A 72,089-nucleotide genomic window follows, 5' to 3' on the forward strand; every position below is an offset into this window, starting at 1 on the left:
GAACGTGCCTTGGCTTGGATTGTCTGGAGATGGGGAGTCCAGGAGAGGCAACAGTCGAGGGTGACGCCAAGGTACTTAAGTGTGGGAGTGAGGGCGATGGGACGGCCATAGACGGTGAGATAGAAATCAAGGAGGCGGAAGGAAGGGGTGGTTTTGCCTACAATGATCGCCTGGGTTTTGGAAGGATTGACCTTGAGCAACCACTGGTTGCACCAAGCGGTGAACCGGTCAAGATGGGATTGGAGAAGGCGTTGGGAGCGTTGCAGGGTGGGGGCAAGGGCAAGGAAGGCGGTCTCATCGGCAAACTGGAGAAGGTGGACGGGGGTGACGGCGGTGGCATGTCCGCCGTGTACAACAGGTACAGAAGGGGGGAGAGGACGGAGCCTTGGGGCACACCGGCGGAGGGGAAAAAGGTGTAGGAATCGGTGTTATGGATGGTGACATAGGAAGGACGGCGGGAGAGAAAGGAACCGATCAGACGGACATAGTTAATGGGAAGGGCGAAGGTTTGGAGCTTGAAGAGGAGATCGGAATGCCATACGCGGTCATAAGCGCGTTCACGGTCAAGAGAGAGGAAGATTGCGGAGCGACGGGAATTGAGCTGTTCGGAAAGGAGATGAGTGAGGTGAAGGAGAAGATCATCGGAAGAGAAGGACGGCTGAAAGCCACACTGGGTAACGGGAAGGAGGCGGTGCTGGCGGAGATGCTGGTGGATGCGTTGGGTGAGGATAGATTCCAGGACCTTGGTGAAGACCGACATCAAGTTATTTTTTTTTTGTTTTTTTTTTTCTTTATTGAATTTCAATTCCCCCCGAAGGGGGCGGGCTGGCAGCAGCTTAGTATGCCGCTCTTCAGCCGACAGATTTTGTGACAAAGATCAAGAGAACAAATAATAAAAAACAGGCGATAAAATCGGAGACTTAGAGAGTAACAAGGCGAAAAGAAATCGTGGAACTTAAAGCAACAACACAGGGATGATGACGCTAATAAAAATACATACGAAGCAGACAGGGAAAACAATAGACAATTAAAAAAAAAAAAAACACGGCGACAGTCTGGATTCTGTTCGCAAAAAACATAAAATTCACACCTAGCGACAGCATGGTTTCTGTTCGCAACACGAGAAAGACAAACAACACTGAATAGTCACTGGAACACTGCACTAAAAAGTTGGCAAATGTGACACCACAGTCGAGAGCAGGTGGGGGGAAACTGGACAGAAGATGGGAAAACAAAAAAGGGGGGAAAGGAGAGTAAAAGCGAAGGGGGGGGAACTGGGAAAGTAGCTGAAGGAGGATGAGGACCCATAAGAGGGGTGGGGGGCAGACACGACAGAGAGGGGGGTAGGCCGAGGAGGGGAATACAAAAGGACTGGGGGGGAGAAGGGAGGTAGGGAGAGGGTTAGTGGGGAGAAAACAGGACGGAAGGGGGGGGGAAGAGGGAGCCCAGGGAAAGGACAGAGGAAAGGAGGGGGATTGAGGATCAGAGTTGATAGGAAGGATAAATGGAGGGAGAGAGGGCATCATCTGGGAGGGGGAGTTGACGGAAGCCACCTTGGGAAAGGAGATGAAGGGTGTAGAGATGGAGGGTAGGGGGGACACAACGGTGAAGACGTGGCAGGGGGCGGGGGTGGGAGAGGAGAGGAGCAACCAGGGGGTGAGGGGGTTCAAGACGGCGGGAGGTGTAGAGGATGCGGATATGTTCGAGGAATAGGAGCAGATGGGGGAAAGGAATGAGATCAAAGAGGATCCGCGTGGGGGACGGGAGGCGGATACGGAAGGCGAGGCGGAGTGCATGACGCTCAAGGATCTGGAGGGACTGATAGAATTTGGGGGGGGGGGCAGATATCCAGGCAGGACTGGCATAACAGAGGATGGGACGGATGAAGGATTTGTAGGTGTGGAGGATGGTAGAGGGGTGCAACCCCCATGTCCGGCCAGAGAGTAGTTTGAGGAGTCGGAGGCGGTTGTGGGCTTTGGATTGGATGGAGCGGAGATGAGGGATCCAGGTGAGGTGACGGTCAATGGTGAGGCCAAGGTAGGTGAGGGTGGGGGTGAGGCGGACAGGATGTGCGCAGACAGTAAGGGAGAAATCCAGGAGCCGGAAGGAGCGAGTGGTACGACCAACGATGATTGCCTGGGTCTTCGAAGGATTGAGTTTCAGGAGCCATTGGTTACACCATGCAGCAAAAGGGTCAAGGTGATTCTGGAGAAGGCGTTGGGACCGTTGGAGGGTAGGAGCGAGGGCGAGGAATGCGGTGTCATCAGCATATTGCAAGAGGTGTACTGGAGGGGGGGGTTGGGGCATATCTGCCGTGTACAGGAGGTAGAGGAGAGGGGAGAGGACAGAGCCCTGGGGCACACCGGCAGAGGGGTAGAAGGTGTGGGAATTGGCATGATGGATGGTAACATAGGAGGGGCGGTGGGAGAGGAAGGAGGCCACCAGACGGATGTAGTTGATAGGAAGGGCGTAGGTTTGGAGTTTAAACAGGAGACCGGGATGCCAGACACGGTCGTAGGCCTTTTCGAGGTCAAGTGAGACAAAAATGGGGAGCGACAGGAGTTAAGCTGGAGGGAGAGGAGATGAGTGAGGCGGAGGAGTTGGTCATCAGCAGAGAAGGAAGGTCGAAAGCCACATTGGGTGTTTGGGAGGAGGTGGTTTTGGTGGAGGTGGAGATGGATGCGCTGGGAAAGGATGGATTCCAAGAGCTTGCTGAACACCGATGTGAGACAGATAGGACGATAGGAAGAGGCATCAGATGGAGGCTTATTGGGTTTGGAGAACATCAGGATATGGGAGGTTTTCCACAGGTCGGGATAGAAGCCAGTGGCAAGGATGACATTGTAGAGGGTGGCAAGGAGGGAAAGGAAGGAGGGAGGGCAGTGTTTGAGGTGGCGGTAGGTAATGCAGTCGTGGCCGGGAGCAGTGTTGCGTTTATTTCGGAGTGTGAGGCTGATGTCCTGTGTAGTGATGGGAGTGTTAAGTGCAGAAGGTGGGGTGTGGCCCAAGTACTGGAAGCTAGGAGCAAGGGGAGGAACAGAGGTATTCGTACGGTCCATGACATCAGGGAAGAGGGAATAATCAAAGTGGGGATCATCTGGGATGGAAAAAACATCAGAGATGTGGGAGGCAAAGTGGTTGGCCTTACTGAGATTGTCAGGAAAGGGACGGTCATTAAGGAGGAGAGGGTACTGGGGGGTGGGGCGGTTCCCAGTAAGGCGGTGGAAAGCAGACCAATACTTGGAAGAGTTGATGGGGAGTGTGGTGTTGAGTTGTGTACATGTCTGGCGCCAGGCTCGGCGTTTCTTCGCAACAAGCAGGTTGCGGATGTGTCGCTGTAATTGCCAGTGGCAGGTAAGTGTATCCCGGTCACGAGTGTGGAGAAAAGAGCAGTAGAGGCGGCAGGACTCTCGAAGGAGAAGGACGGCCTGTGGAGGCAGGGCGGGGCAGTGAGGGTGGATGGCTTTGGTGGGGATATGGGTGGCGACGGCGTCAGACAATGTCTGGTGCAGGAAGGCAGCAGCGCGAGCGATGTCATCAGGAGACTGGAGGGTAAGGTCGTGGCCGTCAACCCTGGGTGTGAATGGAATCCCGGTAGGCATCCCAGTTGGCACGGGAGTAATCATGGACAAGTTTAGGAGGGACGTCAGGGCGAGGAGCATGGCGGGGATGGCGACCGTTAGAGGTAGTGAGGAGGACAGGAGCATGGTCACAGCCAATGAGGTCAAGGACGTCCGCGGTGATGCGCCCAAGGAGGTTTGGAGAGGCAAGGACCACATCAGCAGTGGTGTTGGATTCGGGCCGAGTGTGCTGAGGCAGGGGAACCAGGTCTCCCTGGAGAGTGGTGAGAAACTGATGCCACCGCCGGAGGTCGGCAGGATCACAGCTGTGGATATTGAGGTCGGCGGCAATCATGTAGGTGGAGAAGGTGCGGTCAATGTGGGCCAGGAAATCGTACGGGATGGGGGTGCGAGGGCGGACATAAATGGTGGCACAGGTGATGGTAAGGGTGGGGAAGAAGAGGCTGAGGGTGAGATGCTCGGCAGGATTCTTAAGGAGAGGTTGGGGCCGGACTGGGAGGTGCTTGAGGTGGCCTATAGCAACTCCGCCACGCGCGAGAGGGTACGGGTTATCGGTGCGGTGTAGAGTGTAAGGAGCTGTGGAGACGGAGATACGGGGTTGAAGGAAGGTTTCATTTAGGACGAAGGCATCCACGCGGTGCTGACGTAGGGTGTGGAGGAAGAGGAGTTTAACTTTCACCGTTGCTGGAAGCCAGGACTGGTGATCGAAGTGTTTCCTAATTTCCCGTTTCGGACAAATCGGAGGCTTGGTACTCTCGTTTAGTGTTGGAAACACTACCGATTAGCCTATGTCATTTTTACTCTCCTAATTATGTCCTTGCCTGCCCATCACTATCTTCAATTTCCGTAAATGTAAACGCTCAGCCTTATTTTCTATGAGTTTTACCTGTTTGTTGCTCGTGCGTTACTGTTGTGTTGCTGGTACGTTGCGTTCACGACGGTGGTCCAGGGGTGGAGAAGGCAAGATGTATAATGGCGGAGAACCCACACCTGGCCGGCTGCACCTAGTCTAGAGGAGCGGCGCGAGAGGGCAGCAGCTGCCGGCGGCAGCACAAACTGCCCCTGCCTGTGAAAGTCATTGCGTACGTACGGCTTATGGCTGATTGCACTTTGTGGTATTTGTAGCCACGTTGGTCATGGACGTTGTTCGCTTAAAATAGCAAGTATTGTGTATTTTTGTGTTGAATAAGTCAAACAAAGCTGTGCTTTTAGCTGCACTTTCGAAGCCAAGAAGAGAGGGAAGCAGCAAGAAGAAGAATATGACTGATGAACATCTGCAGAGCAAGTTGGCAGAACACAAAAGCAACTGCATTGTGTGGAGTAATTGCAATTTTCACGCATTAACGTAGATTAGAAAATGTAAGATTCCCCGCCTAGTGTATCACGTAGCAAAGACGTGCAGTATTTTTACTTGTACAGCTCGTGACGTAACTAGCTGCAGAATGTTGAGGTTAAATTCGTAACGTACATTGTAGGTGCTTTTACTGGTGAACACTTGTTGGAAAAACACAAAATAATGTCACCAGTAACTGAGCCAGCGAAACGAAATCTCGTTTCAACTTGTAGCGTGCAGTTCCTGAAGCATGCTTTTCTCATTTGTTTATTTCTGCGTATTCGAGGGTTGGATTCCCTCTCTTCTTCATCGAAGAGTTTCACTGCCTGGGCTACTCTCAGGGTGCACCTTCGACGTGGAAGATCCCCGCCGTTTCCCTGCCGTGTCGTCTGCTTGCCGTCCATACTGCCCGCCGCCGCCGCCGCCATCCTGTGCCCGCCACCGCCGCCATCCGGTGCCGCCTGGTCGCCGCCGTCTTCGTCTTCATCCGTCTTCGTCTTTGTCTGTCCCCAGTTTCTGTCCTTTCCTCTTCGTTCTGTTCGTTCTTGTTTCTCTCTCCCGTCATGTCCGCCCCCACCACCACTGTCACTACTACCACCACCGCCATTGTCTATACCTCCCCTTCCGCCGCCTCCACCACTATCACTTGGTGTGCCCAGTCCCACCCCCCTCCTTCCATTCCGCCTCTCCTCACTCTCCCTTCACCCTCTATCTTTGTCGCCCCCTCTCCCGCTGCTTCCTCCCGCTCCTCTCGTTCTGATCCCTTCCCCCACTCCCCCAGCCTGTCACTGTAGCTCCGGCTCGGGTGGTGGCCTGTCGGGCCACTGCCCACGCCCAGCTCTCCCCGTCACCTTCGCCATCACCGCCGCCACTGCCACCGTCATCGTCATCGCCGCCGTCGCCTTCGCCTTCACCGTCACCGTCACCGTCTCCAGCGCCGACTCCGGCCCCGGGACCTGCCCCTCCCCGCCACATTCCCGTTGTTCCCGTCCCCCACACCTCCTCCTCCGCCGTCAAGCGCTCCTGTGGCACTCCTGCTTCCTCTGCTTCCAAAAAGGCTGCGCCTCGTCCTCCTTCCCCCACCCATGATGCCATGGAAGTCTCCCCGCCTGTCCCTGCCCCCTCATCCTCCTCCTCTCTCCCTTCCTCCTTCCGCTACCTCCTCTCCCGTCCTGATCCCTCTCTCCTTGAAGCCCGGAACCTCACCCTCTTCCTTCGCCAGCATTGTCCTGGTGCCCCCATCTCCCTCCTCACTCCTCGCCGAGATTCGGTCCTCATCTCCTCCCCCAGCCCAACCCTCCACACCTACCTCCTTTCCCGCATCCCTGTCACCCGCTTTGGCCCTCATGCCTCTCTCTCCCCAGCTCCTTCACCACCTCCCTCCCGCCAACCCCAACCTCCGCGTCGCCCGCCAACTCTCACCGCCGTGATCACTCGGCTTAGTCCAGTGATCACGGAGGAGGTGTTGGAGGAGCTCCAGGCGCATCCCCATTTGGAGGTGCGTGCGGTTCGCCGCGTACATAATGCAGCCGGCCCCACCCGCCTTATGCGGGTTTTTTTCTGAGCACGCCCCCTCCATTGACCGTCTCCTGAAGGAGGGTGCCCTCCTTTTTAACCAGCGGTACAAGGTCGACCCCTCCCGTTCCCCTCCTCAATCCCTGCGCTGCCAGAGGTGTCTGCGCTATAACGCGCACTCCACAGCTGAGTGCCGCGAGGCCCCCACCTGCCCGCATTGTCGGCAAGCGCACTTCCTCAGGCAGTGCCCTAACCTCCAACCCCCTCCTTCCTGCAATACCTGCAATCTCCCCCATCCCACCTACTCCCAAAAGTGTAAAGCCCGACCCCCTCCAACCACTCCTGAACTCACCGTCCCTGTCCGTCCCCTGGACGCCCCCACCCCTCCTGGCAATTCCCTTCGTCCCCCCCCCCCCACCGCTGAGGACATCATCAGGTTCCTTACCATCGTCCTCCAGAATGTTCATCCCTTTCAGCGCCCACACACCCTCCAACAGATCTCCCTCGCCGCCCGTTCCATATTCAAACTCAAAGATGTACGCCACCTACTCCAACAACCAGGCCCATTTCACCTTGTCCCGCCTCGACACCCTCGTCTAAATCCCTATCATGGCGCGACAGCAACGTATCCTTTTCAACAACATCCGCTCCCTACCCGCCAACAGGAACCTCTTCCTGCACACCCTTGCCACCCACCGCGTGGATGCCTTCCTCCTTAATGAAACCTTCCTCCAACCCCACCACACCATTCACACTTCGCCCTACCTCCTCCACCGCTCCGATAATCCCCTCCCAATTGCGCGTGGCGGAGTTGCCATTGGTCACCACCGCCAGATCCCCGTTCGGCTCCAACCTCTCCTTCCCGACCCCACCGAACACCTGATCCTTAGTCTCTTCTTCCCCGGCCTTACCGTTACCTGCGCCACCATCTATGTCCGCCCCAACGCTCCTATTCCCTTCGACTTCATCTCCCACGTCGATCGTACCTTTTCCTCCTACGTGATTGCCGCCGACCTCAACATCCATAGTCGTTCCACTGCCCAGTTACGGCGTTGGCATCGGTTCCTCTCCACCCTTCAAGGTGACCTCGTCCCCATCCCCCGGCATACCCGTCCTGAATCCAACTCCACACCTGATGTTATCCTCTCCTCCCCCAACCTCCTTGGCCGCATAACGGTGGATGTCCTGGAGCCTATTGGTAGCGACCATCTCCCTGTCCTCCTAACCGTTTCAGACGGTCGTCGCCCTCGCCCCGACCCTCGTACTGACCCTCCCCCTAAGTATGTCCACGACTATTCCCGAGCCGACTGGAATGCCTACCGGGATACCCTTTCCACCCAGGTCGATAGCCACCCTCTCACCTACCACCACCCTGACGATGTCACCCATGCCGCCTCCTTTCTCCAGCAGACCTTGTCTGAGGCCGTGGAGGCCCACGTTCCTACTGTCGCCATCCACCCCCACCGTCCTACCTTACCCCCACAGGCCGTTCTCCTCCTCCGTGAATCCCGTCGTCTCTACCGTGCCTTCCTCCGCACGCATGACCCGGACACACTACGACGCCACCGGCAACTCCAGCGACACGTTCGTAATTTGCTCGCGGCTAAGAAACGCTGGGACTGGCGACAGACATGCACCCGTTTAAATGCAACCCTACCAATCAACTCGTCCAAGTTCTGGACGGCCTTCCGTCGCCTTACTAACCCCTCCCCCTACTATCCTCTTCTCCACGATGATCACCCCTTCCCTGATACCCTTAGTAAGGCCAATCACTTTGCCTCCTACCTCTCCGATGTCTTCTCCATCCCCAACGATCCCCAGTTCGATTACTCCCTCTTCCCGGATATCCACGATCGAACTGACACCTCTGTCCCTCCCCTCGCTCCTGGTTTCCAGTACTTGGACAACATTACACACACGGAACTCAATGCCCCTATCACTACACAGGATCTCATTGTTACACTCCGCACCAAACGCAACACCGCTCCTGGTCACGATCGTGTCACCTACTGTCACCTTCGTGAAGCTCCTGTCTCTTTCCTCTCCACCCTGGCCAGGCTCTACAATGTAGTCCTGTCCACCGGTTACTACCCCGACCTGTGGAAAACCTCCCGTATCCTCATGTTCCTTAAACCTGGCAAACCGCCGTCCGCTGTCTCCTCCTACCGTCCCATCAGCCTTACCTCGGTCTTCAGCAAGGTCCTGGAATCTATCCTCACCTGTCGCATCCACCAGCATCTCCGCCAGCACCGCCCCCTTCCCGTCACCCAGTGTGGCTTTCGGCCGTCCTTCTCTTCTGACGACCTTCTCCTTCACCTCACTCATCTCCTTTCCGAACAGCTTAATTCCCGTCGCTCCGCAATCTTCCTCTCCCTGGACCTCGAACGTGCATATGACCGCGTATGGCATTCCGGTCTCCTCTTCAAGCTCCAAACCTTCGCCCTTCCCATTAACTACGTCCGTCTGATCGGCTCCTTTCTCTCCCACCGTCCTTCCTATCTCACCATCCATAACACCGATTCCTACACCTTTTTCCCCTCCGCCGGTGTGCCCCAAGGCTCCGTCCTCTCCCCCCTTCTGTACCTGTTGTACACGGCGGACATGCCGCCGCCGTCACCCCCCGTCCACCTTCTCCAGTTTGCCGATGACACCGCCTTCCTTGCCCTTGCCCCCACCCTACAGCGCTCCCAACGCCTTCTCAAATCCCATCTTGACCGGTTCACCGCTTGGTGCAACCAGTGGTTGCTCAAGGTCAATCCTTCCAAAACCCAGGCGATCATTGTAGGCAAAACCACCCCTTCCTTCCGCCTCCTTGATTTCTATCTCACCGTCTATGGCCGTCCCATCGCCCTCACTCCCACCCTTAAGTACCTTGGCGTCACCCTCGATCGTCGCCTCTCCTGGACTCCCCATCTCCAGACAATCCAAGCCAAGGCACGTTCCCGCCTCCGTCTCCTCAAGCTCCTTTCCGGCCGTACGTGTGGTCTGGACCCCTCCACCATCCTCCACACCTATAAATCCCTCATCCGCCCTATCCTTTGTTATGCCCATCCAGCATGGATCTCCGCTCCCCCTACCTTTTATAAATCCCTCCAAATCCTTGAACGCCATGCTCTCCGCCTCACCTATCGCATCCGTCTCCCCTCCCCCACGCGGATCCTCTACGATCTCATCCCCTTCCCCCACCTCCTCCTTTTCCTTGAAAGGATATGGATCCTGTACACGTCCCGTAAACTCGACCCTCCTCACCCGCTCGTCTCCCCGATCCTCTCCCACCCCCGCCCGCTGCCGCGCCTGTATTCGTACGTCCCACCCGGTCTCCACCTCTCCACCCTCCTTACCCTCTCCCAAGGTGGCTTCCGCCAGCTCCCCCTCCCTGATGATGCCCTCCTCCCTTCCATCTACCCCTCCTACCAACTTTGATCCTCCCACCCTCCTCCTGTACTTATTCCTCCGTGCACCCTCCCTCCCTCCTCTCCCTTTTCCCTCCCTCCTCCTTTTCTCCCCCCCTCCTCCCCCGGGCCTCCCCTCCCCTGTTCCTCTCCTCCTGCCCCCGACTCCTCAGCCATTGGCATCCTTTTTCTCCCCTCTCCCCCACCTCCCCCTTCTTCCCCTCTTGGCAGGTCCCCGGACTCGCACACGTTACGTGGACATTCGCGCGCTGGAGGTCGCCGCCATCAGTGTTTTGTGTGTTTAGTGTTTAGTGTTTAGTGTTCACCGTCCCCTCCATCGTTCACCAGTGCCATCATCATCTTCAGTGGTTGTGCGTCGTCTCATCAGCTAGCAGTGTGGATTATCGACGAGTGTGAACGGCTCCGTGATTGTCTCTATGTGTCTCCTGTTTTATTGCCCACCGCTCTGTGACTTATGTGTCTTCTCACTGTTTTTGCTGCTTGTGTCTTCTATGGCTGAAGAGCAGCGTAGTGTGCTGCTGACAGCCTGCCTGTTGTATAGGTTTTAAAATAACAATAAAGTAAAAAAAAATTGTTTATTTCTGTTCAGTGTAACATCACGGGAAGTGACGAATTAAAACAAAACGAGACAAACGTGAAAGGAAAACAAATACAATGAGAACAGTATAGTTGATTTCTTAATTCCTCGTTATTTTACAGGTGTTGTGTAAGAGACTGTTGCAGTAAACGATCTCAAGTGCAAATAGAGCTTCAACATGTGTGTAAAATATTGCGGTACCGGAACACATACCAAGTAATGAACGTTACATAAGAGGAGATGTTAAGTTTTTCAATTAAAAATTAAATTGCTTTCGAGCAATTCAGTTAGTGGAATGCCACATATGAGAAGATATCATGTGTATTACTCCAGCACGTGCACTTTGTGTGTTGTCAGTAACAGTAATATTTCTAAATTTTTTTTTGTTTTGTAGGTGAATATGTTTATTTCCAAATATAATTGTAATGGTTAGTTACGAAATTTCGTCACCTTTAATACACAGCAGACGTTAATGAGATCAGCCACTTAGAGTTTCACTGATTAATCGAATCATTATGTTCCAGAGCTATTTTAAACCAAAGGAACAAATGGATTTGTGATAGGCCTACTTAAACCAGGGTCGACAGAAGCGTCCGATCCCACGCGTCGGCTTTGACCCGTGACGTAAGGATGTTGTGTGTGACGTCATGACGGCGCGGAGTTTGGTTTGGAGTGTGGCGTGTTTGTAGATGTCGTCGTGTTGTGGTTTGTAGTGGTCTCTGGTGGTATGTTCAGGGTTTTCGTTTGTGTGGTGTAATGGGCTCAGTTGGCTTTTGCTCATTATCAAGAATTGTTAATGTGTTGGCTGTGTCTGTAGTGGAATTCGTTTCAGTGAGTTAACGATTGTGTGTGAAGGTTAATTTAGTGCTGTTCGCTGTACGTCGTGTGGTAATTTTAGTAAAATTGATCGGTTGTTGTTTTTGTTCAGGAATGTATACGACGGATAAAATTAACACTGCGCAGGTCAAGGGAAGTGTCCGATCCCAATGTCTGGCTATATATGTTGATTTTGATATCGGGAGATGTTTTTGAGCTATATAGGCCAAGGGAAATGTTTGATCCTAATTTATGGGATCGGAAGCTGCTGTTGAGCTGTATAGGTTAAGGGAAGTGTCCGAGTCCAGATGATATTGTGTTTAGTGGTATTTGGGGAGTTTTGTGATCTCGGTTTTTTTTTCGTCGTTTTGTGTGGTTTTGTATGTGGGTGGGTGTCTAAATTTGTTTATATTTAGTTTGCCCCCCCCCCCCTCCCCACACACACACACCCAAAAACGCCCCATTTCCCGCGCTTCTCCCGTTAGTGTCATTAGGCTTTTTTGGAAATTGTGGATGTTTGTTTTTCGATGTATTATCGTCCTCATAATGTGTACGTAACGACTTTATACGTGCCATATTGGAATCTTGGTTTGTGGTCGTTTCTGCCATATTTGTGACGTCATGGGTCAAAGCAGACGGGTGGGATCGGACAATTCCGTATTTCCCTGCACCAAACTCTTTTTGTCATTGTAAACCAATACTTGTACCCAAGACCGTTGCTGAGAGGAAGATATTTTTGAAATATGCCCCTAGGAGATAGGTCGCATGCAAAAATTAGTTTTATAGCTTCAGTAACATGCACCTTGTATTCATACTATCGTTTGCTGCCGAATCACACTGCCTGAAATACAATAGGAATACCTACTTCCGATTTTATGGTTTAATTAACAGGATTCTGACCCACCAGCCTGGTGATTGTAAACTGACCACTACAAGATACTTAAGTATTCCAGGGGAAGAAGTGAGTGTAATTACCTGGTATATGCCGTGGAAGAAAAACTAGGTTCAGTAACTATTTAAAGAAAAATGCCTTTTTATTGTACTGTATTTTTTTAAATTGGACAATAAGTATAAAATAATTTCATCCAACCCCATACAGATACCCTTGAAAATGAGTGATTGTGAAACGGTGATAGCTATATAAATGCTTGTAAGACTTAAAATGAGAAGTGTGGTGTGCATTCAGTAGATAGTCGATGCATGAATAGTTCACCTCTTTGGTATCACCTTAAGCATGCAATTATTCCATAATACATTACTGTGCAGAAATATGCTAAAGACATCTGCATTATTAATTTGTCAGAATATGTGTATTTCTGGATATGTTTTAGACTTTCATTAAAATGCAGTAGTTTTGTTCAATACGAACTTAAACTATAATGGACTTTAAATAAATTTCCCTTTTCCATTAACAATTTGTTGCACATCAGTTGTTTCAGCCTGAGCTGTGTCAATAAATATGTTTTTAATCAGCATCTTACTATCTTCCTGCTCACAAGTTGCAAAATTCACTACTAAAATCAGATTCAAACACCAAAATAATGGTGCTAGTACTTTTGACCTCTCGGAATCCTCCAAGAAATGCATTAAAATCCTCACAAATTAATAACTGGTTCAGCTTCTTTGACATATAGCTCAATAATTCATGTAGATGTCTCTTAAATCACTGAAAGTCTCATAGACCACCTGAGGAGTGTTATAATTAGAAGTGTATTATTCTTAGTAACAACTGACAAGCACATGCTTTTACATTGTGATCTGAGGAGAAAGTGCTTGTTTCTGTATTTTTGCTTTTGTGTTAAAACTCTTTTTTCCAAGTTAACTGTACACATAAATGATGCTAGCCTGTAATCACACATACACGATGCTGGCCTGTAATCCCGTACACCTTATTTCTCCATCAGTGTGCGTACATGGTGTAGAGAGAGGCACAAAACACACATCTGAATTTCACACACCTTCCTGACATAAAAGATGATCTACCTCTTTATTCAACATCCAAATGTTTTGACGGACCAAACATTTAACTTTTCTGGAAACTATTCCGTATTTTATGGTTCTGTGCAGTTCTAATTCCTATCAAATCTGTCTCTCTAATCTGACTAACCAAAAGATGGGTTGCCTTACACATCCTGCAAGATGCTCCTCTAGTATCTCTCCCTGCACACCCTATTCAGATGCAGGCCATAATTAGCATATCCACATCTGCAAATTGGAGCGACAGTAACAGCACATACGAGATATTGATTCAATCGAAATCAGTACACTCAGCACCCAGATTACATGGCTGATAGCTGTTTTACATCACGGCTGGTTGTGTTGCCGCAATATTTAAATATTAGTGTGTGCTGTTACTTCCTGTATTTTCTCCAGATCAGCTTCCATTCTCTGCTCTAAGTTGACAGAACTATTTAAGTGAAACAAGTCCAAAACGCATTCTAGACTCTGTTCCTTTCTCTGTGCCTCTGTGCATTTGTGACTTTTGTATAAGGTTTGTTATTTGAAAGAATGTAACACTTGTTGAAATTTTCAGGCAGAATAGACGTATACAAATTTGGTGGACCCAAAGGCTGCAGTTGGACTCTTCACTGATGATGAAAAATGGAAAGTAAGAGACAAACAGGAGAAGAACAAACACCTGTTTGGAATTCAAAGAGGGTCAGCCAGCATGCGGCTTTTCTTGCCTGTGGTCTATCTACATTACTGCTGCTTGGATATTGTTGTGGTCATCACTCCCAAGACTGATTTCGTACGTATCTCCAATCTAGTCCATCATGTGCAAGCCTCTTCATCTCTGAATAACTATTGCAACCTACATCCATGTGAACCTACCTACAGTATTCAAGGCTTTGTCTCTCTCCAAAATTTTTACTGCCAACACATCCCTCCAGTACCCAATTGACTGTTACTTTTAACCTCATGATGTTTCCTGTTAACGTGACTGTACATTTAGGCTGGGGGTGCTATAAATTTCTATACTCCCAGATTATATACCTCTTTATCGATAATGATCTTCTAGATTATTTTCATTGGAGAATTTTAATTGTGGGTCAGCAAATGATAAACTATTTGTGATAGTATAGTGCCTTGGGCATACTATATTGTTTTTATTTTATTTGTTTATATTCCAGTCTTTGCCATTAATTTTGGGATCCGCCACATTAATGATCTGGAATGGGGCATTGTCATGGGTCGCAGCTGGCAAAACTAGTCACAAACATGAAATTGGTAATATAAAAGGATTGAGTGTACATGTGGGACATTGTTCAAAAACAAATCCTTTTCATTGGTGATTCAGACTACCCACTAGATCTTTAGCATTCTTCTGCAGCACTACATTGAAACGGCTTCTAATCTCCTCTTGTCTATATTGTTTATTGTCCAAGTTTCACTTCCATATAAAGCTACAGTCCAGACAAACATTTCAGTCAACAGGTGAATTTATTTGTGTTAATGCGAGGTGTGTATTGTGTTAGGATTTTAGGGTTACCCTAGGAACTGTGTGTAAAGAAACAAATCCATATTTTAGAACATGGCTGTGTGGAGGTCACTGACTAAAACCTGAACATAAATCTAAACATGTGAATAAAATAACTGAAATGTAATATGTCCAGTGGCCACAGGCTCCTTTCCATGTCATACACATCACAATAAACTAGCAATGATTTATCTATTTGTTCAGCACCTTCCATGAAAGTATAAAGTTCACAGTTGAGAAACAAGTAGGCGACATTGTAAACTTATTAGACTTGACCCTTAGATTAATGAATAATAGACATCAAGTTGAAATGTATTGGAAATCTACAGCAACACTCCGCCATCCACAACTCCTCTTGTCTACCCACAGCCCCAAAATGGCAGCATTCTGTTATGTTGTCAGCAGGAACAGCAACCCAATTCAACACACTGATGATAAATGTAAACAATAAATTGAAATAATAAAACACCTCCATAGTATACTCCTTGACAAACTTAAATGATTGCAAAAGAATCACAGTACAGAAAACAAACATAAAATAAGATCTTCCACACAGTACCATTTGTATACTCTCAGTACATGTTAGATCTACTTGAAATGACAAAACAGTTTGGATCCCATGTTAACCTAGTTTGTTAAAAGATGCAACAGATGGAAGCCTAGCAAACCCACAGCTCTGGGATAACCAATATTTCACTCTTCTTCTGTCACTCCTTTCATCCTCTGAATCCCAAACCAAATTGTTATTTATGTATAATTATACCAATTTTAGCAGTATAGTTATCACATTTCATGTTTTCAACAGGACACCTGAAAACACAAATGTGTTCAAAGTTTAAGTTATGTAAATTTAAAAGAAAAGAGTCATGTACTACTTTAAATTTTTTTATTTTTATTTTTTTTATTTTATTTTATGTCCTTCATAGGACCACTGTAGTCAAAAATACAAAGTTCTAAACAAGTTGTTACAAATGGATACAATTTGGTTCGACAATAACTTAATATATTTAGGTAATATAATTATTAGAGGCTATTCCTATATGAAAGGTGTTTTGCTCTTCTGTCTGCCCAATATTTCTTCATTCTTTCAGATATTTTCTTTCTTTCCTCATCTGAGACAACTCTTCCTGTACTCCTTTTATTGATTTTCATTTGTAGTCTGGTTTGCGGGTCTTGCAGTATTCTGGTTTTCTCTGTCTTGTTTTTTAGGTCATCTACTGTAATTTGAAGTTCTTTTATATCTTCCTTAATTTCTGTGACTCATTTAATGTCGCTCTTGCTATTCCACAATTTTTGTATTATTTTTGTACTAATTCTGTTTTCTGGAATTCTCATCAGATGTCCAAAGAATGAGATGCGTTTCTTCCTGATTGTGCTCATGAATTGTTCTATTTTCTTATATACTGTTCCATTTGATGCTATTCTCCAATGTCATTTATTTTATACTGTTTATTTATACGTGTCCTAATTATTCTTCTTTCTATTTTTAGTATTCTGTCAATTTCTGCTGTATTAGTTGTTTTGAAGATAGTTTCAGCTGCATACGTTATTTCTGGTTGTGTAACTGTTTTATAGTGTTTTAATTTTGCATCTATAGATAGGCTTTTTTAGTTGTATGTAGTTTTGGTAATGTAATTTGCGTAGTTCAGTTTTTTATTCTATTTTGCCATGATGGCTTCTCATTTAGATTGTATGTTATTATTTCGCCTAAATACTTAAATTTATCAACAATTTTTATTTCCTGTTCTCCTATTGCAATTCTGTTTGCAAGTGGTGGATCAGTTAGCATAATCTCCGTTTTTTCAAATGATATTCTAAGGCCTACTTTCTCTGCTATTTCTTGTAGTGATTTCACTTGTTGCCTGGCTTCTTGAACGGTGTTGGCTAGGAGAGCAAGATCATCAGCGAATCCCAAGCAGTTTAAGCTAATATCATCTTTTGCACTTCCAATTCTTATCCTCTTTGGATTGTCCTTGTACCATTCTCTCATTATGTATTCCAGTGCACAGTTGAAAAGTAATGGTGATAGGCAGTCACCTTGTCTTAAGCCTGTTTTTATGAGGAATGGTTCCGAAATTTCTCCTCTAAACTTCACTTTTGATTTGGTGTTGGTTAGAGTGAGTTGTATTATTTTAATTAGTTTTGGATGGAGTCCTAGATTTCTTAAATTTTTTAATACTGAAGGTCTGTGGAGGCAGTCATATGCCTTCTTAAAATCTACAAATGTTATTGCCAGAGGTTTGTTCCGTTTCTTGTAGTATGCCATAATCAATTTTAAACTAATTATCTGCTCTGCACAGCTTCTCCATGGTCTGAAACCTCCCTGATATTCCCCTAACTCCTGTTCTAATTGCTCCTTGATTCTTTCATATAGGATCTTGGATAGAATTTTATATGTGCAATCTAGGAGAGAGATTCCTCTTTAGTTGTCTGGGTTGCTCTTATCTCCCTTTTTGTGTAGTGGGTGGATGATAGCTGTGGTCCAATGTTCGGGAAATTGTTCTGTTACCCAAATTTTTGTTAGAGCCATGTGTAAGGAGGTCTTGACTGTGTCACTTGCATATTTCCACATTTCAACAAAAACCTGATCTTCTCCACATGCCTTATAATTTTTTTGTTCTTTAAGAATTTCTTCTACTTCTTGGAAAGTTGGAGGGTCTAGTTTGTTAGGTTTGGTTTTTATTGGGCTATTTATGTTGATTTGTAAAGGTTCTTTGGGTTCCTTGCAATTCAGAAGTTTGTAAAATGCTTTTGCCATGATGTCTGCATTTTCCTTGTTACTGTGTGTCATTCTTCCATCTTCATCTTTCAGTATTAGTGTAGGGGCCTCATATTGTTGTAGTTGTTTCCCAAAGATTTTGTAGTAGTTCCTGGAGTTGGTTTTATGATAATTACCTTCTATAGACTTTATAATATCTTTATGAAACCCTCTCTTGATTCTTCTAATATTTTGAGTGAATTTTTTTCTTTCATTTTTTAGGTTGATGGCATTTTCTTCAGTTTTATGTGTTTGAAACTTTAACCGTGCTTGGTGTCTATCTTTTTGGAATTTGTCACATTCTAATGTCCACCATGCATGTTTCCTTCGTGGGTTCTAGGGAGCTAGATTATCTGCTTCTTTTTTAAGTTTAGGCACTAGTTGTTCTAGATCATCTGTTAATTTGATGGTTTGTGTTATTTGTTGGTACTTATTATTTTTAATTAGCTGATGTGGGTCAAACCTCCTTTTTATTTTATTAGTTTTTCCGGTCCTCTTCTTTAACGGTGTGAATTTGATTTTAATTTTAACCATATAATTTTCTGAGCCTGTGTCTACTCCTCTCAGTACTGTAACATTGTGGGTCTCCTTATGAAAATTTTTGTCCATACAGACATGGTCTAGCTGCCACTCGCCCTTCCTCCAGTCTGGATGTTTCCATGTTTTAAGTTTACTTGGCTTCCTCTTAAAGTATGTTGATTTAGATATAAGGTTGTGTTCTCTGCAGAGTTCTACAAGTCTTTGACCGTTTTTGTTTGTGAATTTATGTGGACTCTATTTTCCAATTATATCTTTATATTTCCTTTCTTTTCCCAACTGAGCATTGAAATCTCCCAATAAGATTTCTACATTCTTTTTATTTACTCTGTTCACAGTTTGTTCTAGAAGGTCCCAAAATTTATCTACCTCTTCCTTTGTTTTTGTTAGACAATTTTTTTCATTTGTTGGGGCATGAGCATTTATTATTGTATAGGTTTTATTCATTGTTTTAAAGCTTAGAGTCGCAATTCTTGGTGATACTGCTTGGAAATCCGTTACTGAATCTATTATTTTTATGTTTACTAAAAACCCTGTTCCAAACTAGGGACATTGTTTCATTGCCCTCAGTCCTGGTTTCCCATTATAAATTCTGTATCCTTGTGATTCGAACGGGTCCTCTGTGGTGTTTCTCATTTCTTGGATCCGTGTTATTAAAATTTTTTGTTTATGTAGTTCATCTGTGAGCTCCTTGAGTTTTCCGGTCTGAAGTAATGAGTTTATGTTGTGTGTTGCTATATAATTTATTTGCTCATGTTTAATCTTCTTTTTGTGTTTTAGTGTGCATTTGGATGGTTGCAAACGCTCCGATTCGTTGCTGTCTTCTAGTTGACTACCCACCGAATCCGATGTAGCCTTTTCCTGCCTTTTTGAGCAGGACGGTGGAATTTTTTTCCTAAAAGACCTTTCCATTTTTGACTGTCGAAGGTTGTCAACCTTAGTTGGATCAAGCTCCGATTTACAACTCCGGTTGTTAACCGCAGAGGGTGTGTTTGGTCCGCGAGAGCTATTTTTTTTCACTCAAGTCCGCCAGCAAACCGGTGAGGACTTCCCTATCCGCCACCTGGGACGCGCCACGTAGGAGTATCACCTCTCCTCCTACTATGACAGCATAGTGGGTTCGTGGGTACTACTTTAAATACTAAATCTAACATATCTATTGATGTACTCAACCACTGATATGCACAATGCTTTAACGCTTACTCAGAAATAATGGTCTGTTTTACTGTACACACTTAGTATTTTGAAATAGTGTTTCTGCTGTACGTTCTTTGTACCTATCAGTTTCTAAATATTGTCTTTGTTAACAAACTGTGTTGGTTTATTGTGATGTATAGTGACACAGAAATGAGCCTGTGGCAAACAGTGGTATTCTGTTGTAACTGTTTTGTTTGTACATTTAGATTTACGTTTAGGATTTAGTCAAAGATATCTACAGAGCCGCGTTCTAAATACTGATTTGTTTCCCTACATACAGTGCTTCAGGTTAGCCAAAAATCGTAACACAATACACACATCATATTATTACAAATAATCCACCTGATAATGGACGTTTAAAAATTTGAAACACATTGAGGAAATAAACTGTGACTGGTAAGAGTAAACACATTGTTTCATTTGCATTAATGTAGTTATGTGTAGTGGCTTCAGAAGTATTGAGGTGAAGAGCTTAGCTGAATCATTAAACATGTCCTCTAGGACCCTGGATGCAAGTAAACAGAAACCACTGGAAAATGTAAAGCAAGGTAAAGGCAGGTAGTCAAATTGCAGCAGGTAATGCACAAGGAATTAAGAGTGGGAAATGGGAAATATGGAAGCGTCCGATCCCGCCTGTCTGCTTTGACCCATGACGTCACAAATCTGGCAGAAAAGACCATAAACCATGATTCCAATATGCCGCATATAAAGTCGTTACGTACACATTATGAGGACGAAAATACTTCAAAAAACAAACACACACACGTTCCACAAAAAGCCTAATGACACTAAGGGGGCAAGAGTGGGAAATAGGGTGTTTTTGGGTGGGGACAAACTAAATATAAACAAATTATATATAAAAACAAAGATGAGGTGACTTACCGAACAAAAGCGCTGGCAGGTCGATAGGCACACAAACAAACACAAACATACACACAAAATTCAAGCTTTCGCAACAGACTGTTGCCTCATCAGGAAAGAGGGAAGGAGAGGGGAAGACGAAAGGAAGTAGGTTTTAAGGGAGAGGGTAAGGAGTCATTCCAATCCCGGGAGCAGAAAGACTTACCTTAGGGGGGAAAAAAGGACAGGTATACACTCGCACACACGCACATATCCATCCACACATACAGACACAAGCAGACATATTTAAAGACAAAGAGTTTGGGCAGAGATGTCAGTCGAAGCAGAAGTGTAGAGGCAAAGAAGTTGTTGAAAGACAGGTGAGGTATGAGTGGCGGCAACTTGAAATTAGCGGAGATTGAGGCCTGGCGGATGACGAGAAGAGAGGATATACTGAAGGGCAAGTTCCCATCTCCGGAGTTCGGATAGGTTGGTGTTGGTGGGAAGTATCCAGATAACCCGGACGGTGTAACACTGTGCCAAGATGTGCTGGCTGTGCACCAAGGCATGTTTAGCCACAGGGTGATCCTCATTACCAACAAACACTGTCTGCCTGTGTCCATTCATGCGAATGGACAGTTTGTTGCTGGTCATTCCCACATAGAATGCATCACAGTGTAGGCAGGTCAGTTGGTAAATCACGTGGGTGCTTTCACACGTGGCTCTGCCTCTGATCGTGTACACCTTCCGGGTTACAGGACTGGAGTAGGTGGTGGTGGGAGGGTGCATGGGACAGGTTTTGCATCGGGGGCAGTTACAAGGATAGGAGCCAGAGGGTAGGGAAGGTGGTTTGGGGATTTCATAGGGATGAACTAACAGGTTACGAAGGTTAGGTGGACGGCGGAAAGACACTCTTGGCGGAGTGGGGAGGATTTCATGAAGGATGGACCTCATTTCAGGGCAGGATTTGAGGAAGTCGTATCCCTGCTGGAGAGCCACATTCAGAGTCTGGTCCAGTCCCGGAAAGTATCCTGTCACAAGTGGGGCACTTTAGTGGTTCTTCTGTGGGGGATTCTGGGTTTGAAGGGATGAGGAGGTGGCTCTGGTTATTTGCTTCTGTACCAGGTCGGGAGGGTAGTTGCGGGATGCGAAAGCTGTTTTCAGGTTGTTGGTGTAATGATTCAGGGATTCCGGACTGGAGCAGATTCGTTTGCCACGAAGACCTAGGCTGTAGGGAAGGGACCGTTTGATGTGGAATGGGTGGCAGCTGTCATAATGGAGGTACTGTTGCTTGTTGGTGGGTTTGATGTGGACGGACGTGTGAAGTTGGCCATTGGACAGGTGGAGGTCAACGTCAAGGAAAGTGGCATGGGATTTGGAGTAGGACCAGGTGAAACTGATGGAACCAAAGGAGTTGAGGTTGGAGAGGAAATTCTGGAGTTCTTCTTCACTGTGAGTCCAGATCATGAAGATGTCATCAATAAATCTGTACCAAACTTTGGGTTGGCAGACTTGGGTAACCAAGAAGGCTTCCTCTAAGCGACCCATGAATAGGTTGGCGTACGAGGGGGCCATCCTGGTGCCCATGGCTGTTCCCTTTAATTGTTGGTATGTCTGGCCCTCAAAAGTGAAGAAGTTGTGGGTCAGGATGAAGCTGGCTAAGGTGATGAGGAAAGAGGTTTTAGGTAGGGTGGCAGGTGATCGGCGTGAAAGGAAATGCTCCATCGCAGCGAGGCCCTGGACGTGCGGAATATTTGTGTATAAGGACGTGGCATCAATGGTTACAAGGATGGTTTCCGGGGGTAACAGATTGGGTAAGGATTCCAGGCGTTCAAGGAAGTGGTTGGTGTCCTTGATGAAGGATGGGAGACTGCATGTAATGGGTTGAAGGTGTTGATCTACGTAGGCAGAGATACGTTCTGTGGGGGCTTGGTAACCAGCTACAATGGGGCGGCCGGGATGATTGGGTTTGTGGATTTTAGGAAGAAGGTAGAAGGTAGGGGTGCGGGGTGTCGGTGGGGTCAGGAGGTTGATGGAGTCAGGTGAAAGGTTTTGCAGGGGGCCTAAGGTTCTGAGGATTCCTTGAAGCTCCGCCTGGACATCGGGAATGGGGTTACCTTGGCAAACTTTGTATGTGGTGTTGTCTGAAAGCTGACGCAGTCCCTCAGCCACATACTCCCGACGATCAAGTACCACGGTCGTGGAACCCTTGTCCGCCGGAAGAATGACGATGGATCGGTCAGCCTTCAGATCACGGATAGCCTGGGCTTCAGCAGTGGTAATGTTGGGTGTAGGATTAAGGTTTTTTAAGAAGGATTGAGATGCAAGGATGGAAGTCAGAAATTCCCGGAAGGTTTGGAGAGGGTGATTTTGAGGAAGAGGAGGTGGGTCCCACTGTGACGGAGGACGGAACTGTTCCAGGCAGGGTTCAATTTGGATGGTGTCTTGAGGAGTCGGATCATTAGGAGTAGGATTAGGATCATTTTTCTTAGTGGCAAAGTGATACTTCCAGCAGAGAGTACGAGTGTAGGACAGTAAATCTTTGACGAGGGCTGTTTGGTTGAATCTGGGAGTGGGGCTGAAGGTGAGGCCTTTGGATAGGACAGAGGTTTCGGATTGGGAGAGAGGTTTGGAGGAAAGGTTAACTACTGAATTAGGGTGTTGTGGTTCCAGATTGTGTTGATCGGAATTTTGAGGTTTTGGAGGGAGTGGAGCTGGAAGTGGGAGATTGAGTAGATGGGAGAGACTGGGTTTGTGTGCAATGAGAGGAGGTTGAGGTTTGCTGGAAAGGTTGTGAAGGGTGAGTGAGTTGCCTTTCCGGAGGTGGGAAACCAGGAGATTGGATAGTTTTTTGAGGTGGAGGGTGGCATGCTGTTCTAATTTACGGTTGGCCTGTAGGAGGATGCTCTGAACAGCCGGTGTGGATGTGGGGGAGGAAAGATTAAGGACTTTTATTAAGGATAGGAGTTGACGGGTGTGTTCATTGGCTGAGTTGATGTGTAGGTGAAGGATTAGGTGGGTGAGGGCAATGGATTGTTCAGTTTGGAACTGGTATAGGGACTGATGGAAGGAAGGGTTGCAGCCAGAGATGGGAACTTTGAGTGTGAGGCCTTTGGGGGTAATGCCAAATGTCAGACAAGCCTGAGAAAATAAAATATGCGAGCGTAATCTGGCTAGGGCGAAGGCATGTTTGCGGAGGGAATGTAAATAAAACTTAATGGGGTCATTGTGGGGGTGTTGTGAGGGTGACATGGTATTAGAAGGTGGAAAGTGTAACATGAGGTGAAATGAAAATGAAAATAAAAATATATGGGGAGAGATAAAGGTGAACCGGAAAGAAACTGGAGATCTGGAATGAAAAAAGGCGAAAAGGTGTTGGTTACAGCTGGGCTATGTTGGACTTCGGTTGGTAGACAACGATGTGCATAAAGGTTAGGTGGTTGTGTTGCCGCCAAAACACGTTAAAGGACGGAGAAATTCGGGAAAATTTCGAAAAAACTGCGTGTAGTATATTAAAAGGAGTGGTATTGTGGTGGCAGATTATGAAAATGAGGCTAACAATTGTCTGACGAAGAAATAATGGCGTTAAAACCTGTGGGAAGCGGCTAAAAATGATCAGTGATGTGGGAAAAACGGAAATGGAAATAAAGCGAAAGTTATTAGAACTGGCCGAAATGGTTGTTTAAAAGGTGAAAGGAGCTGTTTGTGAACTAGAAACGGTGGATATTATAGCGGCGGTAGTGCTGAAAGCGGCAAAAAAATATTTTTTTGGTTATGGTTTGGAAGTGGGTTACGTATTATTGAGTATATATATAGGCGGGATAAAATAGTATAGCAGATTACGGTAAAAAGGAGAAGGTGAATACAAAGTGAAACTACTGGCAAAAACAGAAAGAGGAAAATAAGACGACAGAAAAGATTTCGAAATGCAACAGTGACAATAACAAACGTAATTGTTGGATTCAAATTTATGATATCAATATAATGCAAGGAAACATTCCACGTGGGAAAAATTATATATAAAAACAAAGATGAGGTGACTTACCGAACAAAAGCGCTGGCAGGTCGATAGACACACAAACAAACACAAACATACACACAAAATTCAAGCTTTCGCAACAGACTGTTGCCTCATCAGGAAAGAGGGAAGGAGAGGGGAAGACGAAAGGAAGTAGGTTTTAAGGGAGAGGGTAAGGAGTCATTCCAATCCCGGGAGCAGAAAGACTTACCTTAGGGGGGAAAAAAGGACAGGTATACACTCGCACACACGCACATATCCATCCACACATACAGACACAAGCAGACATATTTAAAGACAAAGAGTTTGGGCAGAGATGTCAGTCGAAGCAGAAGTGTAGAGGCAAAGAAGTTGTTGAAAGACAGGTGAGGTATGAGTGGCGGCAACTTGAAATTAGCGGAGATTGAGGCCTGGCGGATGACGAGAAGAGAGGATATACTGAAGGGCAAGTTCCCATCTCCGGAGTTCGGATAGGTTGGTGTTGGTGGGAAGTATCCAGATAACCCGGACGGTGTAACACTGTGCCAAGATGTGCTGGCTGTGCACCAAGGCATGTTTAGCCACAGGGTGATCCTCATTACCAACAAACACTGTCTGCCTGTGTCCATTCATGCGAATGGACAGTTTGTTGCTGGTCATTCCCACATAGAATGCATCACAGTGTAGGCAGGTCAGTTGGTAAATCACGTGGGTGCTTTCACACGTGGCTCTGCCTCTGATCGTGTACACCTTCCGGGTTACAGGACTGGAGTAGGTGGTGGTGGGAGGGTGCATGGGACAGGTTTTGCATCGGGGGCGGTTACAAGGATAGGAGCCAGAGGGTAGGGAAGGTGGTTTGGGGATTTCATAGGGATGAACTAACAGGTTACGAAGGTTAGGTGGACGGCGGAAAGACACTCTTGGCGGAGTGGGGAGGATTTCATGAAGGATGGACCTCATTTCAGGGCAGGATTTGAGGAAGTCGTATCCCTGCTGGAGAGCCACATTCAGAGTCTGGTCCAGTCCCGGAAAGTATCCTGTCACATGTGGGGCACTTTTGTGGTTCTTCTGTGGGGGATTCAGGGTTTGAGGGGACGAGGAAGTGGCTCTGGTTATTTGCCTCTGTACCAGGTCGGGAGGGTAGATGCGGGATGCGAAAGCTGTTTTCAGGTTGTTGGTGTAATGATTCAGGGATTCCGGACTGGAGCAGATTCGTTTGCCACGAAGACCTAGGCTGTAGGGAAGGGACCGTTTGATGTGGAATGGGTGGCAGCTGTCATAATGGAGGTACTGTTGCTTGTTGGTGGGTTTGATGTGGACGGACGTGTGAAGTTGGCCATTGGACAGGTGGAGGTCAACGTCAAGGAAAGTGGCATGGGATTTGGAGTAGGACCAGGTGAAACTGATGGAACCAAAGGAGTTGAGGTTGGAGAGGAAATTCTGGAGTTCTTCTTCACTGTGAGTCCAGATCATGAAGATGTCATCAATAAATCTGTACCAAACTTTGGGTTGGCAGACTTGGGTAACCAAGAAGGCTTCCTCTAAGCGACCCATGAATAGGTTGGCGTACGAGGGGGCCATCCTGGTGCCCATGGCTGTTCCCTTTAATTGTTGGTATATCTGGCCCTCAAAAGTGAAGAAGTTGTGGGTCAGGATGAAGCTGGCTAAGGTGATGAGGAAAGAGGTTTTAGGTAGGGTGGCAGGTGATCGGCGTGAAAGGAAATGCTCCATCGCAGCGAGGCCCTGGACGTGCGGAATATTTGTGTATAAGGACGTGGCATCAATGGTTACAAGGATGGTTTCCGGGGGTAACAGATTGGGTAAGGATTCCAGGCGTTCAAGGAAGTGGTTGGTGTCCTTGATGAAGGATGGGAGACTGCATGTAATGGGTTGAAGGTGTTGATCTACGTAGGCAGAGATACGTTCTGTGGGGGCTTGGTAACCAGCTACAATGGGGCGGCCGGGATGATTGGGTTTGTGGATTTTAGGAAGAAGGTAGAAGGTAGGGGTGCGGGGTGTCGGTGGGGTCAGGAGGTTGATGGAGTCAGGTGAAAGGTTTTGCAGGGGGCCTAAGGTTCTGAGGATTCCTTGAAGCTCTGCCTGGACATCGGGAATGGGGTTACCTTGGCAAACTTTGTATGTGGTGTTGTCTGAAAGCTGACGCAGTCCCTCAGCCACATACTCCCGACGATCAAGTACCACGGTCGTGGAACCCTTGTCCGCCGGAAGAATGACGATGGATCGGTCAGCCTTCAGATCACGGATAGCCTGGGCTTCAGCAGTGGTAATGTTGGGTGTAGGATTAAGGTTTTTTAAGAAGGATTGAGATGCAAGGATGGAAGTCAGAAATTCCCGGAAGGTTTGGAGAGGGTGATTTTGAGGAAGAGGAGGTTGGTCCCACTGTGACGGAGGACGGAACTGTTCCAGGCAGGGTTCAATTTGGATGGTGTCTTGAGGAGTCGGATCATTAGGAGTAGGATTAGGATCATTTTTCTTAGTGGCAAAGTGATACTTCCAGCAGAGAGTACGAGTGTAGGACAGTAAATCTTTGACGAGGACTGTTTGGTTGAATCTGGGAGTGGGGCTGAAGGTGAGGCCTTTGGATAGGACAGAGGTTTCGGATTGGGAGAGAGGTTTGGAGGAAAGGTTAACTACTGAATTAGGGTGTTGTGGTTCCAGATTGTGTTGATCGGAATTTTGAGGTTTTGGAGGGAGTGGAGCTGGAAGTGGGAGATTGAGTAGATGGGAGAGACTGGGTTTGTGTGCAATGAGAGGAGGTTGAGGTTTGCTGGAAAGGTTGTGAAGGGTGAGTGAGTTGCCTTTCCGGAGGTGGGAAACCAGGAGATTGGATAGTTTTTTGAGGTGGAGGGTGGCATGCTGTTCTAATTTACGGTTGGCCTGTAGGAGGATGCTCTGAACAGCCGGTGTGGATGTGGGGGAGGAAAGATTAAGGACTTTTATTAAGGATAGGAGTTGACGGGTGTGTTCATTGGCTGAGTTGATGTGTAGGTGAAGGATTAGGTGGGTGAGGGCAATGGATTGTTCAGTTTGGAACTGGTATAGGGACTGATGGAAGGAAGGGTTGCAGCCAGAGATGGGAACTTTGAGTGTGAGGCCTTTGGGGGTAATGCCAAATGTCAGACAAGCCTGAGAAAATAAAATATGCGAGCGTAATCTGGCTAGGGCGAAGGCATGTTTGCGGAGGGAATGTAAATAAAACTTAATGGGGTCATTGTGGGGGTGTTGTGAGGGTGACATGGTATTAGAAGGTGGAAAGTGTAACATGAGGTGAAATGAAAATGAAAATAAAAATATATGGGGAGAGATAAAGGTGAACCGGAAAGAAACTGGAGATCTGGAATGAAAAAAGGCGAAAAGGTGTTGGTTACAGCTGGGCTATGTTGGACTTCGGTTGGTAGACAACGATGTGCATAAAGGTTAGGTGGTTGTGTTGCCGCCAAAACACGTTAAAGGACGGAGAAATTCGGGAAAATTTCGAAAAAACTGCGTGTAGTATATTAAAAGGAGTGGTATTGTGGTGGCAGATTATGAAAATGAGGCTAACAATTGTCTGACGAAGAAATAATGGCGTTAAAACCTGTGGGAAGCGGCTAAAAATGATCAGTGATGTGGGAAAAACGGAAATGGAAATAAAGCGAAAGTTATTAGAACTGGCCGAAATGGTTGTTTAAAAGGTGAAAGGAGCTGTTTGTGAACTAGAAACGGTGGATATTATAGCGGCGGTAGTGCTGAAAGCGGCAAAAAAATATTTTTTTGGTTATGGTTTGGAAGTGGGTTACGTATTATTGAGTATATATATAGGCGGGATAAAATAGTATAGCAGATTACGGTAAAAAGGAGAAGGTGAATACAAAGTGAAACTACTGGCAAAAACAGAAAGAGGAAAATAAGACGACAGAAAAGATTTCGAAATGCAACAGTGACAATAACAAACGTAATTGTTGGATTCAAATTTATGATATCAATATAATGCAAGGAAACATTCCACGTGGGAAAAATTATATATAAAAACAAAGATGAGGTGACTTACCGAACAAAAGCGCTGGCAGGTCGATAGACACACAAACAAACACAAACATACACACAAAATTCAAGCTTTCGCAACAGACTGTTGCCTCATCAGGAAAGAGGGAAGGAGAGGGGAAGACGAAAGGAAGTAGGTTTTAAGGGAGAGGGTAAGGAGTCATTCCAATCCCGGGAGCAGAAAGACTTACCTTAGGGGGGAAAAAAGGACAGGTATACACTCGCACACACGCACATATCCATCCACACATACAGACACAAGCAGACATATTTAAAGACAAAGAGTTTGGGCAGAGATGTCAGTCGAGGCAGAAGTGTAGAGGCAAAGAAGTTGTTGAAAGACAGGTGAGGTATGAGTGGCGGCAACTTGAAATTAGCGGAGATTGAGGCCTGGCGGATGACGAGAAGAGAGGATATACTGAAGGGCAAGTTCCCATCTCCGGAGTTCGGATAGGTTGGTGTTGGTGGGAAGTATCCAGATAACCCGGACGGTGTAACACTGTGCCAAGATGTGCTGGCTGTGCACCAAGGCATGTTTAGATACAGGGTGATCCTCATTACCAACAAACACTGTCTGCCTGTGTCCATTCATGCGAATGGACAGTTTGTTGCTGGTCATTCCCACATAGAATGCATCACAGTGTAGGCAGGTCAGTTGGTAAATCACGTGGGTGCTTTCACACGTGGCTCTGCCTCTGATCGTGTACACCTTCCGGGTTACAGGACTGGAGTAGGTGGTGGTGGGAGGGTGCATGGGACAGGTTTTGCATCGGGGGCGGTTACAAGGATAGGAGCCAGAGGGTAGGGAAGGTGGTTTGGGGATTTCATAGGGATGAACTAACAGGTTACGAAGGTTAGGTGGACGGCGGAAAGACACTCTTGGCGGAGTGGGGAGGATTTCATGAAGGATGGACCTCATTTCAGGGCAGGATTTGAGGAAGTCGTATCCCTGCTGGAGAGCCACATTCAGAGTCTGGTCCAGTCCCGGAAAGTATCCTGTCACAAGTGGGGCACTTTTGTGGTTCTTCTGTGGGGGATTCAGGGTTTGAGGGGACGAGGAAGTGGCTCTGGTTATTTGCCTCTGTACCAGGTCGGGAGGGTAGATGCGGGATGCGAAAGCTGTTTTCAGGTTGTTGGTGTAATGATTCAGGGATTCCGGACTGGAGCAGATTCGTTTGCCACGAAGACCTAGGCTGTAGGGAAGGGACCGTTTGATGTGGAATGGGTGGCAGCTGTCATAATGGAGGTACTGTTGCTTGTTGGTGGGTTTGATGTGGACGGACGTGTGAAGTTGGCCATTGGACAGGTGGAGGTCAACGTCAAGGAAAGTGGCATGGGATTTGGAGTAGGACCAGGTGAAACTGATGGAACCAAAGGAGTTGAGGTTGGAGAGGAAATTCTGGAGTTCTTCTTCACTGTGAGTCCAGATCATGAAGATGTCATCAATAAATCTGTACCAAACTTTGGGTTGGCAGACTTGGGTAACCAAGAAGGCTTCCTCTAAGCGACCCATGAATAGGTTGGCGTACGAGGGGGCCATCCTGGTGCCCATGGCTGTTCCCTTTAATTGTTGGTATGTCTGGCCCTCAAAAGTGAAGAAGTTGTGGGTCAGGATGAAGCTGGCTAAGGTGATGAGGAAAGAGGTTTTAGGTAGGGTGGCAGGTGATCGGCGTGAAAGGAAATGCTCCATCGCAGCGAGGCCCTGGACGTGCGGAATATTTGTGTATAAGGACGTGGCATCAATGGTTACAAGGATGGTTTCCGGGGGTAACAGATTGGGTAAGGATTCCAGGCGTTCAAGGAAGTGGTTGGTGTCCTTGATGAAGGATGGGAGACTGCATGTAATGGGTTGAAGGTGTTGATCTACGTAGGCAGAGATACGTTCTGTGGGGGCTTGGTAACCAGCTACAATGGGGCGGCCGGGATGATTGGGTTTGTGGATTTTAGGAAGAAGGTAGAAGGTAGGGGTGCGGGGTGTCGGTGGGGTCAGGAGGTTGATGGAGTCAGGTGAAAGGTTTTGCAGGGGGCCTAAGGTTCTGAGGATTCCTTGAAGCTCCGCCTGGACATCGGGAATGGGGTTACCTTGGCAAACTTTGTATGTGGTGTTGTCTGAAAGCTGACGCAGTCCCTCAGCCACATACTCCCGACGATCAAGTACCACGGTCGTGGAACTCTTGTCCGCCGGAAGAATGACGATGGATCGGTCAGCCTTCAGATCACGGATAGCCTGGGCTTCAGCAGTGGTAATGTTGGGTGTAGGATTAAGGTTTTTTAAGAAGGATTGAGATGCAAGGATGGAAGTCAGAAATTCCCGGAAGGTTTGGAGAGGGTGATTTTGAGGAAGAGGAGGTGGGTCCCGCTGTGACGGAGGACGGAACTGTTCCAGGCAGGGTTCAATTTGGATGGTGTCTTGAGGAGTCGGATCATTAGGAGTAGGATTAGGATCATTTTTCTTCGTGGCAAAGTGATACTTCCAGCAGAGAGTACGAGTGTAGGACAGTAAATCTTTGACGAGGGCTGTTTGGTTGAATCTGGGAGTGGGGCTGAAGGTGAGGCCTTTGGATAGGACAGAGGTTTCGGATTGGGAGAGAGGTTTGGAGGAAAGGTTAACTACTGAATTAGGGTGTTGTGGTTCCAGATTGTGTTGATCGGAATTTTGAGGTTTTGGAGGGAGTGGAGCTGGAAGTGGGAGATTGAGTAGATGGGAGAGACTGGGTTTGTGTGCAATGAGAGGAGGTTGAGGTTTGCTGGAAAGGTTGTGAAGGGTGAGTGAGTTGCCTTTCCGGAGGTGGGAAACCAGGAGATTGGATAGTTTTTTGAGGTGGAGGGTGGCATGCTGTTCTAATTTACGGTTGGCCTGTAGGAGGATGCTCTGAACAGCCGGTGTGGATGTGGGGGAGGAAAGATTAAGGACTTTTATTAAGGATAGGAGTTGACGGGTGTGTTCATTGGCTGAGTTGATGTGTAGGTGAAGGATTAGGTGGGTGAGGGCAATGGATTGTTCAGTTTGGAACTGGTATAGGGACTGATGGAAGGAAGGGTTGCAGCCAGAGATGGGAACTTTGAGTGTGAGGCCTTTGGGGGTAATGCCAAATGTCAGACAAGCCTGAGAAAATAAAATATGCGAGCGTAATCTGGCTAGGGCGAAGGCATGTTTGCGGAGGGAATGTAAATAAAACTTAATGGGGTCATTGTGGGGGTGTTGTGAGGGTGACATGGTATTAGAAGGTGGAAAGTGTAACATGAGGTGAAATGAAAATGAAAATAAAAATATATGGGGAGAGATAAAGGTGAACCGGAAAGAAACTGGAGATCTGGAATGAAAAAAGGCGAAAAGGTGTTGGTTACAGCTGGGCTATGTTGGACTTCGGTTGGTAGACAACGATGTGCATAAAGGTTAGGTGGTTGTGTTGCCGCCAAAACACGTTAAAGGACGGAGAAATTCGGGAAAATTTCGAAAAAACTGCGTGTAGTATATTAAAAGGAGTGGTATTGTGGTGGCAGATTATGAAAATGAGGCTAACAATTGTCTGACGAAGAAATAATGGCGTTAAAACCTGTGGGAAGCGGCTAAAAATGATCAGTGATGTGGGAAAAACGGAAATGGAAATAAAGCGAAAGTTATTAGAACTGGCCGAAATGGTTGTTTAAAAGGTGAAAGGAGCTGTTTGTGAACTAGAAACGGTGGATATTATAGCGGCGGTAGTGCTGAAAGCGGCAAAAAAATATTTTTTTGGTTATGGTTTGGAAGTGGGTTACGTATTATTGAGTATATATATAGGCGGGATAAAATAGTATAGCAGATTACGGTAAAAAGGAGAAGGTGAATACAAAGTGAAACTACTGGCAAAAACAGAAAGAGGAAAATAAGACGACAGAAAAGATTTCGAAATGCAACAGTGACAATAACAAACGTAATTGTTGGATTCAAATTTATGATATCAATATAATGCAAGGAAACATTCCACGTGGGAAAAATTATATATAAAAACAAAGATGAGGTGACTTACCGAACAAAAGCGCTGGCAGGTCGATAGACACACAAACAAACACAAACATACACACAAAATTCAAGCTTTCGCAACAGACTGTTGCCTCATCAGGAAAGAGGGAAGGAGAGGGGAAGACGAAAGGAAGTAGGTTTTAAGGGAGAGGGTAAGGAGTCATTCCAATCCCGGGAGCAGAAAGACTTACCTTAGGGGGGAAAAAAGGACAGGTATACACTCGCACACACGCACATATCCATCCACACATACAGACACAAGCAGACATATTTAAAGACAAAGAGTTTGGGCAGAGATGTCAGTCGAGGCAGAAGTGTAGAGGCAAATGTGTTGTTGAAAGACAGGTGAGGTATGAGTGGCGGCAACTTGAAATTAGCGGAGATTGAGGCCTGGCGGATGACGAGAAGAGAGGATATACTGAAGGGCAAGTTCCCATCTCCGGAGTTCGGATAGGTTGGTGTTGGTGGGAAGTATCTAGATAACCCGGACGGTGTAACACTGTGCCAAGATGTGCTGGCTGTGCACCAAGGCATGTTTAGCCACAGGGTGATCCTCATTACCAACAAACACTGTCTGCCTGTGTCCATTCATGCGAATGGACAGTTTGTTGCTGGTCATTCCCACATAGAATGCATCACAGTGTAGGCAGGTCAGTTGGTAAATCACGTGGGTGCTTTCACACGTGGCTCTGCCTCTGATCGTGTACACCTTCCGGGTTACAGGACTGGAGTAGGTGGTGGTGGGAGGGTGCATGGGACAGGTTTTGCATCGGGGGCGGTTACAAGGATAGGAGCCAGAGGGTAGGGAAGGTGGTTTGGGGATTTCATAGGGATGAACTAACAGGTTACGAAGGTTAGGTGGACGGCGGAAAGACACTCTTGGCGGAATGGGGAGGATTTCATGAAGGATGGACCTCATTTCAGGGCAGGATTTGAGGAAGTCGTATCCCTGCTGGAGAGCCACATTCAGAGTCTGGTCCAGTCCCGGAAAGTATCCTGTCACAAGTGGGGCACTTTTGTGGTTCTTCTGTGGGGGATTCAGGGTTTGAGGGGACGAGGAAGTGGCTCTGGTTATTTGCCTCTGTACCAGGTCGGGAGGGTAGATGCGGGATGCGAAAGCTGTTTTCAGGTTGTTGGTGTAATGATTCAGGGATTCCGGACTGGAGCAGATTCGTTTGCCACGAAGACCTAGGCTGTAGGGAAGGGACCGTTTGATGTGGAATGGGTGGCAGCTGTCATAATGGAGGTACTGTTGCTTGTTGGTGGGTTTGATGTGGACGGACGTGTGAAGTTGGCCATTGGACAGGTAGAGGTCAACGTCAAGGAAAGTGGCATGGGATTTGGAGTAGGACCAGGTGAAACTGATGGAACCAAAGGAGTTGAGGTTGGAGAGGAAATTCTGGAGTTCTTCTTCACTGTGAGTCCAGATCATGAAGATGTCATCAATAAATCTGTACCAAACTTTGGGTTGGCAGACTTGGGTAACCAAGAAGGCTTCCTCTAAACGACCCATGAATAGGTTGGCGTACGAGGGGGCCATCCTGGTGCCCATGGCTGTTCCCTTTAATTGTTGGTATGTCTGGCCCTCAAAAGTGAAGAAGTTGTGGGTCAGGATGAAGCTGGCTAAGGTGATGAGGAAAGAGGTTTTAGGTAGGGTGGCAGGTGATCGGCGTGAAAGGAAATGCTCCATCGCAGCGAGGCCCTGGATGTGCGGAATATTTGTGTATAAGGACGTGGCATCAATGGTTACAAGGATGGTTTCCGGGGGTAACAGATTGGGTAAGGATTCCAGGCGTTCAAGGAAGTGGTTGGTGTCCTTGATGAAGGATGGGAGACTGCATGTAATGGGTTGAAGGTGTTGATCTACGTAGGCAGAGATACGTTCTGTGGGGGCTTGGTAACCAGCTACAATGGGGCGGCCGGGATGATTGGGTTTGTGGATTTTAGGAAGAAGGTAGAAGGTAGGGGTGCGGGGTGTCGGTGGGGTCAGGAGGTTGATGGAGTCAGGTGAAAGGTTTTGCAGGGGGCCTAAGGTTCTGAGGATTCCTTGAAGCTCCGCCTGGACATCGGGAATGGGGTTACCTTGGCAAACTTTGTATGTGGTGTTGTCTGAAAGCTGACGCAGTCCCTCAGCCACATACTCCCGACGATCAAGTACCACGGTCGTGGAACCCTTGTCCGCCGGAAGAATGACGATGGATCGGTCAGCATTCAGATCACGGATAGCCTGGGCTTCAGCAGTGGTAATGTTGGGTGTAGGATTAAGGTTTTTTAAGAAGGATTGAGATGCAAGGCTGGAAGTCAGAAATTCCCGGAAGGTTTGGAGAGGGTGATTTTGAGGAAGAGGAGGTGGGTCCCGCTGTGACGGAGGACGGAACTGATCCAGGCAGGGTTCAAGTTGGATGGTGTCTTGAGGAGTCGGATCATTAGGAGTAGGATCATTAGGATCATTAGGAGTAGGATTAGGAAGCCTTCTTGGTTACCCAAGTCTGCCAACCCAAAGTTTGGTACAGATTTATTGATGACATCTTCATGATCTGGACTCACAGTGAAGAAGAACTCCAGAATTTCCTCTCCAACCTCAACTCCTTTGGTTCCATCAGTTTCACCTGGTCCTACTCCAAATCCCATGCCACTTTCCTTGACGTTGACCTCCACCTGTCCAATGGCCAACTTCACACGTCCGTCCACATCAAACCCACCAACAAGCAACAGTACCTCCATTATGACAGCTGCCACCCATTCCACATCAAACGGTCCCTTCCCTACAGCCTAGGTCTTCGTGGCAAACGAATCTGCTCCAGTCCGGAATCCCTGAATCATTACACCAACAACCTGAAAACAGCTTTCGCATCCCGCAACTACCCTCCTGACCTGGTACAGAAGCAAATAACCAGAGCCACTTCCTCGTCCCCTCAAACCCTGAATCCCCCACAGAAGAACCACAAAAGTGCCCCACTTGTGACAGGATACTTTCCGGGACTGGACCAGACTCTGAATGTGGCTCTCCAGCAGGGATACGACTTCCTCAAATCCTGCCCTGAAATGAGGTCCATCCTTCATGAAATCCTCCCCACTCCGCCAAGAGTGTCTTTCCGCCGTCCACCTAACCTTCGTAACCTGTTAGTTCATCCCTATGAAATCCCCAAACCACCTTCCCTACCCTCTGGCTCCTATCCTTGTAACCGCCCCCGATGCAAAACCTGTCCCATGCACCCTCCCACCACCACCTACTCCAGTCCTGTAACCCGGAAGGTGTACACGATCAGAGGCAGAGCCACGTGTGAAAGCACCCACGTGATTTACCAACTGACCTGCCTACACTGTGATGCATTCTATGTGGGAATGACCAGCAACAAACTGTCCATTCGCATGAATGGACACAGGCAGACAGTGTTTGTTGGTAATGAGGATCACCCTGTGGCTAAACATGGCTTGGTGCACAGCCAGCACATCTTGGCACAGTGTTACACCGTCCGGGTTATCTAGATACTTCCCACCAACACCAACCTATCCGAACTCCGGAGATGGGAACTTGCCCTTCAGTATATCCTCTCTTCTCGTCATCCGCCAGGCCTCAATCTCCGCTAATTTCAAGTTGCCGCCACTCATACCTCACCTGTCTTTCAACAACTTCTTTGCCTCTACACTTCTGCCTCGACTGACATCTCTGCCCAAACTCTTTGTCTTTAAATATGTCTGCTTGTGTCTGTATGTGTGGATGGATATGTGCGTGTGTGCGAGTGTATACCTGTCCTTTTTTCCCCCCTAAGGTAAGTCTTTCTGCTCCCGGGATTGGAATGACTCCTTACCCTCTCCCTTAAAACCTACTTCCTTTCGTCTTCCCCTCTCCTTCCCTCTTTCCTGATGAGGCAACAGTCTGTTGCGAAAGCTTGAATTTTGTGTGTATGTTTGTGTTTGTTTGTGTGTCTATCGACCTGCCAGCGCTTTTGTTCGGTAAGTCACCTCATCTTTGTTTTTATATATAATTTTTCCCACGTGGAATTTTTCCTTGCATTATATTGATATCATAAATTTGAATCCAACAATTACGTTTGTTATTGTCACTGTTGCATTTCGAAATCTTTTCTGTCGTCTTATTTTCCTCTTTCTGTTTTTGCCAGTAGTTTCACTTTGTATTCACCTTCTCCTTTTTACCGTAATCTGCTATACTATTTTATCCCGCCTATATATATACTCAATAATACGTAACCCACTTCCAAACCATAACCAAAAAAATATTTTTTTGCCGCTTTCAGCACTACCGCCGCTATAATATCCACCGTTTCTAGTTCACAAACAGCTCCTTTCACCTTTTAAACAACCATTTCGGCCAGTTCTAATAACTTTCGCTTTATTTCCATTTCCGTTTTTCCCACATCACTGATCATTTTTAGCCGCTTCCCACAGGTTTTAACGCCATTATTTCTTCGTCAGACAATTGTTAGCCTCATTTTCATAATCTGCCACCACAATACCACTCCTTTTAATATACTACACGCAGTTTTTTCGAAATTTTCCCGAATTTCTCCGTCCTTTAACGTGTTTTGGCGGCAACACAACCACCTAACCTTTATGCACATCGTTGTCTACCAACCGAAGTCCAACATAGCCCAGCTGTAACCAACACCTTTTCGCCTTTTTTCATTCCAGATCTCCAGTTTCTTTCCGGTTCACCTTTATCTCTCCCCATATATTTTTATTTTCATTTTCATTTCACCTCATGTTACACTTTCCACCTTCTAATACCATGTCACCCTCACAACACCCCCACAATGACCCCATTAAGTTTTATTTACATTCCCTCCGCAAACATGCCTTCGCCCTAGCCAGATTACGCTCGCATATTTTATTTTCTCAGGCTTGTCTGACATTTGGCATTACCCCCAAAGGCCTCACACTCAAAGTTCCCATCTCTGGCTGCAACCCTTCCTTCCATCAGTCCCTATACCAGTTCCAAACTGAACAATCCATTGCCCTCACCCACCTAATCCTTCACCTACACATCAACTCAGCCAATGAACACACCCGTCAACTCCTATCCTTAATAAAAGTCCTTAATCTTTCCTCCCCCACATCCACACCGGCTGTTCAGAGCATCCTCCTACAGGCCAACCGTAAATTAGAACAGCATGCCACCCTCCACCTCAAAAAACTATCCAATCTCCTGGTTTCCCACCTCCGGAAAGGCAACTCACTCACCCTTCACAACCTTTCCAGCAAACCTCAACCTCCTCTCATTGCACACAAACCCAGTCTCTCCCATCTACTCAATCTCCCACTTCCAGCTCCACTCCCTCCAAAACCTCAAAATTCCGATCAACACAATCTGGAACCACAACACCCTAATTCAGTAGTTAACCTTTCCTCCAAACCTCTCTCCCAATCCGAAACCTCTGTCCTATCCAAAGGCCTCACCTTCAGCCCCACTCCCAGATTCAACCAAACAGCCCTCGTCAAAGATTTACTGTCCTACACTCGTACTCTCTGCTGGAAGTATCACTTTGCCACGAAGAAAAATGATCCTAATCCTACTCCTAATGATCCGACTCCTCAAGACACCATCCAAATTGAACCCTGCCTGGAACAGTTCCGTCCTCCGTCACAGCGGGACCCACCTCCTCTTCCTCAAAATCACCCTCTCCAAACCTTCCGGGAATTTCTGACTTCCAGCCTTGCATCTCAATCCTTCTTAAAAAACCTTAATCCTACACCCAACATTACCACTGCTGAAGCCCAGGCTATCCGTGATCTGAAGGCTGACCGATCCATCGTCATTCTTCCGGCAGACAAGGGTTCCACGACCGTGGTACTTGATCGTCGGGAGTATGTGGCTGAGGGACTGCGTCAGCTTTCAGACAACACCACATACAAAGTTTGCCAAGGTAACCCCATTCCCGATGTCCAGGCGGAGCTTCAAGAAATCCTCAGAACCTTAGGCCCCCTGCAAAACCTTTCACCTGACTCCATCAACCTCCTGACCCCACCGACACCCCGCACCCCTACCTTCTACCTTCTTCCTAAAATCCACAAACCCAATCATCCCGGCCGCCCCATTGTAGCTGGTTACCAAGCCCCCACAGAACGTATCTCTGCCTACGTAGATCAACACCTTCAACCCATTACATGCAGTCTCCCATCCTTCATCAAGGACACCAACCACTTCCTTGAACGCCTGGAATCCTTACCCAATCTGTTACCCCCGGAAACCATCCTTGTAACCATTGATGCCACGTCCTTATACACAAATATTCCGCACATCCAGGGCCTCGCTGCGATGGAGCATTTCCTTTCACGCCGATCACCTGCCACCCTACCTAAAACCTCTTTCCTCATCACCTTAGCCAGCTTCATCCTGACCCACAACTTCTTCACTTTTGAGGGCCAGACATACCAACAATTAAAGGGAACAGCCATGGGCACCAGGATGGCCCCCTCGTACGCCAACCTATTCATGGGTCGTTTAGAGGAAGCCTTCTTGGTTACCCAAGTCTGCCAACCCAAAGTTTGGTACAGATTTATTGATGACATCTTCATGATCTGGACTCACAGTGAAGAAGAACTCCAGAATTTCCTCTCCAACCTCAACTCCTTTGGTTCCATCAGTTTCACCTGGTCCTACTCCAAATCCCAGGCCACTTTCCTTGACGTTGACCTCCACCTGTCCAATGGCCAACTTCACACGTCCGTCCACATCAAACCCACCAACAAGCAACAGTACCTCCATTATGACAGCTGCCACCCATTCCACATCAAACGGTCCCTTCCCTACAGCCTAGGTCTTCGTGGCAAACGAATCTGCTCCAGTCCGGAATCCCTGAATCATTACACCAACAACCTGAAAACAGCTTTTGCATCCCGCAACTACCCTCCCGACCTGGTACAGAAGCAAATAACCAGAGCCACTTCCGCGTCCCCTCAAACCCTGAATCCCCCACAGAAGAACCACAAAAGTGCCCCACTTGTGACAGGATACTTTCCGGGACTGGACCAGACTCTGAATGTGGCTCTCCAGCAGGGATACGACTTCCTCAAATCCTGCCCTGAAATGAGGTCCATCCTTCATGACATCCTCCCCACTCCGCCAAGAGTGTCTTTCCGCCGTCCACCTAACCTTCGTAACCTGTTAGTTCATCCCTATGAAATCCCCAAACCACCTTCCCTACCCTCTGGCTCCTATCCTTGTAACCGCCCCCGATGCAAAACCTGTCCCATGCACCCTCCCACCACCACCTACTCCAGTCCTGTAACCCGGAAGGTGTACACGATCAGAGGCAGAGCCACGTGTGAAAGCACCCACGTGATTTACCAACTGACCTGCCTACACTGTGATGCATTCTATGTGGGAATGACCAGCAACAAACTGTCCATTCGCATGAACGGACACAGGCAGACAGTGTTTGTTGGTAATGAGGATCACCCTGTGGCTAAACATGCCTTGGTGCACAGCCAGCACATCTTGGCACAGTGTTACACCGTCCGGGTTATCTGGATACTTCCCACCAACACCAACCTATCCGAACTCCGGAGATGGGAACTTGCCCTTCAGTATATCCTCTCTTCTCGTCATCCGCCAGGCCTCAATCTCCGCTAATTTCAAGTTGCCGCCACTCATACCTCACCTGTCTCTCAACAACACATTTGCCTCTACACTTCTGCCTCGATTGACATCTCTGCCCAAACTCTTTGTCTTTAAATATGTCTGCTTGTGTCTGTATGTGTGGATGGATATGTGCGTGTGTGCGAGTGTATACCTGTCCTTTTTTCCCCCCTAAGGTAAGTCTTTCTGCTCCCGGGATTGGAATGACTCCTTACCCTCTCCCTTAAAACCTACTTCCTTTCGTCTTCCCCTCTCCTTCCCTCTTTCCTGATGAGGCAACAGTCTGTTGCGAAAGCTTGAATTTTGTGTGTATGTTTGTGTTTGTTTGTGTGTCTATCGACCTGCCAGCGCTTTTGTTCGGTAAGTCACCTCATCTTTGTTTTTATATATAATTTTTCCCATGTGGAATCTTTCCTTGCATTATATAAATGTAAACAAATTTAGACACCCACCCCCATACAAAACCACGCAAAACAACGAAAAAAACAGACATCACAAAACTCCCCAAATACCACTAAACAAAATATCATCTGGAATCGGACACTTCCCTTGACCTATATAGCTCAAAAACATCTCCCGATACCAATACCAACATTCACAGCCACACATTGGGATCAAACACTTCCCTTGACCTGTTAACCTGAAGACATCTCCAAATACAACCGTCCCTGGTCCGAGACGCCGGAACTTTAAATAAGCCTCATTTCTTCACGACATACTGAACTCTTCACGACTTCATCCAAAAATCCGAATAGTTGAAGAAATTTTGTTAGAGACAACGCACTGTCCCGTACCATAGCCGACAACCGAAAACCGTTGACCCTGTCAGTCATATCCATACCTACCAAAGACATAAAAAAAGCAATTTACCAAAATTCACACACGACGTCACACTCGCAAACTAAACCTAAAACATCACCTAACACACCACCAGAGAGCACCACCAATAACATCAAAACAACACCTACAAACACGCCACTCTTACAAACTAAATTCCGCACCATCGTGACGTCACACACAACAACAGCCGCCTTATGTTACTGGTCAAAGCTGACGGGTGTGATCGGACGCTTCGGTCGACCCGGAAAATGGCACACTAAAAGGATTGGGCGAATTTTGCTAGAAGGTGTAGAACTTCACTTCCGCCGTTTTTTCCCCAACATTTGAGGCTTTAATGGAAGAAATTGGTTACAGATGTATCATTCAAAGTATTATCCATCACTAGCCACTACTTTCTCCCATATTTCAGGTAGTGTACAAATCCTGCGTCGAAAAAATTTTCATCTTTTGAAGCGATCCACAAATTGATCCAGTTTGTGACTTCTTCATGAGATCGGAAGTGTTGGTCAGCCAGGCCACGCTCCATTGATCTGAACAGGTGATAGTCAGAGGCAGCAATGTCTGGAGAATACAGCAAGTGGGATAGGACTTCCCATTTTAAAGTTTCTAAGTACTTTTTGACCTCTTTTGGATTGTGGAGTCGAGTGTTATTGTGCTGCAAAATCACTTTATTGTGCCTCTCGCTGTATTGCAACCATTTGTCTTTTAATGCTCTGCTCAAACGCATTAATTGCATTTGATAAAAACACCTGTGATTGTTTCACTTGGTTTTAACACTGGTCGCAATGCGATGCAGAAATCCCTTCCGTTTTTGCCTCTGAAGCAACTGTTCACAAACACCGTTCAACATCTCTTGGTTTCAGCTCACACGGGACCCAAGTTCCTTCTTTCTGAATCATGTCCATAGCCTTGAGATGTTTTGAAATGGCTTGCTGTGTCACTCTCACTAATCGTACCAATTCTTCTTGAGTTGATGTGAGTCTTCACTCTGCACCTTCAAAAACTTGCTCTCTTTCACCACTATGCTGGTGTAAGACATTCTTGAAGCGTTGAAACCACTCACGATACATTCTTTCACTAATAGCGTCATTGCCACACGTACTCGAGAGCATTCGATGAGACTCAGTCGCTGTTTTCTTCATATTGAAACAAAACAGTAACACCTCCCAAATGACGAGAATTAGGCTTGTAGACTGACATTTTCAATCAAGAACAACTTTATGATGCAGACACAAATTGACTAATTTTTGAATGAGGTTGTGTTGGCCGAGGTCCAAGCTAACTGCGTGACGTCTGCAATCTGTTTAGACTGCTACTTACCGTTGTCGCCACCTATCGGCAGACGGCAGAAGCAAAGTTGCACACCTTGTATTTTGGCAGCAACGTGTCTGACAATGGGCAAACTACAGAGGATATAAAATGCAGTACAGCAGTATAGAAAAAAAAGCTTTTCTGAAAAAAAAGAGAAATGTTTACATTACGTAATTATAAATTTGAGTACTGCAAAGCCGTTTCTTGAAAGTACTTGTCTGGAGTGTAACTGGATATGGAAGTTAACCATGGACAACAAATAGCATACATAGGATGAAAATGGTAGTTGTGTAAATGTGGTGCTGCAGAAGAATGCTGATCAGGTGTGTAGATTGGACAACCTATGAAGAGGTATTTGTTTCTGAATTGAAATCCCACAGGAACTCCTCACGTCCATATTTTCACTGTGTGTCTTTGAATGCAAGGAAACCTTCCTTGTTCAGTCAACCATCAATACCTTGGCTACATGTCCTGTCCACATGCAATACTTTCCCATTACAGCCATAATTACGTCCACCCCGCCAGTCTGCTCCCTAACCTATTTTTACTCTTCTATATAATTAGACTCTACTCTTTAGTCCATTAGTCCAGAAAAAATACACACAAAAGCTCTCCATATCAGAGATTGGAAATATTTTTTATGCTCACTTAACTTGAAAGAAGTGCGTACAACCCAGAATGACATGTTAATTAGCAACACGCATAATGCTCGTTTCACTATTATTTAAGTTAGATTCTTCTCATGCTACTCAAAACTGCTCCTGCTCAACCATAGAATGCTTACAACTATTATAAAGACCTCACTTACCTCTACAAATATATCAAGAGAGCCAAGAATTTCTCTCTCTAACTGCCTGGGAAGAAGATTAGTATATTATGACTGTACCTTATAAATGATTCACTGAAATGTTTATATTGTTATAAATATTTCTAGCTGCAAACTGTAAACCCGGTCTTTCCGTGACACATCACACATGACAACTCATCAATCGTGTATACAATGAAATGGATGATGATAAATGAAATGTTTTAAAATCGCTATTTATACTAACCAAAAATATATCATTGTACTTATAGCTACAGATATCACATGCTAGTACATCTGAATCACAAACATATAATTAAGAATGCCAACTGTTCACAGCAAATTAGGAGGTTGCGGTTCAAAACCCAGAGTTGTCAAGTATCATCTTCGTGAGCACGGACATGCAATATTTGACACCAGTGCAAGAAAATGTTTGCACTTCTAAACTATCATTTGAAAGTCTTGCATTTTATACCACACATCACCTAATTGCAGCGGTGGGTGAATGTGCCACGCTTAACACAAATGATGCTAAAATGTCTATAAACTGTTTTTTTCCATGTCAAATAGTATAATTTAATTTCCTATGAATGATTTCCAGTTACAGAAACCAGACTTGCGTAGTATGATGGTACGGACTTTCAGTGGAACTCAAATGAAGGAAAGACAGTGAGAAGTTCCTTTGTAACGTACGGTGCTGCTAAGCATGTGAAAGGTAGCATTAAAATCGTATACGAGCGTGTCACAGAACTGCAATATTCACACCTCCGGCTGAAGGCTGCTGAAGTCACAAAGGCAGAACAAGACGGGAGGCCATTGCAATACTGCCAGGGAGCTCAACTGAGATAAAAGTGGAATTTGTTATTGTTGTTTATTCCAAAACACATTTCGGCCCTGAACTGATCTTCCCTCCTATTTTACTACTCAGATGACTCCATCGGTTTTCCCACAAATGCAAATGTGCATGCGCATGTTCACACTCACTCTCTCTCTCTCACTCTCTCTCTCTCTCTCTCTCTCTCTCTCTCTCTCTCTCTCTGCATTCCCACATGTAACCATCTGCTCCTTTGCAGATGACATCTTTCCAGACCGAACTACAGCTCCATTGCCAGTGCTGCCAACACTGCCAACTGTACCAGCTGTGACACTTGCACCAGTCAGCTATGCCTTCACCCTGACTCTTGCTCCATTTCCACATCACCATCACTACATCTGGATCCAGAAGCAGCTTCCTAGCATCCCCACCTACTCCAGCAACAACAAACCAACACCTGCAACCTGTGCCATAGTTGTCACGCACTGGCTACATCTGCATTGGCCTGAACCTACTTGGTAAAGGTAAGAAAAGTTAGAAAAGGCATTCAAAATCTTGTCCCACTCCACAGTCAATATCCTCTGACACCCCGTCCTGAAATGATCCCAGTAACCCACCTAAGACAGGTACCCCACTTATCTGTGACCCCCCCCCCACCCCGCCCGCACTACATTTGCTCAACACACTCGAACCTATGTGGCCAAATCCCATCCCATCCCGCACATATCCTACATCACATTCCTTCATCCTCTCACATTCTGATTTCGGATTCCTCAGTCCTGAAACACTTTTCCCAAAAAAAAAAAAAAAAAAAAAAAAGAGAGAGAGGAGAGAGAGAGAAGTACCATCCAAACTTCAACATATCACAACTCATACCCTGCAAAGAACCAGTAATCATCAAATCCACTAATTCTGATTTGTAAACCCACCTACTGCAATGCCTACCAGCCATCACCTTTGGTCCACATGCCTCCCTCCTCAAAAAAACAGTCCACCATGACCCAGATGACCCCAACAACCCGCCTCCTGCCAACTTTTATTGCTGCGATTGATGGGGGTGGACCCAGGGATCTCAGTGGGGGAAGTTTGTGGAAGCTAAGACCCAATCCCGTCATGCAGATACAAAAAGCCCTTTGAATTCGCCGCAATTCTGGCCCTGTATTCCTCATTCACATCTTTTCCAAAGACACCTCAACCGTAGATCAACGCCATCATAATGCAACGTTCATCTATTACTGTGAACCCGAAGTAGAGCCTTCCTGGTCCCTGAGACCACCATTGCCACAAATTCCTTATATACAATGATCATTTAACCCCCAACTGCAGAAACCATCCTGCCTATAGCTACTGCAAAGCTAGCCACCTGTACCAGCACTTCCAATCCTTAGTCCCCACCCACTTGCAACATCTGCAAGCAATCCAATTCCAGCTATGCCTATGTATCCAGCCAAACCTGCTCCCACCAAATCTGACCTGACTGTCACACTCTGCCCTATTGACACACCACTCCATCCAATTTGCTACTTCCTACTTTTACTGCCGAAGGAGCATCCACATACCCTCCTTGAGCTCACATTCTCAGTTTCTTATGTATTTCATTTATATGCCACTGCTACATATTCGCAAGCCCACGTCCAGTTCCTCTTTTCCCGAGTAAGCATCCTCGCCTAATAAATTACCACTTAACTCAGCAATTACAGGCAAAAGAGGAGTACCTTTTCTTGAAAACACCTTCTTTTCTGATAATAATGATAGGACATCACACAAATTGGATGGCTGAATTTTTACTCTGTTATGTTTGTTAGAAAAGAACTTTTGGACTTAATTTTAAGCCTGTTGAAAGCCTAAACAGATTTTCACAAGCTTTTTGTACTGAGGGCTATCCACAAAGTACATTACGTTTTGGAATTAAAAATAAATAAATTATTGGAAAAATTTTTTATTATATGCAGATGAAAACCACACTTAAATACTACTTTTCTACATAGTTGCCATTTAAATTAAGGCACTTATCGTAGCGATAGACGAGCTTGGAAATTCCTTCGTCGTAAAATTCGGCCGCTTGCGCCTTCAACCACGCAGTTACCTCTTCTTGAAGCTGTGCGTCGTCATCAAAACGCTGCATAGCCAACCACTTCTTCATTGCTGGGAATAAGTGGAAGTCGCTCGGTACCAGGTCGGGACTGTACGGCGGATGAGGAAACAACTCCCACTTAAAAGATTCGAGAACCTCACGAGTGGCATTTGCCGTGTGGGCCCGGGCGTTGTCGTGAATCGGCAAGATCTTTGAGCCCAACTTTCCCCTGCGCTTGTTTTGTATTGCTCTTCTGAGGTAGTGCAGAGTTTGGCAATACCTTTGAGAGTTAATTGTAGTGCCTCTTTCCCGGAAACCCACAAAAATCACACCTTTTCTGTCCCAAAAGACAGTCTCCATGTGGTTGAAGGCGCAGGCGGCCGAATTTTACGACGAAGGAATTTCCAAGCTCGTTTATCGCTATGATAAGTGCCTTAATTTAAATGGCAACTATGTAGAAAAGTAGTATTTAAGTGTGGCTTTTATCTGTATATAATAAAAAAAATTTCCAATACTTTATTTATTTTTAATTCCAAAACATAATGTACTTTGTGGATAGCCCTCGGATAATAAAGCTTATTAGTCATAATGTTTGTACATACAGCGTTCTCATTTATTTCCTGTTACACTTGCTAATGTAACGGTAGTCGCATTAAAGTAACAACAGTTCGTTGCTGCTGGTTACAGAGATGACAGCTTAACTTTAGGCATTAAGTCTGGATACTGACGTTGCTAATGGATAGCACATTTCTCTACATGTAGGGGATTAGTTTTAAGCTCTACAGTAAACACCAATCAGTTCAAACCTTCTCATGTGCAGCAGTAATGAGAATGTGGCTGCTCAAAGGGTAAGAGTAACACATCCCTCTACGAGTGAAGTGCCAACTAACAAATTAACTGAGCTGCTTCAAAATCTGCACCGCAAGCCAGAGCTGTGGTGCGTGTACACACAGTTCATACAGCTGTGTTTTGTTTCACTTGTGCCAGTTTTCGATTTGAGCTTTTACCAGTGGGGGGGATGTCTTAGGGGGTTAGTATAATTATATATGTTACTAGCTCGGACCGTGGCGTTACCTATGGTTAACCAGTTACTTATAAATAGATGTTGATGCCGAAACTCACTATTCACGCATAAGCACTATCAGAAAAGCCATCCCTTGTTATATCTTTAAAAGTACATTATAGGTAAAGCTTATTTGCAGAATCATCTACATACAGGTATACGAGGGGAATTCAAAAAGTAAAGGCACATTTGTGAAAAGCTGTACTTTTTCTGATGATACAAAACTGAAACATGCGTTATTTTTCTACGTAACCTCCCTGGACTTCAATGCAGTTTTCCCGAAGTTTTACGGGTTTTTTTATTTCATCAGAAAATACGTTTATCGGTTGCATCTGTAACCAATTTTGCACCGCAGCAATGGCGTCTTCATCACTTTCAAATCTTCTTCCCTCTAATGCTTCCGTTAAGGGTCCAAACATGTGAAAATCGCTTGGAGCCAGGTCTGGACTGTATGGTGGATGTTCCAGCACCTCGAATCTCAATTCCTTTATTGCGTCGGCTGTCCGTTTGGCAGAATGTGGGCGAGCGTTATCTTGCTGCAGGATGACACCTCTTCACAGTTTTCCACGACGTTTGGATCTGATTGCAGGTTTTAGTTTGGTACGCAACACATCACATCCACCATACAATACAGACCTGGCTCTAAAGCCTCGTTTACGCTGGGGCGACGTCTGGCAACATTGTGGCATGCTACGGAAATGTGGCGTGCATCGTCTTGTCGTTTAGTTCTAAATGTTTTGAAATGCTGAACTACTACATAACACTTTTTCAAAATTAATAAGCAAACATATTAATAGTAAGACTGTATTAAAAACTTTCAGCATTAGGTTCCACAAATTTAAATTATGTGTGAAGTTTTACTCCAGTGTGTGGGAAATAAACATCCAAGGTTGGGATACATAAACTAAAACCAGAGGAGGGGATGGTCTGATGCAGGGGGGGGGGAGGGGGCGGGAGTGGGGGGGGGGGGGGGGGGGAATACCCCCATGCTCCCCTGCAAATCGCACACTGACTTGTGCACTTCTAAAATCTGGTTCCCATAGAGTTACTCAGATCTACAAATAATATAGCATTTTTGGACACCAATGTAGCATATAGTACTTCACCATGCACTACTACAAGAGAGTATAACCTAATGAAGCTGTATCCATAAATGTATGCCATATCACACAGTCTTCAGACTGGCCAGGCATATTACGATTTGGTAGTACAGAGGCGTTGTTGTTGTTGTTGTTGTTGTTGTCGTTGTTGTTGTCATCGTTGTCTTCAGTCCAAAGACTTGTTTGATGCAACTCTCCATGCTACTCTATCCTGCACAAACCTTTTCATCTCACAAGGGAACCTCCCCATCGCACCCCCCTCAGATTTAGTTGTAAGTTGGCACAGTGGATAGGCCTTGAAAAACTGAACACAGATCGATCAAGAAAACTGGGAGAAGTTGTGTGGAACTATGAAAAAAATAAGCAAAATATACAAACTGAGTAGTCCATGCGGAAGATATGCGACATTAATGATTGTATAAGCTAAGAAGTGCCGTGGTCCCGTGGTTAGCGTGAGCAGCTGTGGAACGAGAGGTCCTTGGTTCAAGTCTTCCCTCGTGTGAAAATTTTACTTTATTTTCTCAAAATTATGATCTGTCCATTCGTTCACTGACGTCTCTGTTCACTGTAATAAGTTTAGTGTCTGTATTTTTCGACTGCACCGCAAAACTGTGCGATTAGTAGACATGCCTCTCCAATGGAAACCGAAAACATTTGATCGCAAGGTCATAGGTCAACTGATTCCTCCACAGGAAAACACGTCTGATATATTCTATACGACACTGGTGACAGCATGTGCGTCACATGACAGGAATATGTTGTCGACCCACCTAACTTGTACACTTGGCGAATGGGTAAAAAGATTCTTCTACCTTGCCCCATTTAGGTTTTCTTGTGGATGTGATAATCACTCCCAAAAAAGTGATGAAAACATAAGAGTTTGTCACATAAACTGCAACAAATTAATGCAACAGTTTCACAATTGCACAGTTTTCCCTGTGCTCTGTCAAAACATATGTTTTTAACGTTTTCAAATTTTTCCGTGTGTGGACCGTCAAATCCTGCTTATGTCCAAGCAAATCTGAACATGTCCTGGAATTTTGGAGAGCGAAGTTGATTAAGTTTGAGTGCATGAACTTTGATAATTGTCTGAAAATAAAAAATTGAACTTTTCACTCAAGGGAAGACTTGAACCAAGGACCTCTCATTCCGCAGCTGGTCATGCTAACCATGGGACCACGGCGCTCTTTAGGTCACATTATCCTTGATATTGCCTATCTTACGCATGGACTACTCACTTTGTATATTTTGCTTATTTTTTTCATACTTCCACACAACTTCTTCCTGTTTTCTCAATTGATCTGTGTTCAGTTTTTCAAGGCCTATCCACTGTGCCAACTTATAACTAAATCTGAGGGGGGTGCGATGGGGAGGTTCCCTTGTCAGAGTAACTACTTCCGAGTGTGCTTAGTGTGTTCATCTCTTGGTCACCCTCTACGATTTCTACCCTCCACGCTTTGCTCCAGTTCTAAATTGGAGATTGGTTGATGCCTCAGAACGTTCCTACCAACTTACCTCTTCTTCTAGTCAATTTGTTCCACACATTCCCTTCTCCTCAATTGTATTCAGTCCCTCCTCATTAGTTACGCCATCTACCCATCTAATCTTCACCATTATTTTGTAGTGCCACATTCCAAAAGCTTCTGTTCTCTTCTTGTCTAAACTTTTATCACCTATGTTTCACTTCCGTACATGGCTACATTCCATACAAATACTCTCAGAAAATACTTCCTGACACTTAAATCTATACTCTATTGTAACAAATTTCTATTCTTCACAGTTGCTTTCCTTGTCATTGCCTGTCTACATTTTATATCTTCTCTACTTTGATCCTCATTTATTTTGCTGGCCGAATAGAAAAACATCTCTACTACTTTAATTGTCTGATTTCCTAATCTGATTCACTCCGCATCACCTGATTTAATTAGACTACATTCCATTATCCTCATTCTCCTTTTGTTGATGCTCATCATCCTAGACACTGTTGACACTGTTCAGCTGCTTTTCCAGCTCCTTTGCTGTCTCAGATAGAATTACAGTGCCATCAGTAGCATTGTAAAACTCCCGGGAATTTAAAATCAAAGAAATATTCCCAGAGAATATTGCCAGCAATAATCCCAAAATTCATAAATTTCTGAGAATTTATGGTTAATTAGCAAGATAGCTCAAAAAACTGTTATTAGGTAAAAGCAGTAATAATACGGATCTGGACTTAACCTCCTTGTTAGAAATAAACAAATTTTTTGGTTTCAAATGTTTTGAATACCGAAGAACTAGCCCTATAACTGAGAATCATTGACATTTATGACTCTTACATTTCCTAGAACTGCTGATATCTAAATAATCAACCTTTAGAAAAACAGAGTTTATAGTATTGATGTGCCATCTAGTGAATAACTAATAATACTAAAATACACAGGGGGGTTTGTTTATTCAGTTTGTTTTCTGTTGTGTTAGAGGCATTTTAGGCTATAAAGTTTAAAATAAACTTGCAAATTTTGTAAACATTAGTAATTGAAAATGACATTTTGGGGAAAGAATTATGCGAATAAACAGTCCGAGAATTATGATTTACTTGAAAATACAAGTAATTTTATTGACATAGAACATGGTGAAATATTAATTAACAATTCTAAAAGTGAAAGTGTTTGCGATATTTTGGAGAATAATTTTAGAAATCATCATTCGTCAAAGGAAATGAGGAGTCTTTGCATTCTGAAAGTGAAACCCCTCTAGACATTCATTTGGAAAAATTGATAAATACTACAGATAGCGGCTGGCTGAAAATTATGCGTCCAGAGAAATATTTTGTAAGTTAAGGTTTCATTCATAGAAATGTGGGGTTTCAAATTGGCTAAAAATAGTAGGCCTAGCGAATATTTTAAATTATTTTTTCCACCAGACTTAAAGTAAATGATGTTTTGGGTGGAATTTGCAAGGAAATTAATACATGGAATGGTAAATCTTGGTTTAAAAGGTATGAATTTACTTAGTTAACCTAGTTTTAAGGTTCCTTAACTGTTAATAAGTGTTAAAACATTCAAAATCTAAAAATTTTCATAAATTCCCAGTTTTTGGGACTCTTCCCAGGCCAAAGAAATATTTCCAGCAATATTCCCATTTTATAAGTTCCCTCCCACTGGGAATATACCCAGCCCACATCACTAACCTTCAACAAACCTTTTTAATTGCTACTCCAAATTTTTCTTTCGCTTCCTTTACTGCTTGCTCAATATACAAATTGAATAACATTGGGGATAGGCTACGGCCTTGTCTCACTCACTTCTCAATCACTGCTCCTCGTGCTCCTCGACTCTTTATAACTGCCATCTGGTTTCTGTACAAATTGTAAATAGCCTTTTGCTCCCTGTATTTTATGGCTGCCACCTTGAGAATTTGAAAGAGCTTGTTCCAATCAACATTGTCAAAAGCTTTCTATGCCTATAAATGCTAGAAGCGTAGGTTGCCTATAAATGCTAGAAGCGTAGGTTGGTCTTTCCTTAACTTAGGCTCTAAGATAAGTAGTAGGGTCAGTATAGGTTGCTGTTCCTACATTTCTACAGAAACCAAACTGATATCCTGAGGTCATCTTCTACCAGTTTTTCCATTCATCTGTTTGGCAACAGTGACTTATTAAATGCATAATTCGGTAATTTCCACCCCTGTCGCCAACTGCTTTCTGTGGAACTGGAATTATTATATTCTTCTCGAAGTCTGAGGGTATTTCGCCTGTCTCAGACATCTTGCTCACCAGATGGTAGAGTTTTGTCATGGCTGGCTCACCCAAGAGTATCAGTAGTTCTAGTGGAATGTTGTATACACTCAGGGCCTCGTTTCAACTTTAGTGTTTCAGTGCGCTGTCGAATTCTTCATGCAGTATCGTATCTCCTATCTCTTCTTCATCTATGTCCTCTTCCATTTCATAATACTGCCATCGAGTACATCGCCATTGTGCGGAACCTCTATATACTCCTTCCACCTTCGTGCTTTCCCTTCTTTGCTTAGGGCTGGTTTTCCACCTGAGCCCTTCATATTCATACAGGTGGTTCTCTTTTCTCCAAAGGTCCTTTAATTTTTCTTTAGGTGGAACCTATCTTTCCCCTAGTGATTTATGCTTCTATATCCTTACAATATGTCCTCCAGTCACACACACTTAGCCATTCGCACTTCCTGTTGATCTCAATTTTGAGACGTTTGTATTCCTTTTTGTGTGCTTCATTTCCTGCATTTTTATATTTTCTCCTTTCATCAATCAAATTCAATCTCTCTCTTGTTACCCAAGGATTTCTACTAGATCTCGTCTTTTTACCTACTAGATCCTCTGCGCCCTTCACTATTTCATCTCTCAAAGCTACCCATGCTTCTTCTACTGTATTCCTTTCCCCTGTTTGTGTCAATTGTTTTCTAATGCTCTCTCTGAAACTCTGTACAGTGTCTGGTTCTTTCAGTTTATCTGGGTCCCATTTCATCGTACCGTGGGCATATAAACGTGTACTACTGTGGCAGGTGTTCACTGTGCTGTCCATAGTAGCTTATCTGCATTCCCAATTTTTATTCATTGTTAAATCTACTCCTGCATTACCCCTACCTGATTTTGTATTGATAACCCTGTATTCACTTGATCAGAAGTCCAGTTTGTCCTGCCACTGACCCAATTAATTATCACTATATCTAATGTTAACCTATCCATATCCCTTTTTAAATTTTTTAGTCTACCTGCCCAATTAAGGGATCTGACATTCAACGCTCCAATCCCTAAACCCCAGTTTTCTTTCTCCTGGTAATGTCCTCCTGAGTAGTTGCTGAATGGAGATCGAAATGAGGGAATATTATACCTAAGTAATATTTTACCCAAGAGGATGCCATCATTTAACCGTACAGTAAAGCTACATGCCCTCAGGAAAACTTACGGCCTGTAGTTTCCTCTTGCTTTCAGCCATTTGCAGTGTGAGCACAGCAAGGCCGTTTTGGTTAAAAGCCCAGACCGTTGCCCCTGCAACTACTGAAAAGGCTGCTGCCCCTCTTCAGGAACCACACGTTTGTCTGGCCTCTCAACAGACACCCCTCCGTTGTGGTTGCACCTACAGTACAGTTACCTGTATCGCTGAGGCACACAAGCCTCCCCACCAATGGCAAGGTCCATGGTTCATGGTGGGGGAGGGGCAGTAGAGAGCTACATAATTACAATCACTGACAGTAGTCATTTAAAACAGAGCCAAGTGTCATGTGAAAGCACACACATTCAGTATTCTCAGGAAGTAATAAGGGTTTAGTTCATTTCCAAGATAGAAATCAAATTTGATTTAAATAGTGTGCACACATGTAACATACACCGAATTTATTGATGTACTACAGTAATCTTGCTCTATAATTGTTTTCACAAACTGTTGCCATATATTTTATGAAAGTGCCCACATTCCCATAAACATTTTATTTCAGGGTATCTGCAAGTAGTTGTGCTGCATGAAAATAGCCATCTTCAGTCTCCTTAGATTTTGTTGGTGTGGAAGATCTGGGTATAGTACATCCTCCTGATTCCACATTGCTTGTGGTGGTGGTAGCTGTTCCATTGTTCAGAAACTCCATGGCATTTCCCTCTGTAGGCTCTGCCGCACTATTTCACTATTGGCGGAAGCTGCTACAGCATCACTTTCATATCATGAGCTGCTATCTTTCTGAAATGTACAAAACAAGGATTTAGACATGGAAGGAGATCACTTAACTTCTTGTCAAAAACAAGGTAATTAGAGATAGACCACAAGCTCAGATTAGCAAAGGGTGCTGGAGGAAATACGGACATGCACTTTGAAAGGAACCATCCTGGCATTTCATTGAAGTGATTTAGGTCAATGACAGAATACCTAAATGAGGGTGCCTCAACATATGTTTGTATCACTGTCTTTCTGAATAGAATCGTATTGTGCTATCCACTGCTCCACCTCGTCCAGTATGATTTAGAATTAGTAGCCTGTTTGGTGTTCTGGGTAGTGTAGACAAAAATTAATTACTTGGTATCTGCATGTCAATAAATACCCACAGAGTTCTGATATCTGTGGCTCTATAACTGCAGCAGTAGATTTAGCAGTAGTACTAGCAGATGCAAAAATTGCATTTCTGTAAATTATATTTAGCCCAAAGTATCCAAACAGCAATGAACTAAGATATGGCGAAGTTAATTTGAATCGGGTAATCTGTACATTCTTAAAGCTGGAAATTATTAAAATCTTTGCTCAAACATACTGCTTCACTTAATAAGTCACAAAGTGACCTATCCAAATATGAAAACTTATCTGAGAAATACAGATAATGTGGCAGAAGAAGTGAAGAGTCATATGAAGTTTCGACTTTGACACAATAACTGCTGATTCACATAGCAAGGTTGGCTGAGGTTTCTGGATGAAGTACTGTTGCCATCCTCACTATTTTTATGTAATGACACTTCCATCTTGAATTAAGATCACAAAATATCTCGTTTATGTGTTACATACAAGCGTGCTGTATAAACACACTCACTAATGGCAGGGGATCAGAATGCAAATTGACATATACTACACGCAGAACACTTATTTCCAAAAGCTGCAAAGAATCCACAACCTGAATAGTACAAATATAACTGAAGAGTACATGCATGCTATTAACTTACAACAAATGCAAGGGCAAAAACTGTTTTAGTAAGTTAAACGTAGCAACTTATAAACTGGAATTACGTTCAATAGCTGTTAATGAGGTTGCCATGCTATTTAGATAAAAGTATTGCTCTTTTTAAAATTCAAGGTCTGATGTTAGCATACAGCCGGCGCAAACAGCTGAAAATGATTAGCAGCTAATTGTGCAAGTGCGAGAATTTATTCGGAGACTGCTGTAGGATATACTATCAAGAACTGTACGTGGGTTGTTCGTAATGCAACAGGTGAATGCTGAATCCTCACAGAATCTGTTCCACCTACACGTCTCGTACTATCTTCCCATTTGTGAAACTTTGCCGATTTATTCGGTAGCATAATTGAGGGTTTAAAACACACCTGTTTGTCCTTCCATGAGGAAGCCATTTTGCTAGGAAGTCCAAAGTTGGCAGTTTCGTAAGTTGAGATGCACTTCACTTTGCGGCGTTGGAGTTGTGGTGTATTTACCAAGGTAGTAAAGCTCTGTGTAAAGGGAAGTATGGCTGTGCTATTCCCCTGTGTTTGCCGCCATCTGCAGTTCAGGATTGGCTGAAACCGCATCACGTTTCATTAGCACCCCTTGTGGATCCCAAGTCTTACGTGGGACGTTGGTATTTCGAAGTTTTAGGTAGAATAATACCTCAGTGCTGTGCTTCTGGCTTTTTGTTTCGAGGCAAAAAGGGAGGAAAACGGTACAGAATTCCTTATGAAGGGAGAGATGAAACAAGAAGGTGAATATGGCTGATGAAAATCAACAGAGCCAACTGGCAGCCCACGAGGAACTCTAGTCTGTGTCCGTAAAGTACAGTTTTTATTCATTAGTGCAAATCATCTCAAGGTTTAAGATTACCTGTGTAACAAACTTGCTGTACCTTGACTCACTTCGTGATCAGATTTGGTGCATCATTATACGCAGTTAGCCTCAAACTTGTCAACTTTGTTTTTAAAAGGTACGTCATTTGCAAGCCTATTTTTTTGGACAAACCGTAGTGAAATCTACATATTTCTAGTAAATCTGTAATGTACCGACTGCTACAAAGGCGTATTTTTTGTTGCACGAAAGATGTAATAAGTAAACGTTGTTTCTCATTTTGTAGTTAGTGTGTAGGCCCAACTGTTGAAGCTGGAAATTGCAGTTTTTGCATGGTTTAGTGTATGTTATTGCGTACTCCAAAAAATATGCCATTATGGCTATCTGTACTTCAATGCTACATTTTCTGTAAGTTTTGTGAAAATAATTGACGTGTTAAGGACGTGCTTCTTTAAAGTACCAATTACTTGCATTTAGTTGTGTAGGCTAACCGTTTCGACAACAATTGAAATAAATGACAAGAATAGCATAGTTGGATTGCAACGTGAGTCATAACAGTACAGTATATTATTCTTTTAATACAGCTTCTTGTGTACTCAGCAGTCTGGTGCAAATACTAGGTAGGCCTACAATATGTGCATCATACAATATTTGTTGTTACACAGGAAACCTAAATGTAATGAAAATTAAACTTGAATGAAGATACATTACCTAAAAGATGATAGTTATCTCATATAAAATGAAATTTTTCAATTAGTTTGCATTCAGAAGCTGAGAGATTGATACGTGTTAAAATGTTTGTCTATAGCTACTGTACCTAATTCATAGGCACTGAGCTTCACGTACCGTATGTAGTTACAAGTAGCATGTGCTCTGTTCTATTTATATCACAGATTTACATATGTTATATTACAAAATATAGTTATCATGTATAGTTTTGAAATTTTTATATTGCTTAAATAACAAAGTTGGTAATTAAATTGGCTGATGGTACTGTTTCTGTTTACCAGAATCACTTCACTCCAGACCAGTTTCAAACAAATTGAGCTGGTGGAGTGATAAAACTTAAACCAGATGCTGTGCCAACCAGTTTTGTTGATCGTAAGCTACCAGAGGGATGTAAAGCTCCTGCTGAGAGGAAACCTGTCGGCCTACTAGAGAAACGAACTGAGGATACCGGTAACTGGAAAATAACGTTCACAGCTTCAAAAGCTTTTTACATACGTAAAGCTGTCACTTGCTGCTGAATTATGACGCTCTGAAATTCTTGTGTGACAGCTAACAGATGACATTTGTTGTTTTGATCAGTAGGACGCACAGAATTCCCCTTTACAGCATTATGCTTGCAAACAGTATGCTCACTTCTATCATAGAAGTTGTTGTAGGAAATCCTTTGTCAATTAAGTACAATAAGCATATACTTTTTAAAGGTTGTTGTAAATACGGAGCTTAGAATTTATTCTTTTGAAGTTATATTTCATACTATCATTTTAACCCTCCGTTGTGTACAGAAGTAGACTCAAACATTTCATTTATAACAGCTGCATATTTTTCAAACTGGCATATCCAGGGTCTGTTGAGGTTGAGAATAAAATACTTTGTCACAAATTAATTTAGCAAACAGGACCACATCTCTTACATACACACTCCACTTCTATTGCTATCTGGTGAAATAAACAGTGATGTCTTTTCTCATACCTTTCAGCTATATTGTTTCTACTGTTAGTCATTGGATACTGTATATACAGTATTCTAATTTACAGTTAAACATTATGCCTAAGTGAGAAAATTGATGCTTTGATTTGTTACCACAGCTGTTTAAATTTTACGTCAAAGTGTATGGCTTTTCCTTACCATTTATGTTTTTTAAACACTGTATACAGAGCTTTGCATTTGTTGCCAATACGTGGCACAACAGGTACTACGATGTGTAATGTTGTGGTTAGTTTTGTTCCTGATTAAATAATCTTTTATTGTAAATAATATTCACTTGCACTTAACTGTAATCCACATTAAAACCCACATCAGAAGTACCCCTGGCCTCACAGCTCTTACAATTTTAAGTATTCAGGCCTCACATGCTCTGTTATTATTGAACTTGGTATAGTGAAGGTCTGTTGAATTCCATTGCTGTCGGATTTCTGTGTTGCTAAGCAAACAGCTAAGGATTTTTGTAAACACTGTGGTAGTGTTTGTTGGGAATTAAATATAATTGGTCACCTATAATTTCACTTCATATATGGGATTACTTTCCCATTTCATAGAGTCACTCATATTGTTGTAGATTTGCCTCTGTCCCTTGAAACTAAGATTTTTGCATCTTACGAATCTTTAAATCACATACCACAGCCTACTGAGAAACAATTTCTGGCCGCTTGACAACATATTATAGTATTAAATGCTTTTTATTTTTGACGATTGTAATATTGCAAATTTGTGTTCCAGAGGTTGGAGAGCCTTCAAATGTGACCAATGACATCAGTCCTGCGGAGAACTTGGACACTACAGAAGATGATGTCCCCACCCTGAAGAACCTAGTACAACAGCTTCAGGCTGGAATTGAAGCTTTAGAGGGAAAACTCAACCTCTCTCAGAAAGAGAAATGAGAGTGTGTTTAGAAAAAGACAACCTCCTTGCCAGTCTGCATGGTGTATTTGGTACAGATTGGTTTGCAGTATTAACAAAGGGGACTTGTAGAGGTAGCAAATGGTCAGTGGAAACACTGCAGAAGTGGCTAAAAATTAGACTAGCTTGTGGTGGTATGGGGAACAAACCCCTGTCTTGTGTCACACGAATGCACGTCGGAGCACTTAGTTGCATTATTTTTATGGCCCACAAAGAATGTTAGTAATTTGTACAGATAAAAGGAATATACTGTTAGATAATTATGTTGTACAAAGGTTTCCCTACATGAATTGTGAGGCAATACTGACCTTACGACTTATCTTAGAAGAAAGATTAAGGAAAGGTAAACCTACATTTCTAGCATTTGTAGACTTAGAGAAAGCTTTGGACTATGTTGACTGGAATACTCTCTTTCAAATTCTAAAGGTGGCAGGGGTAAAAGACAGGGAGTGAAAGGCTATTTACAATTTGTACAGAAACCAGATGGCAGTTATGAGTCGAGGGGTGTGAAAGGAAAGCAGTGGTTGGGAAGGGAGTGAGACAGGGTTGTAGCCTCTCCCCGATGTTATTCAATCTGTATATTGAGCAAGCAGTAAAGGAAACAAAAGGAAAATGCGGAGTAGGTATTACAATCCATGGAGGTTCGCCGATGACATTGTAATTCTGTCAGAGACAGCAAAGGCCTTGGAAGAGAAGATGAGCGGAATGGACAGTGTCTCGAAAGGAGGATATAAGATGAACATGAACAAAAGCAAAACGAGGATAATGGAATGTAGTCGAATAAAGTCGGGTGATGCTGAGGGTATTAGATTACGAAAAGAAACACTTAAAGTAGTAAAGGAGTTTTGCTATTTGGGGAACAAATAACTGATGATGGTCGAAGTAGAGAGGATATAAAATGTAGACTAGCAATGGCAAGGAAAACTTTTCTGAAGAAGAGAAATTTGTTAATATCGAGTATAGATTTAAGTGTCAGGAAATCGTTTCTGAGAGTATTTGTATGGAGTGTAGCCATGTATGGAAGTGACACATGGACGATAAATAGTTTGGACAAGAAGAGAATAGAAGCTTTCGAAATGTGGTGCTACAGAAGAATGCTGAAGATTAGATGGGTAGATCATGTAACTAATGAGGAGGTATTGTATAGAATTGGGGAGAAGAGGCGTTTATGCCACAACTTGACAAGAAGAAGGGACCAGTTGGTAGGACATGTTCTGAGGCATCAAGGGATCACAAGTTTAGCATTGGAGGGCAGCGTGGAGGGTAAAAATCATAGAGGGAGACCAAGAGATGAATACACTAATCAGATTCGGAGGGATGTAGGTTGCAGTAGTTACTGGGAGATGAAGAAGCTTGCACAGGATAGAGTAGCATGGAGAGCTGCATCAAACCAGTCTCAGGACTGAAGACAACAACAACAACAACAACAACAACAACAACAACAACAACATGAATCTCTGTATCCCCAGCGATGCATGGTCCTGATTGCTCTTTTATTCAGTGTTAGGATTCTGTTCATGTGTCTATCAGCAGCACATCCCCATACCTCAATTCCGTAATTAATATATACAAATATTGTCCCATAATAAGCAGTATTTAATGTTCAGAGCCTAATATTAATAGTTTGCTAATTAAGTGCAGTGAACTGCTGATTTTATTGCATACAATATTGATATGGTCTACCCATCTAAGATTTACGTCTAGGTATATCCCCAAAAATTTACATTTGTCAGTGTCTACTTTTTTGATGCCACTTATATTATCAATACAGATTTGGTATGAATTACCAAGTTCAAATGGTAATAGCTGGGATTTGCTAATATTGACTTTTAGACCTTGATCGTGGAAGTTAGTTATTTGACTTAAGCCGTCACTTGCAGCCAATGTCAAGTCATTAGTTTGTTTGCAAGAGAACAAAAGTGAGGTATCATCTGCATAACTTACTAATTGGGAGTACAGAGGTGCCTCTAAATCACTAATCTACACCAGGAAAAGGAAAGGGCCCAATACGTAGCCCTGAGATAACACTTTGTTTTGCTGTTTCATAGCTGGATTGGAAATGTTTGATCTGATCATTAATTTCATAACGTAGTTTTGTACACAGCTTACGATTGGTTAGATATGTGATCAGTAGTTGTATGGATGTGGCATTTATATTGTAAGTTTCCAGTTTGCTTAGTAGTAGCTCATGGTTCACTGAGTGAAATGCTTTCATAAGGTCTAGAAATATCCCTGCTGTCTGCATTCCCTCATTCTGGGCATCATACACCTTGTGGAGAAATTTGGTAATTGCTGTAATGCTTCCTGAAGTCGTGCTGTGTTTCTGCTAGTAAATTATTCTTTGTGAAATAATCAGTGGGTCGTGCCAACAAAACAATTTCAAATATTTTACCAAAAATTGGTATTAGTGATATGGGCCTGAAGTTTGATAGCTCTTCTTTCGATCCTTTTTTATGCACAGGTTTAACTGTACTTTTCTTCAATAAATTTGGAAATGTGTGCTCCCTGATACTTCTGTTGATGATATGGGTTATTATTCGAACTTTATTCTACACTCACTAACTTGAAAAGCAGTTTCCAGCTTAGGGTAAGGCTTTGCCATTGGAATCAAACCTTTGTTATTAAATGGATTTACTGCTGTAGATATACAATATACATTAAATGTATTGCAGATTTTATCTGGATCATTAATATAGTTTCCTTCATGTAGGATTCTGTCAATTTGAGCATCTAACTTGGGGGCAGCTTTGCGATATCTATTTATCAAATTTCATGAAGTCTTCCCTATATTTGTGGACTGAGCTATTTCCTTATCTAGGATATGTTTTCCTACATTTGAGAGCTGTTCCCAAAATTGTTTTTTAGCTTGATTGTACTTATCCTTAAATATTTGCAATTTAGTTGACTTATGTAGCACACTCAGTATTTTGCCTGAGGTTAATCATGTAAGCTGGAAGAGTCAATCTGCTGTTTTTTACATTTTGGTTGTGAGTTACTACTTTCTTAATTTCTTACACTGGGCAGCAAAAATTAAGATGCTGAAAACAACATCATAAAATTTGTCCCATTTGTATTCGGACCCTTTTTGCTGAGGAACTAGTTGCCATTCCTCAGATGCTAGTTTACTTTTAAGAACATTAATGTTTTTCTCTTTAAGCATTCTTTTATGTACTACGTCCTGAGTCTTTTCTTGGCTGCTTGTGTGTTCTACTACGTCCTGAGTCTTTTCTTGGATGCTTGTGTGTTCATAGGTTACAAATTAACATCTGAGTAGTGGAAGTCCACATTCCAGCATCTAATACTAAGTATTATGTAGTCTATTCTTCTAGAAGGAGACTGAGTTACTCTTGTATCCGAGTTTACTGCATTCATAAGATTATAGGAGTTAAGGGTATCTGTTAGCCTCCTGTTACGGTTATTGCAAGATGTTGCCCCTGTATTAAAGTCACCAAGTATTGTTACCTTGTTTGGGTCAGTGTCCCACTATTCTACTAAAAATATATATGAAACGCCCTACCTCTGATTTTGGTGGACGATAAATCTCAATAATTTTCAGTTTCACTGTGCCCTTTCCGCAACCTTTGATAAGTAGTTCAACGCCGGCCGAAGTGGCTGTGCGGTTAAAGGCGCTGCAGTCTGGAACCGCAAGACCGCTACGGTCGCAGGTTCGAATCCTGCCTTGGGCATGGATGTTTGTGATGTCCTTAGGTTAGTTAGGTTTAACTAGTTCTAAGTTCCAGGGGACTAATGATCTCAGCAGTTGAGTCCCATAGTGCTCAGAGCCATTTGAACCATTTTTTTTGTAGTTCAACGACTGTCACATCAATCAAGCCTTCATTATTAATTTATTTACTTTGAGCTGCTCTGTAACAAATACTGCTACACCTCCACCTTTATGATGCTGTCTACAGTAGCTATTTCCTAGGAAATAGCCATCTAGTCTAAAGTAAATAATTTCCTCAGATTTCAGACCATGCTCGGTTAACACAACTACATGAGGTGAATGATCATTTACAAAAGTCTGCAAAACATTGAGCTTATTTCTAAGATATTGTATATTTAAGTGCATGAGCCTTAATGGTACTTTCAGTTTGTCACTCTGAATTTCCCCCCGTTCTGGATAGTTTATATTGGGCCAAATCCGGTTGGAGTTGGTCCTTTCCACTTGATTCACTGCGTGTTGGGATTTAGGGCAATAGTCCGTCTGTTTTCACAGCTGTTTTAATGAATTATTACGTCAACAGCTTTGTTTATGTCTGATTCAAGTCTCTTTTTACCAGTTAGATTTAAATGTTGACCATGTGTTGTGAAACTAGTGTTTTTGTATCTGTTGACATCAAGAAGTCTTACATTTTTAAACTTGGAGCAGAGATGTTATAATTTTTGATTTGTTCGTCAAATTTCATTATGTACACAGCACCAGTCCGCCAGATCAAATCTCAGAGTTAAATTTCCTACTATCACATTTGTAGTCGACAGCAACTGAAGGATAATGATCAGATTTCTTATAAATGCACTGGTCTCATAGCAGTAACATTGTTTGATCCTGCTATGAGAACAACACAGTCACTTTTAGTGGAACTGGCAGATTCTTTTTGTATATATTGCTGATTACATTTCTGAATTTTGCTCCAGGCCTAACAACAGCTGACGCAGAGTTTGATACAAAGTTTGAAACGTTGCGTGCATGGCTGTCTTCAAATATTTTTAATTTGAATCCATGATGTATTTGTTTTTACATGGCTGAAGAATTGTTCTTTGGAGATTTCGTGTTTGTTTTTGTGATTTTTAACACTGTAAAGCTGTCTTCAACATTGTCAGACACAAGCTTTTTTTTTGTTCTGGTTTTGAATATTTATGAAATATTGGTGCTCGTCTGCTATTCTTACACTATTTTTACGTGAATTATCCTGTTCTATTTTTTTTGGCTGCAGCACATTTCTTGGGTACACATGATTTAACAGTTACAGTACATTTGTTTTCATTTACTTTTAAATTATTGCTGCTCCCCAGGATTTTGCATTTGTGTTCTAAAGCAGCACACTTTATTTGTAGGGCTTCAATATCACATTGCAACATTTCAATTATTGAATCCTTGTCTCTGATGATGTTTGTATACTTCTTTTCACACGTTTCTGTTACACACACATCACACGACCACAAGTAGTCCACAGTTATTAATTTTACGCTTATTTTGCAACAGTTTTCATGAAACTACCCCGAAAGTCAAGCTTGATCTCCTGCTACCAGATGACGGATGAGAGTAGTATCATTCCATCATTGGAATATGATTGAAGCATTAGTTGTTATGCTGGGTGGTATTACCTGAAAATGGAAACAAAGAATATGTTGCCATTACACAGGCCATCATCTTCCAGTTCTCATGTCAAAAGCATCACTATAAGCATTTAGTGAATCTGAGTCACTCGGTATCAATGTTCGCTACGTCATGTCAGATACAGGAGGGCAAAATCAAGCTGTATGGTGAGAATTTGGAATTGTTATTGTTAGGTTTTGAAAATCAGTCAAATTTTGCCAGTGTCCTTGTGGTGATAACAGGAAGCTATTTTCGCCAGAGATACACCACACATTTTGAAAATATGAGGAACCACTTAGTCAGTGAGCAGTCAGTCTTCCTTTCACAAAATGTTGTCAGGGAACAATATCTACCTTGTAATGAGGTACATATAAATCGTGTAAAGCAGTCGCTTGAGATAGACAATGGTTGAAGTCTTAAACTGGCTCCACAACTGCGTGAGAGGTGTTTGATGCCAAACCTTTATGATAAAATGAAAGTTGGCTTGGCTACTGCCCTAATTATCAGCCAGACTGCAGCAGCCATTGAGTATGGTGTCAGGACAGAGAAACTGCAGAAAAATGCTTTAACCACAGCACGGTTTCTAAAGCACGTTCATAAGTAGTTTCGCCTCATGACATGTAGAGCTCCAGTTATGGCTCCGAGTCGTTCTGATGAACAAACATACAGTGAGGCTTTCTGTCATCTTAAGGACACCCTGTGTTTATTTTGGAATTGCAGGACAAATTCCTGAATGAGAAGAATTTGAAATTTGCTCTAACAATTAGATTTGCACAAGATGCCTTAGAAAATCTGTTTTCAATGGTCCGTTTCAAAAATCCAGAATTAGCGCGGTGAGAACTGAAAACAGCACTGATGGTTATTACTCTTTCTTAATTCTTTACTTCTACCACTGATAATGAAAATTAAGACAGTAGTTTCCTGGCAGAATTAGTGGGCTAATCTGTAAGTGAAGATGGGGATAATTGTGCCGAGGAAGTTGACGAGCCACTTGTAACATGGTGTTTGATGATGAGCACCAGTCTCTCTACTATTTATGTTGTCACAATGTTAGGCAAGCTATGAAGCGCCATGCGCTTTGGAAATTTTGCGAGGAGAGCCTAATCACATCTAAAGAAAATTCCTGTACGTGTGTGAACATGCTTTTACATCTGAAGTCCTTTACAGATACCTCAGTTATTCAGCCATCAAGTGTGAAATTACTCACAGGTGAATTTTTGCTCTCTGATATAGCCACTTCTGTGTTTGCATCAGTGGAGGAGAAAGTAGTTTTCCCAGCCAACCACTTTATACAGAAGAAAATAATTCACTTTGTTGGCAACAAGAGTACATATGCTTCTGAATGAGGAAAATAAAAGATACCAGGGTGTAGTGACACAGGGCAGTAGAAGCATGGCCATGAGAAAATTATTGCAGAATCTGTGACTTCCAAAATTATGTTTTAGTAAATAATTTGGAAAATTGACATTCAAACTTCTGTAGGTTATCTTTAATATATTGAGGCACAAAATCTGTGGTAACATTTTCTCTTTAAATAATCTCATTTTTGTTTGACTTACAGAGATTTTTATAAAATTTTTGTTCCATGTTTCTTTCTGAATGTGGGATGTTATTGTTATCTCATGCAACATGTGTTACATTTTGCAAGCAGACTCTGTCCCTGTCAAGGGTTAAGAATGATACATAGATAAATAAAAACTTCATCCTTCAACCTGTGTACGTATTTGGCATTTGTGCTGTACAATCCCTTTGTTTCTTCCTTATGCTTCATTTGCTTTCTTTAATTTCTTTCTCTTTATTTTAATAGGCTTTTATACATACAGTGTATCTACATTTTATGTAATATTGTAGAGAGGGAAAAAGTATAAATACTTCCAGGAAGAAATTAGCTTGTACTCCATACTCTTTCCTAGCCCAGAATGAAATAGCACGTACAAAATCTGGTGATGGTTCACAGGTAGGCCACCCTTTTTGAAGAATACTTGTTTCGAAACATGCTGAAATTTGAAGGTTATTTCATGTAAATGTCATGTACATTTTGTATTGTAACTGCTATTTTTATTTCTCTTCATAATCTGACAATTTATGTTGAAATCACGAATGTGTGAGCGGAAATGCAGTCAACTGTGGTACATGCTGTAGTTAAAGTTACTGAATGCTTCTGATAGTGAAAATAGACAAGTTAACCTATTGCTGTAATATTTTAATATTTATACTGATAAAGTTACACTGCCATTCTGGTTAAGTTTAGCTTAGTCTTAGACAACACTTATTTTATCTACATGGAATTCCGTGGGTAACTTTTTAGCCATCAAAAAAGTAAATCGGTGGTTAGTAAGTAGTTTAAACAAATTGTTCTAGTTCAGTAATGCAGGTTTCCTTTGAAATTTAAAGATATTTGTATAGACCTGTTATTAACAGTTTTAATTTAAGTGAATATAAATGTAAAAATAAGATTTCTTCAGGATATTTTTAACAACATGTATTACAAATAATAGTGCAGAGATTGTCTTCAGAGTAGAACAACACTATTCAGCAATACTATATAGTAAATACATTCCCTCAAACATTTTCAGATACTTAGTGTAGATGTTCACTTCTGTTATGGACCATTCCCCTTTCTGTTACAGTTATTGGCTGAGATTTATCTTTTCTATTGATAAACTGTCTTTACACTACAAAACTCCATCTTAGCCTTCAGGTCCAAAACCTGTTTCTTTTTTCCTTTCTTGGTCCTGTAAATGCAACTTATTTAAAAAAAACTTGTTTTATATATCTGCTGCAGTGACTTTTCCAGCATATGATTTACCCTCATATAGTGTAATGACAACCATTTATTTGAAAACCATATTCAAAAACTAATTTAAATTTGGTGACAAAGTCCCCCAGCAAACTTGTTCCCATGTTCATTATTGGTAGTGCAGAAATGATGTTCACACGTTCCCATGATCGTGAGCATGCAACTGCTGTTTACACCTAATTCAGCTAATTTCAGTCTACTATCAGGAGCATTATTTTAATTTCAGTGTCTGACCACTGCAGCAAAAGTCCTTATACATTTGCTTGTTTTTGGGTTTATCTTTGTCACAATGGGAAAGGTTGCAGGAACTTGACTTAATGATTCAGTTAAATTTATTTATTTATTGCCTTTTGTCTTTCTACATTTCTGTTACTTCGTTTCCAGTCCATTCGAACAGCAAAAAAAAGTCAGAAGAGCTAATAGGATGGTTTGATTGTAATTTAATCACAAAATAGAAATTTTAGAGATAAAACTGACACTGTTAAAGCATAAAACGAGAAATAGTGAGTGGTGCCATAGAAAGTTATCATGACTGGTAAAAAAAAAGACCCTATTGACCGTAAAGTAGGGTTTAAACTCATATTTAGGATGCTCATAATAATAAATTGTACTTTGTTCAAGACAATATAATATACAAAAAGTAAATTTATGCACTACACAAGTATTGAATCTATGACCTTTTATTTAGCAACGATTGTTTCCAGGAGACTATTATTACAATTACCACCTGGTTGCTAAAAAGAATTTATTAAGACAAATACAGTTATTACTGTTTCCTACATACTCATTTTGATCGTAGACCTTGTTTTGTTTGAACACATTTTAAAAATATTGTATTCTTAATCATTTTTCTAATGTCATAGGACAATTGCACACAAAATTTTATAGCATACATCTGACAAAAATAAAAGGAATGTGTAATCATATAGGCATGTTTATCAGTTCTATTTACTAACGTACGATGCATAAATATTTGAATCCAATGCTTTATTTTGTATCAAAAAAAGACATTGGTCGTATTTTCGTAGTACCAAGGAGCAGGAACAAGAAGTCGATATAGAGCTTTACATTAGCGATAGATTTTTCCTTGCACTTGGAAAGTATTGGTTCCCCTGACACCTATGAGTATTTGATAATAATAATAATGATTTTACTGTCTTTAGGCCATTACAGCAATTGACAATGCCAAATGAAGATACAATTTATAATACAGTGTGATAAGGTATTGACTATTGAAATATTTTAGCTTATATTACAATAAATGTACAGTGGGTCATCTGTTAGATTACTGCAGTTTACAGTTGAAGAATTCATTGATATCATAGAACAGGTGGGCAATAAACCATTCATGCAGTCTTTCTTTCAATGTATGTTCAGCAAGATCCTGTATAGCATGTGGCAGCTTATTAAATAGTTTGTGCCCTGTGACTTCATAGCTATTTATTGATTTTGATAATCTGTGGTAAGCCGTGTATATGTGCTTGATGCTTATTGTGTTGTAGCAATATACATTTTCTCTACGTTCCACGTCTTGTAGGTTCTTCTTTGTAAAGATTAAGACGTTGTGTATATATGTATAGAGGTTTATTACTGTCATAATTTCTGGTTAGTAAATAAGGGTTTGCAGTGAGCCCTATGTGAAGAATTTGTAATTATCCTAATGGCTTTCTTCTGCAATAATAGGCTGTCATGTATATGACTACAGTTACCTCACAAGATAATGCCATAGGATATTATACTTTGGGAAAATGCAAATTAAGATAATCTGATGTATGTTTCAGGTACACAATTTCTGAATTGTCTTAATAAATAAATGACTTTAGATAGCTTACTACTAATATAGTTTACATGTTGGCCCCAGGATAACTTTTCATCTAAATAAACTCCCAGGAATTTAACAGAACTAGGGTCATCAGATAGTGGCTCGTCTCTTAGAGTGAAGATTATCTGCTGCGTTTTACTTCCATTTAGCAGGAAACCATTTGCTCTGAACCAATATGCTGCGTGAGCGAGTGTATTTTCAACACAGGTTTTAAGATTGTTACTGATATGAAGAAAAGTCATATCATTTGCATACAATACAGTGGTGGATCTAATAAACGAGGGGAGGTCATTGATCATTATCAGAAACAGGAAGGGGCCCAGTACAGATCCCTGGGGCACACCTACTTTAACATATTCTATGTTTGACATTTCCTTACCAACACAAACTACCTGTTTACAGTTGTTGAGATAAGCTTTTAATAGTCTGAGGCAGTTTCCTTTGATGCCGTAGAATTATAGTTTCTGTAGTAGGGGCGTGTGCTCGACACAGTCGAAGGCCTCGCTTAGGTCACAGAATGAGACCTGAGCAAAGCCTTTGTTCTCAAAAACTTTGAGAATGTAACTGACTACCGTGTCGATTGCATCGATGGTCGACAGATTCTTCCTAAACCCGTATTGTGTAGCATTAATTATTCCCAGATTCTCAAAGTGAGATGATAATTGTTGGTACATCATGCATTCTATTACCTTGGAGAATGCGGGTACTATTCAAATAGGCCTGTAACTAGATGGAGAGTCTTTATCTCCCTTTTTGTATACAGGGACGATCCTAGACAGTTTTAACTCATCAGGAAATATCCCTCAAGTAAGTACTTGTTTATGCAATGGTTAAAGGGTACAGAATGCAATCACACATTTTTTTTAGCAGGTTGCAAATGCCATATATATATCTAAGCCATCAGATGATTTCAGTTGTTTTATGACCCCTTGTACAAATCTCGGCGATACTTCAGAGTAGGTTAGTGTGCTTGTATTTAGTGACTGTCCACCCCAATTTTGGGAGAGTAACTCTGATGGACTAGTGTCTGGTTTGATAATTGTGTCTCCTATTTCTTTCACTGAATTAATGAGAAACTCATTGAGTGTTTGAGGTGGGATATTAATTTTGTCTTTTTTAGTATATGTGGCAGCACTGTTAATTACTTTCCAAGTGGTTTTGCATTTACTGGTGGAATTATGTATGCTGTTGGCATTGTAGGTTTTTTTGGCTTGCAGGATGGCTTTTTTGTATTCATTCCTGCATTCCACATAGGCTGATTTGGCATAGCCAGACTTCATACTATTGAATATGTTGCACAGTAACAAAACTTGTTTCTTTAGATCTGTCAACTGTTTAGTTTACCACGTAATTTGTCTGTTTTGAGATCTGGATTTGTGGCTGCTGTCCATTTTCTTTATGGAAATACTATGGTTAATTGGCGTCAAGAATGCATTAAAAAGATCTAGCAAATATTATTTTGGCTGGCAGTTCATTACTTGATGTGAAATGTCCATTGACACTACAATGGCCAAACCAGTCTCTGTCTGCAAGGGAATTACGAAATGTGTTAATTTTATCCTGTTACGGGTCTGGTATTCACAACTGTTGGGACAGGTCTGTTTGCATTGCTCCTATTGAGGGGAATTTTACTTGCATAATTTAGAGATACGGAGTCATGGTCAGAGAATGGGAACACTACAACTTCGCATGTGTTTTCAGTGATCTTGAAGTTTACAAAGGTATTTAAACATGCTTTGTTTCTTGTGGGCCTGTTACTGATGTGATGTAAATTGTATTGTCTTCGTAAGTTTTCCAGATCTGCGACACTACCCTTACATTTAGTAACATCAAAATCAGCATTCAAATCGCCTCCTATTGCAATATCATAGTGTAGCCATTTAATATTACTTAATTCACTCAGTAGCATGTCCATTTTTTCTAAAAAATATGTTAATGCTTCCCTTTGGTGATCTGTGCATGGATACTACTATTAGCTTATGACTATTAATGATTATACCCGTAACTTCAAAGTGCTGTTCATCACACAAGGAATTTAGGTCTGGTTTGGTTATTGTACAATTGAGTGACTGGTTGGAATAAATTGCCACACCACCTCTAATGTGCTCTATCCTACAGTAGCTATTTACTATACTAAAATTGTCAAATTTGGTAACTGCAAGTTCATTCTCATTAGTCCAGTGTTCACTCAGACAAAAAATATCAAACTGGTTATCAAGACCAACCTCATTTATGATAAGTTCTTTATCTTTCAGTCCTTGAATGTTAAGATAACCTATTTTAAGATCCACACTCCTATTGCTTACACACTGAACACTATGGCGATTGGTTTTCAAACCTTTTACAAGGCTTATCTTTTGGATTTCTGCCTCTTGTTGCCTTTTACTAAAAAATTTTGTTCACTTGGAGTGGTAGCACATCTACTGTTGTATGCCTACCTCTTCCCTCCTTGTGGTGATATTGTAGATGAGGCTGCTACTATAGGAATGGATGGAACTGCTGTTATGGTGTGTGGAGGAACTGTTGTGGAATCTGGTGACTGAGGAGATAAGGTTGTTGCTTCTTCTTCTTCTGCTGCTGTTGAATCTTGCAGATGAAGTGTAGTAGGTACTGCTTGATTGATTGATTTTTATCGTTGTAGAGACCTCAGAGATCAACTGAGGCATTGCAAAATCAATATTACACAGTCTAAATGTTACACAAATAATTACAAAAACAAGAAAAATATTACACAAATAATTTTGGTACCTTCACACAAATACAAAACAGAGAAACTTCTGGAACAAATCGATATTGCATAATAAATGTAGCCAATTACAGACTTACTCATATATAGAAGCATATAAAAACTGATCACAAAGTGTAGTCATACCATATTCTTTGCCTCCCTTAAATATTCATCAGTTTCATAAATGCTGAGCTCAAGAAGAAATTCTTTTACTTTTTTTTTTGAATTGTTGAATTGGAAGATCCCTGATATGTTGGGGTATGGCATTAAAAATTTTTATGGACTTTTATAAGAAGCACTTTTGTGTTTTTTTTATAGTTACATCAGTAAGAAACTAGGTCCTGCTTGTTTCTTGTGTTATAATTATGTCTCATGTCATACTGTCGATAACTCGGATAGTTTTCCTTAATATGCATTACACACTGTAGTACAAATATTGACGGCAGGGTCATAATCAGTAATTTTTTAAAGCTTGGCCTACAGTGAACTCTGGGTGCCAAGCTACATATCAGTCTTATTGCCTTCTTTTGTAGTTTGAAGACAGTAGCTGCCATGCTTTGATGTCCCCACAGTATTGTACCATAGGAAATGTGACTGTGTATTAAAGCAAAATAAACCACTTTAAGTACTGGCACGTTTATACAAAGACACAGCTTTCTTAGAGCAAATATTCCTTTGCAAATGCTGCTTCCCACATTTTCTATATGGCTACCCCAGGATAATTTTGATTCAATTGAGATTCCAAGGAAATTAACATCATTTGAGCTCTGCTCAAGTTCAGTGTTATTATTCCACGATACATACAGGTATTGTATTTTTTTTTTTTCTGTTGACACAAAGGGGATTAGCTTTACACCAATTTTCAACTTTGACAGTGCACTGGTCTGCTTCATATTTCACCTTCTGGGCTGTTTCTGCAGTTACCTGCTGCAGTGTTTGTTATGTGTGTAGGCACAATTGCTGCTTCCGCCTCTACTGCTGCTATAGAAGTAACCATTTCTTCAGGCTCTGCTTGCGTCAAGCAAGGAACTGGAAGAGCAGCAATTACTTCTTGGTTGCAAAAAATGCAAGCCTTTGAGTATTGCCTGTTTGCTTTTATGATTTCCACGTTCACACAGGACCATTCCGAAAGGTCATGCCTATGTGGAATTCTGACTACAAAAACTGATTTCTCTCCTGTTGAATTTAGTATTGCCTTAAGGTTTCGTGTTGCACTGTGGAGATCGTTTTTATATACATTACTGGCTCCAGCTATGAGGACAATATGACGATCATTTTCAGTTTCTATTGAGTTCTTGGACGGGTGCACCTGGTTTGACATGACTAGTTGCTTTTATACAATGACTGTAACGTATTTTTGCAATTTCAGGTCCATAGCTATCAGAGAATATTTTCACTTTGAGTTTGTCTTCACGTTTATTGCGGAAGTTTCTGCTCAGGTGCTTGTCACTATATAGATTCGGCGAGTTGTCGTCGTCGTCGCCACAGTTTTCGGTGGCCTAATTTAATGTTAATTACGAAAAGAGGTGTTGAAACTCGATACCACAACAAGAACTGCGAACTCTGTTTTCGATATTAATAAAGGATAGCAGGGGGAAAACTGTTTCATGCTCGCCACAACAAACACT

General features: G+C 43.3%; 1 long non-coding RNA gene across 1 annotated transcript; it reads left to right on the top strand.

Moving 5' to 3' along the window:
• Positions 1-4,675: 4,675 nt before the first annotated feature.
• LOC124553753 lies at positions 4,676-58,175 on the top strand. The gene is made up of 3 exons (XR_006968128.1): positions 4,676-4,901; positions 56,180-56,348; positions 57,615-58,175. It is a non-coding gene; the product is annotated as an uncharacterized LOC124553753 (long non-coding RNA).
• The last annotated feature ends 13,914 nt before the right edge of the window (positions 58,176-72,089 follow it).

This window comes from Schistocerca americana, chromosome 11, assembly GCF_021461395.2.
Source record: "Schistocerca americana isolate TAMUIC-IGC-003095 chromosome 11, iqSchAmer2.1, whole genome shotgun sequence".
NCBI lineage: Eukaryota > Metazoa > Arthropoda > Insecta > Orthoptera > Acrididae > Schistocerca > Schistocerca americana.